Source organism: Lepus europaeus, chromosome 9, assembly GCF_033115175.1.
Source record: "Lepus europaeus isolate LE1 chromosome 9, mLepTim1.pri, whole genome shotgun sequence".
Taxonomy (NCBI): domain Eukaryota; kingdom Metazoa; phylum Chordata; class Mammalia; order Lagomorpha; family Leporidae; genus Lepus; species Lepus europaeus.
Genome location: NC_084835.1, coordinates 59035598 through 59106827, shown reverse-complemented (window position 1 = coordinate 59106827; position 71230 = coordinate 59035598). Strand labels below are relative to the sequence as shown.

The following is a 71230-nucleotide window of genomic DNA, read 5'->3' as shown; positions in this document are numbered from 1 at the left end:
TCTAGTCCCAGTTGCTCCTCTTCCATTCCAGCTCTCTGCAATGGCCCCGGGAAGGCAGTGGAGGATGGCCCAGGTGTTTGGGCGCCTGCACCTGCATGGGAGACCAGGAGGAAGCACCTGGATCCTGGCTTCGGATCGCCGCAGCGCCGGCCGTAGCGGCCATTTGGGGAGTGAACCAACAGAAGGAAGACCTTTCTCTCTCTCTCTCTCACTGTCTAACTCTACCTGTCAAATAAGTTAAGAGAGAGAGAGAGAGAGAGAGAGAGAGAGAGAAATAGAGATCTTTCATCATTCACTCACTCACTCACTATCTAAATGGCTGAAACAGCCAGGTCTGGGCCAGGCCAAATCCAGGAGCCAACAACTCCATCTGGGTACCCCACATGGGTAGCAGGGGCCCAAGCCCCAAGTGTTTCACCCACTATCTTTCCAGGTGCATTTTCAGGAAGCTGGATTGGAAGCCATGCAGGCAGGACTTGAACCGGTACTCTGGTGTCAGCATAGCAAGTGCCATTTAAAAAAAAAAAGATTTATTTTTTATTTGTTTGAAAGACAGAGTTACAGTGAGAGGTAGAGACAGAGAGAGAGGTCTTCCATCCACTGGTTTACTCCCCAGATGGCCACAATGGCTGGAGCTGCGCCAATCCAAAGCCAGGAGCCAGGAGCTTCCTCTGGGTCTCACACGTGGGTGCAGGGGCCCAAGGACTTGGATCATCTTCCACTGCTTTCCCAGGCCATAGCAGAGCTGGATCGGAAGTAGAGCAGCCGGGACTAGAACTGGTGCCCATATGGAATGCCGGTGCTTCAGGCCAGGGCTTTAACCTGCTGCGCCACAGCGGCAGCCCCAGCAAGTGGCATCTTAACATGAAAACTAAATATCTATCTATCAAATGATGATTCTAGAATTTATTAGAAATGCAGGGGCCGGCGCTGTGGCTAAGCAGGTAAAGCTGTTGCCTATAGTGCTGGCATCTCATATGGGTTGGTTCGAGTCTCGGCTGCTCCACTTTTGATCCAGCTCTCTGCTATGGCCTGGGAAAGCAGTAGAAGATGGTCCAAGTCCTTGGGCCCTGCACCCGGGAAGAAGCTCCTGGCTCCTGGCTTCAGATCAGCGCAGCTCTGGCCATTGAGGCCAATTGGGGAGTGACTCATCAGATGGAAGACCCCTCTCTCTTTCTCTCTGTCTCTCTTTTTCTCTCTGTGTAACTCTGACTTTCAAATAAATGAATAAATCTTTAAAAAAAAAAAAGAAAGAAATACAAAGGGCTTAGAATTTCTAAAGTAATCTTAGAAGACAAAATTTAAGAACCTACACTATCTGGCTTCACTATTACTATCCGTAGTAATCAGTGTGGCATTGGAATAACAGACACATGAATCATTGGAACAGACCAGAGAGCCTAGAAATAGACCCATATTTACACAGTCATTTAGGTTTTGGCCAAAGCAGTCCAATGAGAAAAAGAAAAGCTTTCCTAAAGGGTGCTGGAGGGGCCATCGCTGTGGCACAGTGGGTTGAACTGCTGCTGGTGATGCTGGCTTCCTGCATGAGTGCTGTTTTGAGTCCTGCTGCTCCACTTCCCATTCAGTTTCCTGCTACTGCTCCTTGGAAGGGAGCAGATGATGGCCCAAGTCCTTGGGCCCCTGCCACCCACACTGGAGACCAGGATGAAACTCCAGGCTCCTGGTTTCGGCCTGGCCTGGCCCAGTCCTTGGCCATGTAGCCATTTGGGGAGTGGACCAGCAGATGGAAAATCTATTTTTCTGTCTCTCTCCCTCTCTAACTCTGCCTTTCAAATCCACAAATCTTAAACAAAAAAATGGTGTCAGAAAACTGGAAGATAAAGTGTTCATCCGGGGCAGTTATGAAAGATCCCACTTCCTCAGGCTCAGGGTCACCTCTTGTGACACATTTCTGTATGCCAGTTCCACTTGGCCTTCTTCCCCTCATCATATGGAAACTGGCCTTCAGGGGGCTTGTGCAAACACTGATAGTCTGGCTACTGCTTTGCTGTGAGCAAGACAACTCCTTGTCTCTTATTCAGGAGTCTTGTGTCATCTGCCAGCATTCATGAAAGTGAAGTAGACTGGGACCAGCGCTGTGGCGCAGTAGGCTAAGCCTCCACCTGTGGTGCTGGCATCCCATTTGGGCACCGGTTCTAGTCCCAGCTGCTCCTCTTCGGATCCAGCTCTCCATTATGACCTGAGACCCTGTGCCTGTATGGGAAACCTGGAAGAAGCTCCTGGCTCCTGGCTTCAGATTGGCCCAGCTCTGGCCCTTGAAGCCATTTGGAGAGTGAACCAATGGATGGAAGACTTTTCTCTCTGTCTTTCCCTCTCTCTGTCTGTAACTTTACTTCTCAAATAAATAAACAAAATAATTTTTTAAAGATTTATTTATGTATTTGAAAGTCAGAGTTACACAGAGGAGAAGCAGAGAGAGGTCTTCCATCTGATGGTTCACTCCCCAGTTGGCTGCAGTGGTCAGAGCTGCGCCGATCCAAAGCCAGGAGCCAGGAGCTTCCTCCAGGTCTCCCTCTCATGTGCAGGGGCCCAAGGACTTGGGCCATCTTCCACTGCTTTCCCAGGCCATAGTAGAGAACCTGATGATTAGTGAAGCAGCTGGGACTCGAACCGGCACCTATATGGGATGCCAGCACTTCAGGCCAGGGCGTTAACCCGCTGCACCACAGCACCGGCCCCAAAATAATTTAAAAAAAAAAAAAAAAAAACTGAGGCAGATTCATGAGTTGTTTTTTAAGTAAGATAATATTTCAGACCCACATTCATAGAAGCTTTTTTCCTAATTGCCCTGTTAAAGTTAGTGGGAAGTCATTGTTATGGATTAGCCTGCTGCATCAGGCCCAGCAGGTCAGACCAACCAGAATGCAATCACTGTGCAAAATGCCAGGTAGTCAAACTGACCTATGAAGTGGGCCAGTTTTCATAAAAAAAAAAGGGGGGGGGGGAGATTCCATGAGTCAGTAAGAATAAGAAGTCCCTTCTGTTTTAACCCCATAAGGAAAATAAATATGAAACAATCAGTCTGCTTTTTATTCCCTATTTCTGCTGTTTTTCAGCCCTTTTCTGCCTATGAAAACAAACACTTTTGTTCAGTTCTTTGAAACATCTCAGTCTATAAAAGATACAAAAATTCTATTTTATAGAATGAGGTGTTGCTCAATTCTAGAATCACAAATAACATCCAGTTAGATCTCTAACGAAATGTGTTGTAATTTTGTCTTCTGACAGTCCTGAAGTGAAAGCAACAGTTCGATACCCAGGAGAATGGGTAGCCCTCTTAACTGATGTACTATCACTCAGCAATAAAAAAATGAACTTCTGAAACACTCATCATACATGAATCTCAAAACCAGGCGCAGTTAAAGAAACATTACCCAAGAGTATGAACCGTGTGACTGTGCTTCCATGAAGTTCTAGAATAGGCATAGCTAAGCTGTTAATGAGCACAACAGTTGTTTTCTGGTATGCAAATAGCTGAGGACAGACTAGGAAGGGATGTGGACTTTCTTGGATAAAGAAATGTTCTCTACACAGGGGTTGTGTAGAGTTTTGCATTTTAAAAAGCTCATAGAATGGTAAATTTAGTATATGTCTATTTCACAGTATGTAACTTTTACCTCAAAAGAAAAAATCATGAGCAATTATGGTGATCTAGGTAAGTATATGCAAGCTGATCTAGGAAAGTATATGAAAGCATGATCTATCACAATTCTGATATGCGAAGGAAAATTTTGTTAAATAATGAACATGTGCAACTGTTCAAGCTTAGTTCATTATTTTAAAAGATTCATTTATTTATTTGAAAGACAGAGTTACAAAGATGCAGAGGCAGAGAGAGAGGTCTTCCAATGCTGTTTCACTCCCCAGATGGCCACAGTTGTGGCTTTCCCAGGCCATAGCAGAGACCTGGATCAGAAGTGGAGCCCATATGGGATGCTGGCACTGCAGGCAGTGGCTTTACCAGCTATGCCACGGTGTCGGACTCCAAGCTTAGTTCATTTTTTTAAAGGATTTATTTATTTTATTTGAAAGTCAGAGTTACACAGAAAGAGGAGAAGGAGGGAGGGAGGGAGAGAGGCAGGGAAGGAGAGAGAGGTCTTCCATCCATTGGTTCACTCCCCAGATGGCCACAATGGCCAGGGCTGTGCCGATCCGAAGCTAGGAGCCAGGAGCTTCTTCCGGGTCTCCCACACAGGTACAGGGGCCCAAAGACTTGGGCCATCTTCTACTGCTTTCCCAGGCCATAGCAGAGAGCTGGATTGGAAGTGGAGCAGCCGGGACTTGAACCGGCGCCCATATGGGATGCTGGTGCTTCAGGCCAGGGCGGTAACTTGCTGCGCCACAGTGCTGGCCTTGCTTAGTTCATTTTATAACACTGTTGTATTATAGTCATGTGTAGCTTGATGATGGAGATACGTTCTTAGAACTGTGTTAGGTGATTTTGTCAATGTGCAAGCATCAGAGAGTACATTTACACAAACTAAGATGGTTATTATATCACCAGGTAATATAATTTTGGGGACCACTGTTATTGATGTTAATCTGTCATTGACAGAAATGTCATTATGTGGCATATGATTGTACACATTTAGCATGTTGTATGTCTTTGAGTTTATAACATGATTTTCGTCATATTTATAATGCTTTCAACATTGAAATAAATTATCATTTTATTAGGAAAATATTATTACATTGTATCATAGTTCTTAGTAACAGATTTTGGAAAAAGGAGTTACTATTTTTTAAAAAACATTTCTTTTTGGCTGGCGCCACGGCTCACTTGGCTAATCCTCCGCCTGCGGCACCAGCACCCCAGGTTCTAGTCCCATTTGGGGCACCGGATTCTGTCCCGGTTGCTCCTCTTCCAGTCCAGCTCTCTGCTGTGGCCTGGGAAGGTAGTGGAGGATGGCCCAAGTCCTTGAGCCCTGCACCCGCATGGGAGACCAGGAGGAAGCACCTGGCTCCTGGCTTCAGATCGGCGCAGCACGCTGGCCGGGGCAGTCATTTTGGGGGGTGAACCAATGGAAGGAAGACTTTTCTCTCTGTCTCTCTCTCTCTCTCACTGTCTAACTCTGCCTGTCAAAAAAAATTTTTATTTTATTTATTTGAAAGGCAGGCATAGTTATATAAAGGGAGGGAGAGACAGAGAGAGGTCTTCCATCTGCTGGTTTACTCTCCAAATTGCTGCAATGGCCAGGACTGAGCCAGGCTGTAGCCAGGAGATTTATCCAGTTCTCCCATGTAGGTACAGGGGCCCATGCACTTGGGCTATCCTCCACTGCCCTCCTAGGCACATCAGCAGGGAGCTGGATTGGAAGTGGAGCAGCAGACACTTAAAGCAGAACCCATTTGGCATGTCAGCGCTGCAGGCAGCAGCTTAATCTGCTACACCACAATGCCAGCCCCAGAAGTTACTCTTGAAATTTAAGTACAGAATTATGTTAGGAGCTTTTTAACTGACTCACTATGTATATCCTGTGTGAAGAAATGGGATTGAATGACAATAGATCTCTTCACTCCAATATTCTGCTCTCTGCTCTGTCTCTTAAGCCATGAAAATAAACATTACAGCTGATTTTTTCCCTCTCCAAATGGAAAGCATCATTATTTTCCTCCCTTATAATGTATCACTTTCATAAATAGTTCAAACAGTACAGAGACAGTGAACACATTCTCATATATATTCCATCTGGATGACTAACAGTTTGCAGTTTGCTGTACATCATGGATATCTTTCATACCGAAAACATAAAAATTTATCATTTTATTTTTAATTCCATATTTTTAAGTTATTTAAGAGGCAAAGAGACAGACAGAACTCCCATATGCTGGTTCACTCCCAAATTCCTACAATGGCTGGGGCTGGACCAGGCTAAAGCCAGGAGCTGGGAACTCAATTGGGTCTCCCACATGGGTGGCAGGAGGAACACGACCACCTGAGCCATGCTGCCTCCCAGGAATGGTATTAAACAGTAGTTGTAATTGAGAGCAGAGACAGGACTCAAATCCAAGTCAGATAGGGGAGGCAGGGGTCTTAAGGGCTAGGTTACATGCCTGCTCCCAACAGCCACCTTTTAAAAAAATTCATAATATTCTACTGCAGCAGATATATCATAATTGACTCAACCAGTTCCTTGCTGATGGTCCTTTCAGTATTAAAAATAGCAGTGTTATAAACAGCCTTGTGCATGCCACATTCGTCCTATTATAACCCTGGAATACATTTTTACTCACAGTTTCTGTTTTAAATTTTGCTGGAGAGCCTACTTTTCTCTCTAAGAAGGCTACACTGACTGACAGTTCCACCAATGCTATCCGTCAGTGGTATGACTTTCAGCTACTACTTCTACTTCTTAGAGCTCCCACCTCACGGCATAAAATATTTAACAAAGAAACTCTTGAATATTCAATAGAGGGATATTTCTTATCCTTTATTTACTAGAAATATTCCCCCAACATGTGAATCAAACACTTAACAAAACTATAAAGGTTATTTTAATTGATCCTCCTTTGTTGTAATCAGACCTGGGGATGGTGACCCACCCTATTTTTAAAAGCCTATCTAGTTTTGAAAGCTTTCAACAGCCACTCTAAATATATTCTTTTGATGGCAAACTTCAAAGCCCTATTTTGGTTGAGGCTCTTTTCTTTTTGTTTCAACTTCTGTGAAAAGATGGAATACTTGATTCCTTTAGAAATTCAATCATTAAAGGCATGTCTCCACAAGCAGAGCTGAATCCAGCAAGATGGAAACACTACACTCAGTAAACATTTGGGAATCTCTGTGCCACCTACCAAAGGGAAAGGGGAGGAGGAGAGGGAGGAACAGAGTGGCAGTGACCTAAATTTATTTGGGAAAAAAAAAAAAAAAAGGACTAAGCAAAACATGAGGGTATTTCAAAAAGTTTGTGGGAAAATGGATTTTTAAAATGAACTTATTTTGGTGCAGAATTTTTGAAACCCATGCATTTTTTTTTTCATAACTTTTCATGAACTTTTTGAAGGATCCTTGTATTAAGTGCTTCAGAAAGACCGGCAGCTCATGTGAATGTTTTGAGTCATAAATGACCTCTCTGCATGGCTGCAGCTACTCAGAACCACAGTCAGTGAACCAGAAACCCTAATGTACCACAAACAACCCTCTGCAAATTAAGATCAGCTGCACATTGTGCCTTGTCCAATGTAGCCAGGCTACAGAGCCTAGAAAGGCTTAGAAACTTACCAATGGTCACCTGTAACCAGTAAGTGGCAAGTTCCAGACTCAGCCCCCAAGATCTATCTGGCTTTGGGACCCTACATCACTACCTTGATTCATTTTATTTTACATAAGTGCCAGGACAACCCTAAAAAGTAGTTAGTGGGGCTGGACCAGGAGCAGTGCTGTGTGCACAGCAGGTTAAGCCACTGTCTGCAATGCAACACTGGTTCAGCTCCTGGCTGCTACATTTCCTGCTAATGCACCTGGGAAGGCAGTAGAGGGTAGCCCAAGTGCTTCAGCCCTTGGCACCTATGTGGGAGACACGAACAGAGTTCTGGCTCCTAGCTTTGGCCTGGCACAGTCCTGGCTGTTGTGGCCAACTAGGGAATGAACCAACAGATGAAGATCTCTCTCTCTACCCCTCCCCTGTCATTCTGCTTTTCAAATAAATAAATCTTTAAAAAATAATATATGTAGGAATTTTAAAAAAGTTTAACTGAACTTAGAATAGTGACTACTAGAGGCTGGGAAGCATATGGGCAGGGGAGACAGACAAAGATTGGATAATGGGTATCAAAACACAGTTGGATGGACATAATAAGTTCTAGAGTCCCACAGCATAGTGGAATGATTAGAGTTCAGGATAATATATTATATACTGCATAAAGAAATAGGAGAGGCTCATGCTGTGGTGTAATAGGCCACATCCTATATGGCAGCTGGTTCCTGTCCTGGCTACTCCTCTTCTGATCTAGCTCTCTGCTTATGGCCTGGGAAAACAGTGGAAGATGGCCCAACTGCTTAGGCTCCTGTACCCTCTACTGGATCCTGGCTTTGGATGGGCTCAGCTCTAGCTGTTGAGGCCATTTGTGGAGTAAACCAGCAGATAGAAGACCTTTCTCTTTGTTTTTCCCTCTCTCTCTCTGTAACTCTATCTCTCAAATAAATAAATATAATCTTAAAAAAAGAAGAAGAAATGGGAGAGAGTAGCTGGTATGCTTGAAACACAAAGAAAATACAAGAAAATGGGAAAACTAGTTACTTGCTTTAATCAGGTTACCCTGTATACATGTGCAAAAATTTTCACTGTACATCATAAAAATGTACAAGCATTACATGTTGCTAAAAAAATTTATAAAAGAAAAAGCAGTTTCCTGATCCTGACATAGAATAGGAATTAGAGCCATCATTCAAACTCAGATCTGTCAAATTCCAAAAAATGTATACAATATTTCCTAATTATTGTGTATATAGATTTTTTTAAAAAACTTTTTTAAAAAAATTTCATTTATTTTTTGAAAGGTAGGGTTACAGACAGAGAGAGGGAGAGACAGAGAAGGGTCTTTCACCTACTGGTTCACTCCCCAAAGGCCACAATGGATTCGAAGCCAGGAGCCAGGAGGTTCTTCTGGGTCTCTCAAGAGAGTGCAGGGGCCTAAGGCCTTGGGCCATCTTCTACTGCTTTCCCAGGCCATAGCAGAGAGCTGGATCAGAAGAGGATCAGCTGGGATTCAAACTGGTGCCCATATGGGATGCCGGTGCTTCAGGTGGAAGCTTACCCTACTACTCCACAGTACCGGCTTCAGCATATACTGATTTTTTCAAAGCTTTTGACAATATTTCTTTTTTTTTTCTTTTGACAGATAGAGTCAGACAGTGAGAGAGAGAGACAGAGAGAAAGGTCTTCTTTCTGTTGGTTCACCCTCCAAATGGCCACCACGGTCAGAGCTACGCTGATCTGAAGCCAGGAGCTAGATGCTTCTTCCTGGTCTCCCATGTGGGTACAGGGGCCCAAGCACCTGGGCCATCCTCCACTGCCCTCCCGGGCCACAGCAGAAAGCTGGAATGGAAGAGGAGCAACTGGGACTAGAACCCAGTGCCCACATGGGATGCCGGCGCCGCAGGCAGAGGATTAGCCAAGTGAGCCACGGTGCCGGCCCTGACAATATTTCTTATGTCCTTGGGGATAAGGTACAGTAATGTAATCTGGATGATAGATAGTATGAGGAGGCAGATAAAAAACTAACAGGCAGATAATAATAGATCCTGAGATAGGGAACAGTTCTGTGCCCTTAACCAGTAAAAAGCAGATCCTGGCATCAGACCAGACCACATACATTTAGAGCTGGACATCAACATTTTTTCAGCTATGGCATCTCTGAAATGGTCAGCGAGATAACTACTGTCAACTGTCTCTGGTCAAGGTAACATTTCTCAACTGAACAGACACCATGACCACTTCCCAAGGTGTGTAGGAAGACCCACACCTCTGACCAGACCGGATCTCAACAGCAAGATAACCTGGTCAGAGACCATGACTACTTCCTGAAATGTACATAAAGCAAACCTGTCCTCAAATGACCAGAGATCATACACCTGATGCAAATGTACAGAAAAACCAGACCCCTGATGTATAGAAATCACGTGGGGAATAGATCGATCAACAAGCACTCCCTCTATAAGCTCCCTTGTCCAAAAGCTTACTGGAACCCTCCCTTGGGCCCTCTCCTGGCTAACAATAGTCTTTGTTTCTTTTTTTTTTTTTTTTTTAAGATTTATTTATTTTACTTGAAAATCAGAGTTCCACAGAGAGAGAAGGCGAGGCAGAGAGAGAGAGAGAGAGAGAGAGAGAGAGAGAGAGGTCTTGCATCCACTCGTTCACTCCCCAGTTGGCTGCAGCAACCGGAGCTGCGCTGATCCGAAGCGAGGAGTCAGGAGCTTCTTCCTGGTCTCACACGTGGGTGCAGGGGCCCAAGGACTTGGACCATCTTCTGCTGCTTTCCCAGGCCATAGCAGAGAGCTGGATAGGAAGCAGAGCAGCTGGGACTCAAACCAGCACTCATATGGGATGCTGGCACTACAGGCAGTGGCTTTACCCACTACGCCACAGCACCGGCCCAAGGAGTCTTTGTTTCTTAATAAAACTTCCACTTTTGCTCTCTCTTATTGTCTGTGTTGTAAATTTTTGTCACCAAGAGACAAAGAACTGACCCTACTCAATCTCCTGCAACAACAGTAATAGCTACTTGCTAACTCAATGTTTGTGAGAAGTCATCCCACTTGTGCCTGCTTGGTCAAATCACATCTAGGTTTTATGAGGATACTTCAAAAAGTTTGCAGAAAAATGGAACTAAAAGATAATGTGATAATGTACATTTTTAATGAAACTTTCCAAAGACCCCTTGTATATCTATTATCTTATATGAGTCTTCTTTATTTTTTTTAAGATTTATTTATTTATTTATTTGAAAGGCAGAGTTACAGAGAGAGAAGGACAGAGATCACCCATCCACTGGTTCACTCCCCAAATGGCCACAACAGCTGGAGCTGGGATGATCTGAAACCAGGAGCCAGGAGCTTTTTCTGGGTCTCCCACATAGGTGCAGGGGCCCACGTACTTGAGCCATCTTTGCTGCTTTCCCAGGTGCATTAGCAGAGAGCTGGATTGGAAGTGGTGCAGCAGGGACTTGAACCGGTGCTCATATGAGATGTCAGCAATGCAGGTGGTGGCTTTAACTGCTACGCCATGGTGCTGACCACATTCTTATATTGAGAATATGTTGCTTCAGTGACTGATAGAAAATTTGGAGCAAATTCTTTCTTGATTATCATTCAAGAACTAGCTGAGCTCAGTGCTTCCACAGAACCAATACAACTTAGGCAAGCTCTTTTGTTAGAAACTGAGGCAGGGAAAGCTTGGACAGGATTCTCTGAAGTAAAAAAAAAAAATCAAATTTCAACTTCCAATTAAAGACAATAGCCTCTAAGGCCAGCACTGTGGCACAGTGGGTAAGCCACTGCATGCAACACTGGCATTCCATATGAGTGCTGGTTTCAGTCCTGGTTGCTCTACTTCCGATCCAACTCCCTTCTTCTTTTTTTTTTTTAAATAAATATTTCTTTGTAAAGATTTATTTTGTTTATTTATTTATTTGAAAGACAGAGTTACAGAGAGAGGTAGAGACAGAAAGAGAGGTCTTCCATCTGCTGGTTCACTCCCCAGATGGTCACAACGGCTGGAGGTGCGCCGATCTGAAGCCAGGAGCCAGGAGCCAGGAGCCAGGAGCTTCTTTCAGGTCTCCCATGTGTGTGCTGGGGCCCAAGGACTTAGGCCATCTTCTACTGCTTTCCCAGGCCATAGCAGAGAGCTGGATCAGAAGAGGAGCAGCCAGGACTAGAACCGGTGCCCACATGGGATGCCGGCGCTTCAGGCCAGGGCTTTAACCCATTGTGCCATAGCGCCAGTCCCCCAACTCCCTTCTAATGAGCCTGAAAGAAGCAGTGAAGATGCCCCGAGTGCTTGGGCCCCTGTCACTCATAAGGGAGACTCAGACGAAGTACCAGGCTCCTGGTTGCAACCTGGCTCAGCCCTGGCTATTGCAGCTATTTGGGGAGTGAACCAGCAAAAGGAAGATCTCTCCATCTCTGTCTCTTCCTCTCTCTCTCTCTCTCTCTCTCTCACTGTAACTCTGTCTTTCAAATAAATAAATCGATCTTTAAAATAAAGAACACAAGAGCCTTTAAACCCTAATAAAAGGGTTATGAAGGGATTTAAAAAACTAAAAATCAGGGGGTGGCACTGTGGTGCAGTGGGTTAAGCCACTGGCTGTAGTGCCAGTATCCCATATGGACAATAGTTTGAGTCCCAGCTGCTCTACTTCCAATCTAGCTCCCTGCTAATGTTCTTGGAAAGCAGTGGAAGATGGTCTTCCATCCACTGGTTCACTCCCCAGTTGGCCATAATGGCCAGAGCTGCACCAATCTGAAGCCAGCAGCTTCTTCCAGGTCTCCCACATGGGTGCAGGGGCCCAAGGACTTGGGCCATCTTCTACTGCTTTCCCGGGCCAAAGCAGAGAGTTGAATCAGAAGTGGAGCAGCCAAGACTCAAACCTGCGCCCATATGGGATGCCAGCACTGCAGGCAGCGGCTTTACCCACTACACCACAGTGCCGGCCCCAGCTTTCTTCAGCTTCTTGCTGGTTCATTCTTGTCTTTTTGGGCATGATCTCCAGAAGCTTGTTGGCTGCCTGTTTTTCCCTGAGGGAAACCATGTTCTGTTAACCAACTTCACCACCAACTGCTGGTTGAGCCCCCTTGGCTGGCCTTGGACCTGACTGGTTACTACAGTCATTGCAGCTTCCCGGAGTCTGGACACTAAGGGTTGCCAGCTAGTCTATTATTTTGGAGTCCATTTCCCCCATGGATATTGACATGTCTACCTGTCTCTGTGTCTCCTAGCATCGCCCCTGACTTGCACAGGAGGAATACACTTCTTATTGACACTGGTGACCCTTCACCAAGTATATTTTAATGGCATTGGTGAAGGGGGCATTCTTGGGCCCTCCTGTGGAACACAACCCTTGGGGCCCCAGGGGGTATTCTGGTCCCAGTTGCACGGGGGACCCAGGTAGAGTTCTGGGCTCCTGATTTCAGTCTGGCCCAGTCCCAGTCATGGAGGCCATTTGGGGAGTAAACAAACGGATGGAAGATTTCTCTCTCCTCTCACTCTTGACTTTCAAACAAATCAATAAATCTTCTAAAAAATTAACAGAAGATGGAATTAAAACATAAGTTTATTTAGACTTGGAAAAAATGTTTTTGAAATCCATGCATAGTTTAAGAACATGCATTTTCTATGCACTTTTTTAAAAAAAGATTTTATTTATTATTTATTTGAAAGGCAGAGTTACAGAGAGGCAGAGGCAGAGAGAGAGAGAAAGGTCTTCCATCCACTGGTTCACTCCCCAAATGGCCACAACAGCCGGAGCTGGGCCGATCCGAAGCCAGGAGCCAGGAGCTTCCTCCAGGTCTCCCATGAGGGTGCAGGGGCCCAAAGACTTGGGCCATCTTCCACTGCTTTCCCAGGCCAGAGCAGAGAGCTGGATTGGAAGTAGAGCAGCTGGGATTTGAACCAGTGCCCATATGGGATGCTGGCACTACAGGCAGTGGCTTTACCCACTCTGCCACAGCACCAGCCCCTTCCATGTACTTTTTGAAACCCTGGTGTCAGCCAATTTCAACAACTCTTTTGGTGGACTCTATCTTCTCCATTATCAGTCCTAACAAGTCCCCAGACAGGTCATGTTTGGATTTATGTTGGCTTGGCCTCCAGGATAGGTGGTGGGGGTAACTCCTGAAGGGTATACCAGTGGCGATGTCAGGAAAGGCCTCTGCAGTGATTTCCAGCATGGAAGGAGTGGCCGATCTTACTGGGGAAGTGTGGAGCCTTTGAAAGGGATAGTGTTGTGGGGCCAGCACTGTGGCGCAGTGGGTTAAAGCCCTGGCCTGAAGCGCCGGCATCCCACATGGGAGCCGGTTCAAGTCCCAGCTGCTCCTCTTCCGATCCCACTCTCTGCTGTGGCCTGGGAAAGCAGTAGAAGATGGCCTAAGTCCTTGGGCCCCTGCATATGCATGGGAGACCCTGAAGAAGCTCCTGGCTCCCGGCTTCAGATTGGCGCAGCTCCAGCCGTTGCGGCCATCTGGGGAGTGAACCAGCGGATGGAAGACCTCTCTTTCTGTTTGTACCTCTCTCTGTAATTCTGTCTTTCAAATAAATCTTGGGAAAAAAAAAAAAAAAGGAATAGAGTTAGGATGGGAATACAGTTGGCAAACATCCAATTGTCTCCATTCCATGTTTCAGAGGCCCAGGTTTTCCCAAACACCATGGAGCTCATCTGTGTGTATTCTCTACTGCAAAAGAAAAGGGATTCTTTGCTACCAAAAAGGCCTTATGAGTCTTGGACGTTAACTGATTATTAAGGGTACTCAGTCCCTAATTATCTACTTGCAGAGCATTAACACTTTTATCACCTACCCAGCTCCAAACTCTCAAATTTTTTTTTTTTTACAGGCAGAGTGGACAGTGAGAGAGAGAGACAGAGAGAAAGGTCTTCCTTTTGCCGTTGGTTCACCCTCCAATGGCCGCCGCGGTAGCGCGCTGCGGCCGGCGCACCGCGCTGTTCCGATGGCAGGAGCCAGGTGCTTCTCCTGGTCTCCCATGGGGTGCAGGACCCAAGGACTTGGGCCATCCTCCACTGCACTCCCTGGCCACAGCAGAGAGCTGGCCTGGAAGAGGGGCAACCGGGACAGGATCGGTGCCCCGACCGGGACTAGAACCCGGTGTGCCGGCGCCGCAAGGCGGAGGATTAGCCTAGTGAGCCGCGGCGCCGGTCAAACTCTCAAATTTCTGAATCATGTTATCTGCAGGACTATTCCCCCTCTACTCGGATATTTTCCCTACTGGTGAAATCATTTGCAGCTGGGCCATGACTGTGTGCCAGGATCACCTGTGCCCATCTCCCAAATGGGTTAGTATCCTCAAAGTGGTCAATTGCTGAATCAATCAATTTCAAAGCCTCATCTTTCCATCTGTTTTCTCATACCTCAATTTCTGTACTATTTGGATTAGTTTGAATCCTCTGAGAGGCAAATGCCAAGACAGGAACTAGAAGATACGCAAGAGATTTATTTGGGGGAGACAATAGTGACGCAAAATGGGAGAATGCTGGCAAAAACTGGAAGAGCTGTGGTCATTATGTAAAGAAAAGAGGGAAGGAAGACAGGGAGGGAGGAGAAAGGATGGGAGCCTGTAGAACGCAATGCAAGTTCTAAGAAAGTTTTGGCAGGCCACTGGGGAGTCTTCATGCCAAAGACTCACGAGCGGACTCCTGCATCTTTTAGGAGTGACCTGATACAGTGTTCTTGCCACTCTAGTCACTGACTAGGAAGCAGCCAGCTTCTCTGTCTAGTCTCCTTCTGGGACTCTCATTTCACATATATGGGATACCTGGCATAACTTCAGAGGCCTCTGAGTTTCCTCTCACATTTTTATTGTGAACCAGAGCTTTCTTTACTAGGTATGCATTATTACTTTGGGTTCATGATTCCTTATTATGTAACAACTTCTATCATCTCTGGCAAAATAATACTTACTACATAGAAGGATTAGAAGAACACCTATATTTACATGTGATATCCAATATAAAGAGTGCTGCTACACTTTCTCATCAGTACTTAAGTATTCCCATTTCTATTTTTTTTTTCTTTCTCTATTTTGCAGCTACAAACTCATGTCCTTGAGTCCACCTAATTGCTAAAAATGCCCTCTTTTGGGTCTTAATCTACAGAGGTCGTATGAATATGTCCTGTTTCCTTTTTATAGAGTCTATTACTTAATAAGACCCTTAATTCTTTAAATCTTTGAAAAATTACTTTAAAAATTTTTTATTTTATTTTTATTTTTAAAAAAATTTTTTGACAGGCAGAGTGGACAGTGAGGGAGAGAGACAGGGAGAAAGGTTTTCCTTTGCTGTTGGTTCACCCTCCAATGGCCACTGCGGCCGGTGGGCTGTGGCTGGCGCATTGCGCTGATCCGAAGCCAGGAGCCAGGTGCTTTTCCTGGTCTCCCATGGGGTGCAGGGCCCAAGCACTTGGGCCATCCTCCACTGCACTCCCGGGCCATAGCAGAGAGCTGGCCTGGAAGAGGGGCAACCGGGACAGAATCTGGCACCCCGACTGGGACTAGAACCCGGTGTGCCGTCGCTGCAGGCGGAGGATTAGCCTATTGAGGCGTGGCGCCGGCCACTTTTAATTTTTTAATGTTATTATTATAATGGCTACTTTGAAGAGTTTGCTTCCAGGGATAGGCATTGTTGCACAGCAGGTTAAGTGGTTGCCCGGGATGCTTATATCCAATAGCATAGTGTCTAGGATTGAGTCCCACTCCACTTCCAATCCAGCTTCCTACTAATGCACCTGGGAAGCAGCAAATGATGACCTAGATAGAGTTCCTGGCTCCTGGCTTTAGCCCGCATCAGCCAAAGTTGTGGGTATTTGGGGGAGTGAATCAACAGATGGGAGACAATGCTCCCTCTCTCTCTCTCCTTTTAAATAAGTTTTTTAAAAAATCTAAAACAAAAAGAGGGAGTTTGCTTCTAAATCCAGTATCTGGGCCCATGGAGCATCACTTCTGATTTTTTAATTTTCTTCCTGAGAGTGACACTTTCCTGTTTCTTTGCATAAATTACCACTTTTGGTTGAAAAATAGATATTTTATATAATATAGTAAAGCAATTATAGATGCTATTTTATTTTTCCTGTTGGTGTTTTTTTTTTTTTTTTTTTTAGTCATCTGCCTAGATTTAAATAAATTTAAAATCTGTTATAGGGCAAACAATTGGCCTAGTGGTTAACATGTTAGTTAAAATGACTGCATTGCACATTGGAGCACCTGAGTTTGATTCCTGGCTTCGGTCCCTCATATTTCCTGCCAACGCAGACTCTGGGAGGCCGCAGCTGATCTCAAGTGACTGGGTCCCTGACATCCATATGGGAGACCTGACCTGCGTTCCTGCCTTCCAGCATCAGCCTCTGTGTTGCTGTCTCCTAGCTCCATCCCTTGGGAACATTTTGGGAGTGAACCAGCAGATTCTCTGTCTCTGTATCTCAAAAAAATAAAAAAATAAAAAGTCCCATGTTATATGGCTTCTGGTATTTCTGCTGTGCTTTTCCCTTTTTTTCCCTCTGTGTTTTAAAGTTTCATTTTTAGTTTTCCCCGGACTTTTTGGAGTGCCCTTGTATTTACATAGATGAATAGTCAGCCAATGACTTGGGAAGAGGTTGCACTCAAATGCTTTTAGCATGTGAGTTTCCTTCTCTGTGCCAATTGATGTGTGTGTGTGTGTGTGTGTTGTGTGTGTTGAGGAACACATTCAAAGTTGCTGCATGTTCTCAGATCTCCCTTGGTTTTCTCTTTTCTTTTTTTTTTTTTTAAGATTAATTTATTTTAAAATCAAAGTTACAGAGAGAGAGAGGGAGAAGTCTTCCATCTACTGGTTCACTCCCTAGATGGCCACAACAGCAAGAACTGGGCCAGGCTGAAGCCAGGAGCTTCACCTGGGTCTCCCACATGAATGGCAGAGTCCCATACAATTGGGCCATTTCCGCTGCTTTTCCCAGACCATCAGCATAGAACTGGATTGGAAGTGGAGTGAAGGACCCTTATGGGGGGAGAGGGACAGGAAACTAGGCCTGGGCAGATATCAGGGGCTTCTTAAGAGGTTAGATGTTCCCCAGGGTCCAGCGGGCACGTTCTCTGGGAAGGAAAAGTCTATCCCCTTTAGAGAACCTCTAGGCATGCCCAGAGCAGAGCTGCCACTCCCCTTCGGAGAGTCTCAGTACTCTCCTCAGCATTCTCCTCAGCTGGTTCCCTCAGCACTCTCCTCAGCATTCTCTTCAGCTGGTTCCCTCAGTACTCTCCTCAGCATTCTCCTCAGCTGGTTCCCTCAGCACTCTCCTCAGCACTTTCCGGTATGCTAATTGTCCCTCCGAACCGGCCAATCCCATATGCTAATTTGTTGACTATATAACCTGTGTGAAACTGCCGCTCGGGGTTCCTCACCGCCTTAGGTGGGGGCCCGTTTGCGCAAACGTACAATAAATACCTCATGCTTTTTGCATCAACTGGTCTGGAGTCTGGATTTTTTGGCGTCCTCTCGAGCAAGTGGGCATCTCTACAACTGAGAGGTCCAACATGGAGCACCCGGGACAGGAGCCCATATGAGATGCTGGCATCGCAAGCAGTAGCTTCACCCTTACACCCAACCCAGGCCTTCACTTTTCAAGGGGTCTCTTGCATCAATCTGACCAAGCACACAGGCACCCAGCCTGTCAGACCTCATTTCTAAAACTTCCGTTACATTTGTAGCTGGGCTACAAACAAAGCTGTGGGTTTTCCCTTTTCATTTTCACATGCGTGTCAGTTTCAACTGGCAAAGCCTTGGGTTTTTGACCTCTCATGACAAACTGATAATACCCCTCTGGCAGCAAAGCTGCTAGTGGTTTTTTTTTTTTTTTTTTTCTTCTTTTTTTGCTAGCTCTACCCATACCAGCATACTACATTTCTGGTGCAACAGAGTGGTAGAGAAGCAGCCTCAAGTAAGAAGTCCATAGACACCTATGGAAGTTCTAGTAGCTTTTTTAAGAAAGAAGTTTCTGAGATTGTTTCCTATATCTGGTTGATTTCCAACATTCTGAAATGGTTTTTGCCGATTGTATCCATTTTTTTTTTTTTTTTAATTTGAAAAGGAGACAGAGTGAGTGAGCAGGCACGCCCCCATCCACTAGTTTACTCCCAAAATGTCTGCCAAAAGCCTAGGCTGGGCTAGGAACGAAATCTAGGTCTCTCACATGGAACCCAATTATTTGAGCCTTCTCCACTGCCTCCTAGAACCTGCGTTAGCAGGAACCTGGAGTCCGGAGCCAGAGCCGGGAATGGAACTCAGGAACAGAACTCAGGAGCTTCTACATGGGATGCATGTGTCCTTACTGGCACTTTAACTGCAAGGCTAAACATCTGCCCCTGTCCAGTTTTCAACTTGTTTTGTGTGCAGAGACTTGCTAACCATGCCACACAGCCATAGCGGAAAGTCCCTTCCAGCTTCTTTTTAAGCAGGTCCTGTATTGGGCAGGACCTTTCAGTGTCATGTAAAAGAAACCCAGCTGAATTAGTTAGAGACTTTTCGAGGTGGCCTAAACAACTAAGGACATGTATGGCTCAGTTCTGAACAATCTGTAGGCTAAGCCTCGCTCACACTTCTGAAGAGTCTAGAGAACAGCCTATACCATCAAACAGGTGAGGCTGGATACTGCAGCTCTAATGATGCCACCCAACACAAGGTTCTCCATCTTTCCAGCCCTCAGTGACAGCACTGCCTTCCTCCCCAGGCTTCTTCCGTCTCCTGAGGCTTTCCCCTTACAGGAACAAAATGGCTGCCACATTCCCAGACCTCATATATTCCCACCTTACCAGAAGAACACGGAAACCGCTGCTTACGAGCAGCCCAACTCAAGTCTCTGTGGGCTCACTGCTTGACTAGCTTACCTCTCCAACTCTGAAACACTCACTCACCAAAGGGCATGGTTATGCTCCATGGCTTAAGTGAGAGGAACAAGTGATCAGAAGGCAGCCAACAAATACACATAAATTAGTTCTCTATCCACACAAATTAGCCAACAAATACACCTAAGTTAGTTCTATATCTACACAAACTAGCCCAAATAAATAAACGTATCAGCTCACCTATCTAGGTTCATCTGTTCACGGCACTTAAGGAAAAGCAGCACAACTATGGGTCTTGAATGAAACCTGAGTCCATTCTGCCAGCTCTTGCTTTTTCATCTTCCCTTTTTTCCTGGTTCTTTCCCCCTCTGTTTTGACCTCATTCATTCCTACCAGGAACTGGATATTTGATGTTACAGGAAACATGACTATCAGCAATGACTTCAGTAAGACTCATCCCTGCCTCCACTTCTAGGCGTCCATATAGCACTTCCAGGCCAGGGTTCTGGAATGTCTGCCTTGGGTCAGTGCCTATCTTTTGGCCATACTAGTGTTGTCAGAGGTAAAGAGAATTGTGATAGACAGGTTCACAGGCGGCTCCCTGAGGCCAGAGGAGACTGTTCTATAGTACCAGGAGGGTAAAGAGCAGCTTTTCTGGAATCTTGGCATCCAATTGGGGGAGGCTAGTCAAAGACCGGCTGAAGAGGCTGAACTTCACTGGGTAGGAAATTCAGGTACAAGTACAGATTTATGGTCAGATCTGATGAAAGCTGACCTGGGGTCAAGTCTCTGCAAGATGGATTGTAGCGGTCAACTCAACGAGGTCAAGAAGAGATTGTGGCAGGTAGGAACGGAAGTGACTGTGAAGGATCATCTATTACAGATCCCATCTTTCCTCTAACACATTGCCTAATTGTCTAAGACAAGAGGACTTCAAAACAGTCCTGGTTTCCAACTTTCAGTATGCAATAGGGGAATAATTCTTCAAGTATTTGTGGAGGACTTCAGGAGTAAATTCACTTCTCTGTATTTGCAAACTAAATGTGAGGCTGGACAGTTTTATTTCAGGCGTCGCTTTGCAAAATGCTGAGCCAAACGGTGGTGGAAGACAGCAGTCTCACTGTCCCCAAGAACCAACAACCATTTTAGGAGCTGGATGGACTGTCCCGATACAGGCCCACGGCGATTCTCTTCTCCAAAACCCAAGAGCCAGAGTCCTCACCCTGTCAGAGCCGGGGGAAGATGCCCCACCCCGCGGCAGGATGGACCGGTTTAACTGGTTAGAACGACTGAAGCCCACTAACAGAAAAGGTCTCAACTTCTGTAGCTGAAGAACAGCTTGGCCAAGGGCACCAAGAGCAAAACTCCTTTCTTCTTCAAGACCACCAGCCGACCTACCCTAAACCACCCTGGCCAGAATTTGCTTGAGGTAGGTGTTCGTCCCACCCAGTCCCTCAAGACCAGCCACTGCGCAGGCGTCCGCAGAGCCACCAGACCTCGGCGCGTTCTCCTTCGGAGCCCAGGGGCGGGAGAAGGCGCGGTGCCTTCTGGTTGTTGTAGTTTGCTTCCTGGAGGAGAGGCCCTCGGGATGGCCAGGCTCTGGAGTTCTCAGAACTACGCTTCCCAGCATGCTCCACGCCAGGGCACAGGGCGTGAGCGGAGAGAGGAGGGCCCGGCAAGCCGGCTGCGGCGGGAGGAGGGAGTGCGCGTGCGCGCTGGACCGGCTCGTCCTGTTCCGTCCCAATCATTGTAAACAGGCGGAGGCTGGGCGGGGTGGGAATGGGGCGCCCGAGGCTGGGTAGGGGCGCAGTGCAGGAGGCGGCTGCGGTGGCTGCGGCGGGAGCGTGAGCTGGAGGAAGCGGCGGCTGCGGCGGTGCGGGCGGTCGCGCAGCGGCAGGCACAGGTCAGTCGCGCGAAGCGGTCGCATGCGGGGGTCGCGGGCGATGCCGCTGGCATGCCGAAGGAGCCCGCTCCCGCGCCGGCCTCGCGCCGGAGTCTGTCAGGCAGCGTGCGGGGCTCGGCGCTCGCCGCGGCAGGGTGTGGAGTTGGGGGTGGGGGGCGTGGCTGCCCTTAGTGTGGGTTCCTCCCGGGAAGGCTTCGGCCCCTCTGCGTGCCCCGGCTGGGGCCCGTCCGCCCCACTTGCCGGACAGGCCTCCCTAATGGCACCCGCGTTTGTGATGTGCTGCTCTGGGGCCGGGGGAGGAGAGGGAGGGACCGAGCCCCTCCCCGCCGGAGTTCCCGGGCCTCCGGAGAGCTGCCCGGGGCACCTGGCCGGGGAAGAGACCAGCGTCGCTTTCTCTGCCCTCGCTGCGGTGAGTCGCACCGAGTTCACCTGTCTTCCTGCTCGCCCGACGCCCTGCGAAACGGCTCTCGGGGTTGCCCACCACTGGCGCTGAGCAGGGGGCGCTTGGGGGTGCTACGGACCCCAGTTCAGCTTTCAGTGGGAATGGACAGACGGACCTCGAGTGGAAAAGTCCTTTCACCGCTCATTTTCAAGTTCGTTGTGCCAGAATGCTCTTAACTGCGGTCAGCAGTCTCTCTCCTCTCGTTCTCTCTCGGTCTTTAAGTGAATCGCGAGAGTGAAACAGGTTTTTACAGACTGGTTCACACCTCAGGCTTCCCCGAAGTAATTAAGCTGTTTCAAGTTTGGAGATTCGTTACTGCGGAGCTTCCCTCTTGAGCAAGCAGCATTGTTTGCTCCCAGGCCTAGGAGCCTTCTTGAAGATCATTAAAACTTTAACCCAAGGTACTTCCAGCATTCTTGGAAGAGAAGTACAGGCGTCCGCACGGTGAGTTGGAGCACCACCTTGCCTCATTAGAAAAGCTTTCATGGATTTTTTTTTTTTTTTTTTTTTGCTTAATGGAGCGGACATGTTCTAATGCTGCAGTACTTTCGGTGGCATTCCATCCTCCTTGGCAGTTATTTATAAAATGTTTTAAATGGAGTTAAGGAATAGGCCTACTTTTGGTTTGGTGCTAACTTCTAAATGACTCAAGTGGACAGTGAACGAGAAAGTAACTTCACTTTCTGTCTTTAGAATTGTTTTGGTGATTTGGTAATACTTTATGGAGTGTTTGCCTGAAAAGGAGTAATTACTGTCACCCTTATTGGCAGAGGGGTGCGTTGGAAGTCTGTAGAATGATTCCCACTTTTCAGGCCCTGTGCCACAGAGCTAAGTGGAGGAGGCTAGTTTAATAGTAACTGTTGAGAAGTAATTCTTTAAACAAAGTATGTAGAAACAATGTAATGCTTGGGTAACCAGACTTGCTGTAACTACAAAATATTATTTCTTAGAGCCTTTAAAGGGAGCATTTATTCCTTAGTTTAGAAAGAAAGGATATTAGAAGATGCGTGTTAACTTTTTTAATTTGTGCAGGTCTGTTTGCATAGTTGTTCGCTTGGTGAGCACAGGTTGGATCCAAGAGCGTAGCCTGAAAGTATACTCTTACTTTTTAAAAAGAATGATCCTTGTTAGATGCTCCTATTGGTATAGGTGAGAAGAAGTCAGGAAAAGTGCGGGTTATTTAGAATATAGGAATTAACTTTGTAGGAGGTACTATGCTGGGTGAAGAGGGTTTGAGTATGGATAAGGCAGTGTCCCTGCCTTCTGGGTAGTGGAGCTTTTATCGCTTAACTTGAACTGTCAGCAAGTGCAATATGTTTTTGAGATTGCTTTGAGTGGAGAAAGAATGGAGGAATAGCAAATATACAAAGGAGGTACTGTCAGTTTCTTAGAGAAGCAAAGGAGAGGGCAAGGAAGGGAGCAGTGGCAGGAAAGAACTGTGTGCGGAAGGTGATGAAAACAAGTAGACAGACATAGAAAGAAGGGACCTTTAGGTAGAAGCAACAGTGACGGAAAGCCTGGCAGTCTTAAATTTAAATTGCATAGTAGGGTTTGCAGGTGTGAGTAGTTGTAGTGCAGGATGGTGGCCAGACAAAAATTGGGGTGGTAGACAGAGACCAAATTATGGATAGTCTTGTATTACATTGAAGTAATTTCAGCTTTAATCTTTTAAGCAAATAGGAGTCATTGAGACAAGAGAGAGACCAAAGTTGGCTCACTCCATTTTAATTTAAAATTTTGTTACTTTTTAATATTTTTAATTTATTTGAAAGGCAGAGAATGAGAATGAGATTGACCACTCCGTCCCCTGGTTTACTCCCCAAATGGCTGCAACAGCTGTGGCTGGGTCAGGCCAGGGCCAGGAGCTTGAGACTCCATGTGGGTCTCCCACATGGCTGGCAGAGGCCCAACTAGTTGAGCCATCTTCTGCTGTTTTCCCAGGCACATTAGTAGCGAGCTGAATGGGAATCGGAGTGGCCAGGACATGAACTGATGCTCCAGTATGGAATGCTGGCATTGTGGGAGGCAGCTGAGCTCACTGCATCAGCATGCTGGCCCCTCACCCCATTTTTAACCCCTGCTGTGTGCCATGCACTAAATTAGCTATGTGTTTTGTGTCCTGAAGCTTAAAGAAGGTGTAGGTGTGACTGAAGCAGAAAATGAAGAAAAAGGAACTTAGGGCAATGGGAAAGTTGGATAGAGACATGTAGTTGAGAGAGAGCTTGGAAACTTTTTAAGAACAAGAAGTCGTTTTCCATAGCTGTTGCATCATTGGTTGTTGGGGTAAGTAGCTGAAGATGTGACTGCACAGATAGGTCCTCAAGTGTATTGCATACTATTTTAAGGATTTTAGAGGTTTTTTTTTTTTTTTTTTTAGCATTATAATAGAGCTTATTTTTTTTTTTCCTTAAGATTTTATTTATTTATTTGAGAGGTAGAGTTACAGACAGTGAGAGGGAGAGACAGAGAGAAAGGTCTTCTCCACTGGTTCACTCCCCAAATGGCTGCTTCGGCCAGAACTGAGCTGATCTGAAGCCAGGAGTTTCTTTGGGGTTTCCTTCATGGGTGCAGGAGCCCAAGCACCTGAGCCATCTGCTGCTGCTTTCCCAGGCGCATTAGCAGGAAGCTGGATCAAGTGGAACAGCCAGGACTTGAACCAGCATCCATATGAGCTGGTGGCACTGCAGGCAGCAGCTTTTTCTGCTACACCACAATGCTGGCCCCAAGTTTATGGATTTTTAATCAGAAAAGAGACATGACAAGGTTTTCATTTTAGAAAGATCAGTTTGAAATTGCAGAGTATTGACTTCAGAAGTGGTGAAGAGAAGGTAAGATTGGATGCAGAAAAACTAGTTAGAAGGTTTTTGCAATAATTGAGGTCAAAGATCTGAGTCTAAGGCACTGTCATCTAGGATTTGGAGGCGTTGGTTAATAGATATTTCAAAAGTAGAATTTGTAGGATCCTTCAGCAGTTGCATTTGGGGGCTCAGAGATAATAGATTTTTAACTTGGGTAATTGAATAGACAATGGTAAATTATTTTGAGATAGGAAACTCAGGAAGAGCAAATTTTGAGGAATAACATTTTAACTTTGAGCCATATTGAATGGAAATTGTCTTGAAACATCCGAGGTGGAATCATCTGCTGTGGAGCTGAGCATGTGGGTTTGCAGTACAAGAGAGACTTCTTGATGTGGGAGTCATCAGGCTGAAGTCAGCCGAGAGCAGCTGAAGTCTAAGTAACACTACATAGGAAGTGTTTACTGACAGAGTTGTCCTGGAAACAGGCTGTGGAGAACAACATTTAAAGCCACATAGACGAAGAGCTGGAAAGGAAATTCCTGTGTTTCGGGGTGTAGAGAAATCATGAGAAAATGTCCTAGAAGCCAAAATGGGATCATTTTTAGAAGGAAGCTATATAGTCCTTCACAATAGACTCTTCAGAAAAAGTGAACATTAATTTATAAAAGGGAAATCATACTTTATGTGCTTTGGGTAGTTGAGCAAAACAAGGATTATTAGGAGCCTATTGAAAATTATAACTAGGAGATTACTGAATTTGATAACTAAGAGCAACTTTGGTAGATTGGTTAGGTTAGGAGCCAGGTTTCATAACATTTCCCTGATGACAGTGAACATCTTTTCATGTGTTTGTTGGCCATTTGCATGTTTTCTTTGGATAAATATATATATATGTGTGTGTGTATATATATATATATATATATATATATATATTTTTTTTTTTTTTTTTGGACAGCCAGAGTGGATAGTGAGAGAGAGACAGAGAGAAAGATCTTCCTTTTTGCCGTTGGTTCACCCTCCAATGGCCGCTGTGGCCGGCTCATCGTGCTGATCCGAAGCCAGGAGCCAGGTGCTTATCCTGGTCTCCCATGCGGGTGCAGGGCCCAAGCACTTGGGCCATCCTCCACTGCCTTCCCGGGGCATAGCAGAGAGCTGGCCTGGAAGAGGGGCAACCGGGATAGGACCCGGCGCCCTAACCGGGACTAGAACCCGGCGTTCCGGTGCCACAAGGCGGAGGATTAGCCTGTTAAGCCACGGCGCCGGCCTGGATAAATATATATTTAAGTCCTTAGTCTATTTTTAGGTTGGATAGTTTGTCTTTTTGTTATTGAGTTATTGTAAGAGTTCTTTGGGTATATGATTCATAAATATTTCTATTCTGTAGGTTGTCTTTTTTTTAAAGATTTTTTTAAAAAAGATTTATTTATTTACTTGAAAGTCATAGTTACACAGAGAGAGGAGAGGCAGAGAGAGAGAGAGAGAGAGGTCTTCCATCCACTGGTTCACTCCCCAATTGGTTGCAACAGCCGGGGCTATGCCGATCCGAAGCCAGGAGCTTCTTCCAGGTCTCCCATGTGGGTGCAGGGGCCCAAGGCCTTGGGCCATCTTCCACTGCTTTCCCAGGCCACAGCAGAGAGCTGGATGGGAAGAGGAGCAGCCAGGTCTTGAGCTGGCACCCATATGGGATGCCGGCACTTCAGGCCAGGATGTTAACCCACTGTGCCACAGCGCCGGCCCTTGTAGGTTGTCTTTTCACTCTCTTGATAATGCATATAAGTTTTAAATTTGGAAATGTAATCTCTTTTTTTCCCCAATTTTTGGTGTCATATCTTAGAATCTATTGCCAAATCCAAGTTCTCGTGATTTATTCTTTCTTCTAAGAAAGTTATAGTTTAATCTTATACTTAGATGTGGACTCATGTTGAGTTAATCTTTGTACATGGTGTGAGACAGGGGTCCAGTGTTTTTGTATAGCATAATGCGATCCAGTTGTTCCCTTCTCATCTGTTGAAGAGACCATTCTTTTCCAATTAGGTGTTTTTGACATTTTTGTTGAAAACCATTTGACCACCGATGTTCAGTTTTCTTCCACTGATCTGTGTCTATCCTTGTGCCAGTACCACACATGCTATTTTAATTACTGAAGCTTTGTAGTACATTTTGAAATTGAGAAGTGTGTGTTCTTGAACTTTGTTCATTTTTTATTTTATTTTATTTTATTTTTTTTGTTTCTCTTTTTTTTTCTTTTGTAACTTAAGGCCCCTTACAATTCCTTGTGAAACTGAGGATCCATTTCTGGAAAAAAAAACTCATTTAAATTTTGATAGGAATTGAATTAAATGTTTAAGTCATTTGAGTAATATTGCTGGCTTGTTAATATTAAGTCTTCCAGTCCATTAACTTGGAATGTCTTTCCATTTATTTAGATTGTTTTTGATTTCTTTCAGTAATGTTTTTAATTGTCAGTGTTACAAGTTTTTTACTTTGTTGGGTAAATAGATTGCTTTTTCTTGTTTCAGATGCCATAGCACATGAAAAAATTTTTTGTAAGGTTTCGTTTCTGCAATATTTGTTGTTAGTGGATAGATATACAAGTTATTTTCTGTCTTCCTCTTGTATCCTATAATTTTGTTGAACTCTTATTAGCTCCAATAATTTCCTGGTATATTCTTTGGATTATGCCACCTACAAATAGTTTTACTGTTTCTTTCCAATATTGATACCTTTTATTTTCTCCTAACTGTCCAGGCTAGAACTTCCAGTACAAAGTTAAGTAGAACGGCAGATCTCTTTGTCTTCCTCTGATCTTAGAAAGCTTCCAATCTTTCACCAGCAGGTATCTTGTGAACTGGGTTTTTTTCTTTGATCCTTTTATCAGTTTGAGGAAGTCTCTTCTGTTCCTAGTTTGAGTACCTTATTGAGTATTGAGTGTGTTGCTTAATTTCTACATGTTTGAACTTTATTTTTGTCATTAATTTTCAATTTCATTTCATTGGGATAAGAGAGCATATTTTATGTGATTTCAAGCTTTTAAAGTTATGCTTGCTTTGTGGCCTGCCATATGGTTTGTCTTGGAGAATGTTCCATGTTGACTTAGTGTGGATATGTGTTCTGCTGTTGCTGGGCACATTGTTCCATAGATGTCTGTTAGGTCTAGTTGGTTTGAGTGTTGCTCAGCACTGTTTCCTTGTTGATCTTCTGTTGAGTTAGTTTATCCATTATTGATTGAGAAGGAGGAGTAATAAAGCTTCCAATTATTGTTGAAATATTTCTCTTTTCAATCTTGTCGTATTTCATTGTGTATATTTTGAGAGTTCTGTTACTAAGGTTCTGTATATTTGTTTATAATCATCAGCTGGCTGATGGATTTTTCCATTTATCATTATATGATATTGAAGAGACTGTTTTTCATATTAGCATAGTCATTCTAACTCTCTGGTTACTGTTTGCATGGAGTATCTTTTTCATCGTTTTGCTTTCACTCTGCATTCAAAATCTGTGGGTTTGAATTTAAAGTGATTCTATAGGCAGCTTATAGTTTGATCTTTTAAAAAAAAAATCCACCTGCCATTCTGCCTTTTAATAATAGAGCTTAGTTTATTTACATGTGGAGTAACCACAGGAAGAATTTGTCATATTGTGTTTTGTTTTTTTTTTTTTTTTTTGACTTTTTGACAGGCAGAGTGCACAGTGAGAGAGAGAGACAGAAAGGTCTTCTTTTGCCGTTGGTTCACCCTCCAATGGCTGCCGCAGCTGGCGCGCTGCGGCCAGCACACCGCGCTGTTCCGAAGGCAGGAGCCAGGTGCTTATCCTGGTCTCCCATGGGGTGCAGGGCCCAAGCACTTGGGCCATCCTCCACTGCCTTCCCGGGCCACAGCAGAGAGCTGGCCTGGAAGAGGGGCAACCGGGACAGAATCCGGTGCCTCGACTGGGACTAGAACCCGGTGTGCCGGTGCCGCTAGGCGGAGGATTAGCCTGTTGAGCCACGGCGCCGGCCTCTGTCATGTCCTTTTAAAAATTATTTGAGAGGGAGGTTGAGAGGTAGAGCTGAATAGAGAGAGACAATTCTCATCAGCTGGTTCACTCTCCAGATATATGCAGTAGTTGGAGCAGAGCTGAGATAGAAGCTGAGAGCTGGGAGTGCAATCCACGTATCCCACATGGATGGCAGAAACCCAGTTACTTGAGGCCTTACTGCTGCCACCCAGGGACTGCGTTAGCAGGCATCAGGAGCCAGAGCTGGGAAATGAACCCAGATTCCCAGATTTTTTTTTTTTTTGGACAGGCAGAGTGGACAGTGAGAGAGAGAAAGACAGAGAGAAAGGTCTTCCTTTGCCGTTGGTTCACCCTCCAATGGCCGCTGTGGCCGGCGCACCGCGCTGATCCGAAGCCAGGAGCCAGGTGCTTCTCCTGGTTTCCCATGCGGGTGCAGGGCCCAAGGACTTGGGCCATCCTCCACTGCCTTCCCGGGCCACAGCTGAGAGCTGGCCTGGAAGAGGGGCAACCGGGACAGAATCCGGTGCCCCAACCGGGACTAGAACCCGGGGTGCCGGCGCTGCAGGTGGAGGATTAGCCTATTGAGCCGTGGCGCCGGCTTGAACCCAGATATTTCGATGTGGGATAAGGATGTTTTAACTACTATGCTGTACACTCCCTTGTATATCTTAGTTTTTGGTCCCTCAATTCCTCCATTTCTGCCTCTTCTGTTAGATATTTTCCAGTGTACCACTTTAATTCCCTGATGTTTCATTTTGTTAGGTCAAGTTATTTTCTTAATAGTTGCCCTTGGATTACAGTTAGCATCTTAACTTATGTCAATCTGGTTCAGGTTTATACTAACTTAATTTCAATACTGTGAAAAGCTTAATTTATATATATATATATATATATATATATATATCCCTACCTCCTTCATGCTGTTACTCTCTCAAGTTGTATCTTTATGCATAGTATGCTCATCAACACAGATTTACAGTTTTTGTGCAGTTGCCATTTAAATCATATAGGAGAAAGATGGGACCCGCCATTCATTACATACCAGAGTGCCTGGTTCAAGTCCTGGCTACTCCACTCTTTTGGTTCGACTTCCTGTCAGTGCACCTAGGAATGCACCTTGAACCAATGGTTCAAGTACTTGATTTCCTGCCACCTATGAGGGAGACCCTGATGGAGTTCCTAGCTCTTGTCTTTGGCCTGGCTCTTGTGACCATTTGGGCAGTGAACCAGTAATGGAAAATCTCTCCATCTCTGGATCTCCTTTCCTCCTTATCTGTCCATCTCTCTGCCTTTCAAATAAATAAATAAATCTTTTAAAAATCATATAGGAGGAAAAATACATTTATACTGTCTTTTGTGTTCTTTATTGCTTCTTTCTGTTACTGTCTGGTGTCCTTCAACTGCAGTGTGAAAGATTCCCTTTACTATTCCACTTCCAGCCCTGCTTGTAGTATTTCTGTGGTGCATCTACTATCTCTTCATCTGGGAATCCCTTTAAAAAAAAAATAAGATTTGTTTATTTGAAATTCAGAGTTTCAGAGGAAGGGGGGTGGGAGAGAGAGAGATCAATCTTCCATCTGCTGATTCACTCCCCATATGACCACATCTGCCAGGACTGAGCAGGGCTGAAGCTGGGAGCTTCTTCTGGGTTTCCCACATGCGTGGCAGGGGCTTAAACACATGGACCATCTTTCACTGCTTTTCCCAGGCCATTAGCAGGGAACTGGATAGGAAGTAGAGTAGCTGAGATACAAACAGGCACCCATGTGGGATGCTCATGTTGCAAGTGGCATCACACAAGTCGGCTCCTGGGAAAGCCTTTTAAAACTTTTTTGAAGGATAGTTTTCCTAGATAAGGCATTCTTGGTTTTTTTTTTTTGTTTGTTTGTTTCAGAAACTTTGTGCCATCCTACTGGCAACCTGTTCTCTGTTGTTTCTGATGAGAAGGCAGCTGCTAATGTGACCGATGAGTGACTTATTTCAGGCTGTTTTCAAGATTCTTTGTCCTTCAGCTGTTCAATTAAGATATTTCTTGATATAATCTCTAGGACTTTATCAGTATTTTCTCTTTGTTCTTTTTTTTTTTTTGAAAGTACTTTAGGTAGCTAATAAAGATGTAAGATAGTGAAGGTGTTTTGGCTGTTTAAATAGTGCTGCCCTAACTATCCTTTTACATCTTTGCTTGCTTTTCTGTATTTGGAAGAGGTGAGGTCCTAGGAGTGGAATTGCTGTCAGAATGTCAATTTTTGATAGCTACTGCTAAGTTGACCTCCTAAATGTATCAGTTTGCACTTCTTCCAGTAGTGTAAGAGAGGCTCTGTTTTTCTTCACACCCTCTTTTTTTTCTTTTCTTTTCTTTTTTCTTTTTCTTTTTTTTTTTTTGACAGGCAGAGTTAGAGACAGAAAGGTCTTCCTTCCGTTGGTTCACCCCCAAAATGGCCGCTATGGCCTGCGTGCTGCGCCGATCTGAAGCCAGGAACCAGGTGCTTCCCTCCTGGTCTCCCATATGGGTGCAGGGCCCAAGCACTTGGGCCATCCTCCACTGCCTTCCTGGGCCACAGCAGAGAGCTGGACAGGAAGGGGAGCCACCGGGACAGAACTGGCGCCCCAACCGGGACTAGAACCCGGGGTGCTGGTGCCGCAGGCAGAGGATTAGCCTAGTGATCTGTGGCGCTAGCCCACCCTCTTTTGTGTTGAGTATCAGGCTTTTCATGTGTAGAAAATTGCTGGGTGAAAAAGACATCTTTCACTTACGGTTCTTTCATTTTAAAATATATTTTGTATGTGCTGTGTGTTCATATCCTTTACTCATTTTCCTTTTTTTAAATTATTTTTGTAAGTTATTTGGCATATTTGGTGCCATTACTTATTTCCAGATGTCTTGTTGGCCTTTTGAGTTTATAGTTAAAAATGGAATTAGGTTTTCTGAAGGTCTTTTCAAATAGAAAATTAAAGAAAGAAAAAGCAGTGAAATATTTTTGCATGAGGAGCTATTTGTCCAGATATTTTTATCTCTTGCTTTGTGTCTGGGCAGTCACACGAAGGTTGAGGTGCTCAGGCAGAGCCCATAGCCCTGGTCCAGGCACAGAGCTTGGACCTGGTTTGTCCAGCTTGCCCATATACTCTCCATCAGTTTATCTCCCAGTTTGTTTACAGAGTGATGGGTGCTGGGTGAGATGCAAACACGTTGAGTATATTTTGAGAAAGATTGTACCCATGGTTCATGAGGCTGATAAGTGTCTCTTACCTCTCCCTTTTCCTCAGCCATCTGAGAGCCCTCCGAAGAGTTAGCAGCTTAGTATTTCCTTGTCTGTTTTTCTGTTATTTTTCTAATATTTTCTAGTATTTCCTTGTGTATATTTTATACAGTACAAGCAAAAATTTGGGAGTAAATGTGTGCATATTCTAAACAGCCACAGTGGGCATATATTTGCTGAACACTGACTGTAGCAGATGTTGGACCTGTTCTTTACATTTGAGTGAAGTTCTTCACACTGATTACCATGAAAGCTTATACACATACTTAACTATGCTTTTGCATTAAATGTTGCTGAAAATAAAAATAGTGGTAGAACTCATTTGGAGTTGCTTTTAGAACTTACACAGCAGTTCATCATCAAGTGAATGTTAAATTAATTAAAAAGTACTAAAAATCATGAGGGAGGTATTATAATAGGCTGAGAATGAAACTGCAGGCCATTTCTCTTGTTTAAAAATGAGGTGTTTCCGTATCACTGGACTTTTTCTCAAGCTTTTCTATATATAGTGACCTTTCACCATCTGCCAGTAATTGGTGCCTTTAGATAAATGCACCTGGATAAGGAACTGTACTGAGAAATAAGGGATGGGGAGGGGAGAGGAGGGGGGAAGAGAAGAGAAAGTCTTTAGGGGAAATTCAAAAAGTGAGGTAATATGTTTAAGATGTTAACACTTTTTAGTGGTTCCTTTCAAAACAGAAGTATGAATCAGTAACTTTGACTTTGTGCCTAGGAACATTATAGGGAGAAATTGCAAATGTGAAACTGAAGAAAAACATAATTAAGTTCATTTGTTAAGCCACTACCAGGGTAACAAATGATTGAAAGGCAGCCAATAACACTCTGTTTTTCAGCAAAGTTTAGCTTTTTAAGAAAGCCAACATATTGTGACACTAGAGCTTCCTCCAGTTTTCCTCAGGTTATTAGAAGTGTTTTGAGGGGCCGGCACTGTGGCCCAGCAGGTTAATGCCCTGGCCTGAAGTGCCGGCATCCCATATGGGCGCTGGTTCGAGTTCGAGTCTCAGCTGCTCCATTTCCGATTCAGCTCTCTGCCATGGCCTGGGAAAGCAGTAGAAGATGGCCCAAGGCCTTGGGCCCCTGCACCAGCGTGGGAGACCCAGAAGAAGCTCCTGGCTCCTGATCTGCACAGCGCTGGCTATTGCAGCCAATTGGAGAGTGAACCATCGGATGGAAGACCTCTCTCTCTCTCTCTCTCTCTCTGCGCCTCTCCTCTCTGTGTAACTCTGACTTTCAAATAAATAAATAAATCTTTAAAAAAAAAGCATTTTGATGATATAAAAATTGTGTGCAGTCAACTGAAGCCATAAAAGTCTACTTTCCTTACTGAAGGGCTAAGTGATGGACTAGTTTTAAATGTTGATGACCAGTCACAGAACAATCTGCTAGCTGTGTGAGTGTGTGTGTGTGTGTGTGCGTGTGTTAGAAAGAGAGAGGAAGGAGGAGGGGGGGAAGGGGACGAGAGAGGGGAGAGAGAACAGTTTTATGACAAATAATAGTGTCTATTACAAGTTTGTCCTCTGTATCTGTGAATTCAGCCATGGCTTAAAAATGTTTAAAAAAAAAAAAACGCATCTCTACTGATCTTGTACCAACTTTTTTCTTCTCATTGTTCCCTAAAGAATAGAGCAAAACAACTGCTAACATAACATTTAGGTTGTGTTAGGGGTTGTAAGTCATCTAGAGGTGGTTTAAAGTCTATGGGAGGGTATATAGAGATTATGTGCCATTTGTGGGACTTCAATATCCCTTGATTTTCATACTCATGGGGGTCTGGAAAATACCTGAAGCCATAATAATGGTGTGGGATTTCATTATTGTTTTAATTTGCACTTTTCTAATGACAGATAATGCTGAACTTTTTTTTTTTTTTCTGTGTGCCTATTTGCCGTTTTTCTCTTTGGTGAGATGTCAGTTCAGGTCTTTTGCCCATTTTTAATTAAAAAAGGGTCATTCATTTTCTTATTGTTGAGTTTTATGTGTTCTTTGTATATTTTGGAAAATAGTACTTTATTATTTTATTTGTGTTACTGTAAATATTTTGTCCCAGTCTTTCTCTTGTCTTCTTTTGTTTGGTCTTATGTCTGTGGATTTTTATGTTCAACTTCCTGCTGTCCCTCTTTCCTCTCCTTTTCCTGCAAAAATATTAAGTAAAGAAACCAAGTTGTGTAAGCCACAGATTTTGTGGCTTAGTCTGATAGGTTTTGTTCATTTATTTTTTTCAGGAATGGTGTGTGTTTGCCCTGCCCCACCTTGTGACATTAGCAGCTGCTGATGATCATTGCCAACAGCCATTTCTTATTTGCCTATAAAGTGGTGATTTTCTTTCTTATTAGCTGGAAGGTTTTGACAAAGAGAAACTTGGTTGTATCAGCACTTTACATAGGGAAGTCAGGGTAAATGTTGATGTTTCTTTTCCTCTTTGTTTGCCAGCTATTCAAAAGAACACCATGATTCTTTAGCATCCTCCAGAGGTGACCAGTGACCTTTATTTTTGAGCATCCTTATTAACACCTAGCTTTTTTTTTTTTTTTAAGAGTTTGAGAGGTAGAGTTACAGAGAGAGGGAGAGACAGGGAGAAAGGTCTTGCATCCGTTAATTCACTCCTCAAATGGCTACAATGGCCAGAAATGAGCCGATCCAAAGCAGGAGCCAGAATCTTCTTCCAGGTCTCCATGCAGGTGCAGGAGTTCAAGCACTTGGGCCATCTTCTACTGCTTTCCACGGCCGTAGCAGAGAGCTAGATCAGAAGGGGAATAGCTGGACTTGAACCGGTGCCCATATGGGATGCCATATGGCATTGCAGGCATTGGCTTTACTCGCTACACCACAGCGCTGGCCCCAGCACCTAGTTTTAAACATATTTGATGCACTTTAGGCCATTGCAGTTGCTAATGTTATTGGTGTTCATGTTGTGTCCATCTTTGGGGAGGAAAATTTTCCAGATCGAATCCTGAGTCCTTTTGACTCCACACATCTTTGATCACAACTTCCTTTCTTCTGTGACTGTTGTTTTGGCCTTATCTATTCCTATCTTCTCTTAGACTTGTAATAACAGAAATACGGGACTTCAAAAAGCTCTTGGGAAATAGATTTAAAAAGTAAGAACAGGGGCTGTTTGTGTGGCTTGGAGGGTTAAGCTGCCTCCTGCAATGCCAGCAATCCAAATTAGCACTGGTTCATGTCCTGGCTGCTCCACTTCCGATCCAGCTGCCTGCTAATGCACCTGGGAAGGCAGTGGAGAATGACCCAAGTGCTTGGGCCCCTGCACCCACATAGGAGATCCAGATGGAGTTCCTGGCACCTGGCTTCAGCCTGGCTTAGTTCTGACTGTAGTGACCATTTGAGATGTTAACCAACAGATGGAAGATTTCTGTTTTGCTCTGTAACTGCCTTTTGAGTAAAATAAAAATTTTTTTTGAAAACTAAACAAAACATACAAACTTGATTCCATCAAGTTCAAAATACTTTTTAAAAATAAGATTTACTCTATTTACTTGAAAGGCAGAATTAAGAGGAGAGATAGAGACCTTCCATCCAGTGGCTCACTACCCAAATGACCACATTGGTCGAGGCTGAAGCCAGGAGCCTAGGACTCCATCTGGGTTTCCCATGTGGGTGGCAGGGGCCCAAGTACTTGGCCCATCTTCTGCTACTTTCCCAGATGCTTTAGCAGGAAGCTGGACAGGAAGCAGATTAACTGGGACTCCAACCAGTCCTCATATGGGATGCTGGTGTTAAAGGTGGTGGTTTAAATCACTGCTCTACAATGCTGATCCTAATTTCAAGATGTCAATGATGATGCCAGCTTTTCAGTTCATCCCTAAAGAACAAGGGTCCTGAGAATAGAACTATGTCAATGCAAGCTCTTTTATAAGTACTTAGTTTCGCCTACTACATTGGATTCTTTTTATCTAAAAGGAGAAACTCAAAACTTATTCTCTACCCTTCACAACACTTCTGACACCAAATGTGCAGGGGATTTTGCTCCATCCATCAGTTATCCAACTCTTGGCAGAGACTCACTGAGTGTCCTACAATTGAACTCACTTCTGGCACTGACTGCTCTCCTGCAGAGTCAGTGCAAACTTCAGGTTAAGGGCATAGTTTCAGGAGGCTGTCCCCCAATTAAGAGGACACTCACAAGTACTAGGTCCCCAGGTTACCCACAACTCTGCCAACCTACAAACTGGAGGTTCCCATAACCCCTTCCTCAGATTTGAGGGTCTGAGAGAATAGCTCAGGAGCCAGGGAAACAGTTTACTTACTATTACAAGGAGATTTTAAAGAATAAAAATGAGCAGTCAGCTGAAGGATTAGTGGTGTGAAGCCTGGAAGGGTTGTGGGCATGGAGTTGCTGTCCCTGTGGGGATTGTGTGTGCCCCCGCTCCAGCAGGTGGGTGCCTTCTTGCTCACCTCCCCAGGAGCTCTCTGAGCCTCTTCCTTTGGGGACTTTATGGATGTTGATTCTGCAGGCTTGATAGATTACATCACTGGCCACATTGAACCCAACCTCTGGCCTCTTTTACATGACTGCTTCCTCTGGCAACAGCCCCATGCTCCAAGAATCATGTCCTTGGCATAAACACAGTTTTGGTGGAAAGGGGCTGCTTATGAATAACAAAGGATGCCCTTCCCACCCCTGTCACTCAGGAAGTTTTGAGGGTTTTATTGGGAGCTCTGTAGCAGGACTAGGAATGAAGACCAAATATATATTTCTTATTACATCACGATATTGTGACAGCTTACAGGCCATTTCAAAAAATAATACACAAGCGAAAGAAAAAACAATATTTTTATTTCACTCTTAACTGTATTAATGATTTGTGTGTGCCTGTGAGGTGCTATGGCTTCTAATACCTGTAATTAGATTGGACGTCACTATCCTCATTTCTTGTTCCATGTTGATTTCCACATGCTACTTGTTTATTTTTTTGGTCACACTACCCCAGAAAGCTTCACAAAGATAGGTTATCATCAAGAAGAATGTAGTATAATCTAATGTTGAAACTGAACTTCTTTTAAAAATTTTAATAGTAACTTTTTTCTTTTAATTTTAACTTTATTCAAAAGGCAGAGAGAGAGAGATGGTAGTCCATCCAATGGTTCACTCCCCAAGGCCCACAATGGAGCTGAGCCAGGCTGAAGAAGGAGCCCGGAGCTCATTCTGTGTCTTCCAACTGGGTATAGGAACCCAAGGACTTGGGTGTCACCTGCTGCCTCCCAAGGTGTTCATTAGCAGAAAGGTGAATGGGAAACGGAGGTGGGACTCCAATCCAGGCTCTTTCATGGGATGTGGGAATCCCAAGTAGCAGCTTAACCTGCTGCACCACCATCCCTGCCCCATGCATTCTTGATCCTGTTAGTTTTTTCTTTTTGCCAGTTTCTTTCTTTTCTTTTTTTTTTTTTTTTTTTTTAATACTTATTCATGTATTTGAAAGGCAGAGTCACAGAGAGTGAGAAACAGAGAGAGGTCTTCCATCCATTGGTTCACTCCACAGTCAGAGCTGGGCCGATCTGAAGTCAGGAGCCAGGAATTTCTTCCACGTCTGCCATGTGGGTGCAGAGGACCAAGGACTTAGGCTATTCTTTGCTGCTTTCTCAGGCTCATCTGCAGGGACTTGAACCAGAGCCTATATAGGATGCCAGTGCTGCTTTACCGGCTACTCCATAGTGTCGGCCCCTATTTTGTCATTTTGGAATAGTATGCTTAAATTGCAATTTCTTGGGATTCCAGTTTTTGACATCATGTATTAACTAGATATGATAGGTTAGAATTTAGGTTCCTACACCCTTCCCATAGTTCCCTGCCTCTAGTACTCCCTTCCGATTCTGTCATGATGGCTGATTAAATCAACATTTGTTTTCAGTGTATGTTGATAATTGCTCCTTGTTTTCATTTGCTTTGTTCTTGTGAACAAATGTATCCCCAAAGTTCCAGCTACTCTGTGACACACCTTTGCAGGCAGTCAGATGTGTCAGTACCCACTGTTCCTCTGAGCTGTGCTCCTCCTGTCTCACTGTGGAGTGCTTGGCCATGGTTGCCTTTACCTGGGGCTTCCCTGGTGCTCTCCAGCTTGCATCTGGCCTTCCTGTGCATAGTATCCTGCCTTGCTTTTGTATGGATTCTGAAGAAGGTATATGAGGAGTATCTTCTTGAGACTGTGAGTCTGAGAATGGCTTTATTTTACTCACACACTTGAATGCTTGTTGGAACTCGTTTTCTTTCAGAGTTTGGAAGATACCTCATTGATGTGTTTAAGCTTCCAATGCTGGCAAGTTGGTTCTGCTGCTTTGCATGTGAGCTCTCTTCCCGACTCTGCACTCACAGGAACCTTTCAGTATTGCCCTTTTTATCCACTTTAGGAGGTGCTTTGTTGCCAGTCTCTTCAAGTATTGGGAGGGACTTTTAGTGGTCCCTTGTGATCAAGGCCCCTCTTGTTTTAAAGATCTGGGACAGTCTTTCTGCTTCATTTGAATGAATTATGCATACAAACACTGCTTGCAAAATATAACATTCCATTCTAGCACATTAATATGTGTTAGTGTTCTGTGTACAAGGTATTCATAAACCAATATTGGGATTCCTGTGCAGAGCTTTAGATTTGAGACTTGTTAGTTGCAGATTATTTTTAAAAACCATAAAAATGAGGCAAATCTGCTTCTAGTGCACTTTAGCCTGGCAGTTATTAATTAAGAACATTATAAAATACTGACTGTTTAATTTGCAAACTAGTTAAGCAAGCTCTTGGTTGTCTGGAGTGGGTCTTTCATCTTCTTTGTTAGCAAGTTTAGTAGCCAGTAGATTTGTTCTTGAAAGCTCATTTCAGGAGACTTTGATTTAGTGATCTTAATTTCTTTCTTCTCTGCCCTGCTCTATCCTTTTCTATTGGTGAGAATGTTTATTAATGAAGTGCTGATTAATACTGGCTCTTGATGGAGAAGACCAAAGAACAATGTGTATCTAAGTTCTTTGGAGAAGGGAATGTTTTTTTTTTTGACAGGCAGAGTGGATAGTGAGAGAGACAGAGAGAAAGGTCTTCCTTTTTGCCGTTGGTTCACCTTCCAATGGCCGCTGCGGCGGGTGCACCGCCCTGATCCGAAGCCAGGAGCCAGGTGCTTCCTCCTGGTCTCCCATGCGGGTGCAGGGCCCAAGCACTTGGGCCATCCTCCACTGCACTCCTGGGCCACAGCAGAGAGCTGGCCTGGAAGAGGGGCAACCGGGACAGAATCCGGCGCCCCAACCAGGACTAGAACCTGGTGTGCCGGCGCCACAGGTGGAGGATTAGCCTGTTAAGCCATGGCGCTGGCCAGAAGGGAATGTTTTTAAACCACTGTTTAGTTAAAGTTGTGTCTGGTTTTATGAAACTTTTGATTATCTCAATTTTAGTTGTAATAACAGTTCTTTATATTTGAAATACTCTGTTTCTAAGGTACAATTATTTGGAGTTCTAAATTAAAAAAATTCTAGACATGGATTTTTTGTACTTTTCATACTTTGTTTTTATTTTAAATTGCAAAGCTAGATTTTTAAAAAGGATTTATGTATTTGAAAGACAGAATAATGGGGGAAGGAGTTGGAGAGAGATATCTTCTACCTGCCAGTTCATTTCCTAGCCCAGTCTGGGCCAGGCCAAAGCCAGGAGCCAGGAATTCTGTCCTGGTTGCCCACATGCGTGGCAGGGACCCAAGTTCTTGGTCATTGTCTGCCTTCCCAAGTGCATTAGCAGAAAGCTGAATTGGAGGCAGAGCAGGCGGAACTCGAACTGTCACTCTGATATGGGATGCTGGCGTTGCAATCAGTGGCTTGACCTGCTATGCCACAATGACAGCTTTTTTTTTTTTAAGCTTTATTTATTTATTTATTTAGAGAAAGAAAGATCTTTCATCTGCTGATTTACTCCCCAGATGATTGCAATGGCCAGGGCTGGGTCAGGTAGAAGCTAGGAGCCCAAAACTCCATCTGGGTTTTCCACGTGGCTGGCAGGGGCCCAAGCACTTGGGCAATCCTCCACTGCCTTCCCAGGCATATTAGCAGGAATCTGGATTGGAAGCAGAGCAGCTGGAACTTGAACTGATGCTCCAGTAACAGGCTGCTGGTGTTGCAGGTGGCAGCTTAGCTCACTGTGCCAGAATACCAGGCCCAGTACTTTGTTTTAAGTCTTAGCCTGTGACTTACATGCTTGTGTGATACAATGAGCTGAGCCTCATTTTTTTCCCTATATGCTGCTTATCAGCACCATTTATTGAAGACTTTCCTTTCCCCTCTCTAATTCCTTTGGAACCTTTGTTGAAAATAATTAACTGTAGGGCTGGTGCTGTGGCATAGTGGCTAAAGCCGCCACCTGCAGTGGCAGCATCCCACATGGGCGCCAGTTCAAGTCCCAGCTGCTCCACCTCCAATCCAGCTCTCTGCTATGGCCTGGGGAAACAGTAGAGTATGGCCCAAGTCCTTGGGACCCTGCATCTGCATGGGAAGACCCAGATGAGGTTCCTGACTCCAGATTATGGAACGGCACAGCTCTAGCCGATGCAGCCAATTGGGAAGTGAAATAGTGGATGGAAGACCTCTTTCTCTCTACCTCTCTGTGTAACTTTGACTTTCAGATAAATAGATGGATCTTAAAAAAAATAATAATTGTACACACTTGAGTTTCCTTCTGGATTTTCTGTTTTGCTCCACTTAACCTATTTGTCCTTACTGCAGCACCACCCTGTCATGTTGACTGTAGCTTTGTTTTTTGTCTATGCCCATTGTTGTTCTTGGGTCACTAGCTTCTTCAGCATCAAGTCTGTGATGTGCAGCACAAAAGAAAACCCTAGAGGCTCACCACCTGTTGCTCCTCTTCAGGGGTTCCCAGCCCCTCCGCATTTTTCCTTTCAGAGTCATTTTCTGCCTTTTTTTGAATCTGTTCAATGGGACTTCAATGTGTTTACTAGGAGGTACAGGGGTTAAGTATTCTTTACCCAGCAGAGATCTCCTCTTGCCTCAAATTTCCAGTTTTTGTTGTTTATTTATTTATTTTTTTCACTCGATATTTGTCCTTAAACTTACCATGGATCATTTGAAGCTTCTCTCCTTCTTTCCTTCAGTGAAGTTTGGGCTTGCTGTGGTCACACAGAGCATCCTAAAGCAAGCATACTGTTCTTCCTTTTGTAGTAAACCATCCTGCATTCAAGCAGTCAGTCCCTCATAGCTGCTCTTAGTTGCTCCACGTGTTCCCAAGTATAGGCAAATCCAGTTATTCTAGCCCATTTGGGTTGCAACAAAAAAAATGGCATAAACTGGGTCACTTGTAACAACACAGAAATTGGTTGTTCACAGTTCTGGAAGCTGAGGAGTCCAGGATCAAGGTGCTGGCAGACTTGGTGTCTGTTGGGTTCACACTTTCTGGTTTGTAGCTTGCAGCTTCTCACTGTGTCCTTATGTGGTGGGAGGGCTGACTTTGGTCTCTTCAGCCCTCCTGAGGGGTGATCTCATTCTCCAGGGCTCCACCATGATCTGGTCACCTCCTACTGCTATTACTGCAAGGGCTAAGTTTCAACTTGGGGATTTTGAGGGGATACAAACATGCAGTCCATAGTACAAGTCAAATATTTTTGTATAGTAGTTTTTACAAGGTGATTCTTTTTTTTTTTTTTTTAAAGGTTTATTTATTCACTTGAAAGAGTTACACACAGAGAGAAGGAGAGGCAGAGAGAGAGAGAGGTCTTCCATCTACTGGTTCACTCCCTAATTGGCTGCAATGGCTGGAGCTGCACCTATCTGAAGCCAGGAGCTTCCTCCAGGTCTTCCCACAAGGGTGCAGGGGCCCAAGGACTTGGACCATCTTCTACTGCTTTCCCAGGCCATAGCAGAGAGCTGGATAGGAAGTGGAGAGGCTGGAACTCAAACCGGTGCCCATATGGGATACCAGCACTGCAGGCAGCGGCTTTACCCACTATGCCACAGTGCTGGCCCCAGTGTTTGGTGACATTTTAGATAGAAGTGGATAGAAGATTGATCTTTCTCTTTCTTTACCTCTGCCTTTCAAATAAATAAACTTTTTGAAAAAAAAATAGCTGCCATTTTATTGCTGGTGTTTCTGTCCTCTCTTATGTCACTCTGGTCATGTCACTGCTGACTTTGCAGTTGTTAATGACTCCCACACCAAGTCTGAATCCCTTAGCATTCAGTTGGCTGAGCCCACTTGGTTTTTTAACATCCTCTCAATGGTGCCTTAGCAGGAACAACTCGGTCAAGTCAGTCTTTCCATTCTGGAAAGTCCCTGTGTCCCTGCCCTTGTGTCCCAGCTACGCCGTACCTCTTGGCGTGAATGTGCTCCCTTTTCTGTGTGTATGTGTGAAGGGCCGTGTAGTGGAAAGAATGTGTGTTTTAAGTCAAATAGGTCCAAATTTTACCTCTTCATCTGCTGTGTGATTTAGGGTAAGTTACTTAAGCTCTCCTTATATTAGCTTCTCTATTTGTAAACATGGAGAAATAACTACTTTTTTCCCATAGGTGGTACTGAGGTTAGTTAACATATGAAAAAGTTCCAGAAGTGACAGGAACTCAGTTATAATCTGTATTCCCTGAATTGGAATCTGAGGTCGAAGGTGAGGTTCTCTGCTAATCTCCATCTCATCATCAGTGCCCGTATTTAGAAGATGCTAATGAATTGTGAACATGTGAGCACTTACTGGGTGCCATGGGTTGTGTTGAATGCCGGAGCTCATGGTGAGGCAAGTCAGGAAGACTTGCACAGGTCATTCCGATACAGTGTGGTAAGGGCTGTGGTAGACGGAGGTTCAGGCCCAGGGCTTCTCCTGGATTGGGCGGGTCAACAGGAGGGATTCCTGAAGAAGCTGTAGCTGGTGCTTGACATTTTTTCCCCCTCTAAACAGTTTCATAAGATCCACCCATTTTTGTAAGTATATAATTTAATGACTTGTAGAAAATTTACAGATTTGCATTTCCACAACCCAAATCTAATATTTCCATTCCCCCCAAATGTCTCTGCGGGATTAATGTTAGAAGATGAGCTTGGGGACTGTTCCTGTGGCATAGAGGGTAAAGCCGTTGCCTTCAGTGCCGGCAGCCCATGTTGGGGCCAGTTCAAGTCCCTGCTGCTCCACTTCCAATGCAGTTCTATGCCAAGGCCTGGGAAACCAGTAGAAGATGGCCCAAGTCTTTGGGCCCCTGCACCCACAAGGAAGACCCAGAAGAAGCTGGCTGTGGATTGTCCCAGCATCGAATGTTGTGGCCATTTGGGGAGTGAATTAGCAGATGAAAGACCTTTCTCTCTCTCTCTGCCTCTCTCTCTCTGCCTCTGGCACTTCACTTTTCAAATAAATAAATAAATCTTTTAAAAAATGGAGCAGATGAGCATGAATTAGATGCAGAAACACTGAGGGAAGGTCTGGGGTCCAGGAAATAAAGACAGGGATGTGTAAATAAAGTGATGTCCCAGGGCACTGGGTCCCAGCAGTCTTGTTTCTGGAGTATGACGCTGTGCTCCCTCCCAACTAGGGCTGCTGTGACTTCTTCTCTGTGATAGGCGACACCTCCTACCTGGTTGGACCCTAGCGCCCTGCAAACTCTCATGTCCTGTCGTTGTCAAAATGTGGGAAACCTTTAGTTACTGGAAAAATAAATGCCCTTAAAAATTAATAGCTGAAAGTTGGGGCTCATCAAGAAACACAGAATTCTGGTGATGCTTATTGAGCCTTTAATGCAGGGGTGGGGAACCTTTTTTCTGCCAAGGGTCATCTGGATATTTATAACATCATTCACGAGCCATGCGAAAGTGTCAGCTTAAAAATGAGCCTGCTGTAGATTTACTGAATTTTGAATCCCGCCTGCAGTTGCCTTGACAGGGCCAGACCAAATGATTGCGTGGGCCTTATATGGCCTGTGGCCTGGACACTCCCTGCCCCTGCTTTAGTGGAACCTCCTTTTGTCTTTAGTGTTTGTACTTGTTCACAAGCAATGCATATTGAGTGGAAACTTTACAAAATGCAAGAGTAAAAAAAATTTAGATTACTTCTAGTTTTTAGAGTTTATATATAATCGTTATTAATATTTTTACATCTTTTATATATTTAAAATTAATATGCTATAAATAGAATTTTTTCCCCACATTATTAAATATTGTCAAAAATGTTATTTGTGATGTTGGATAATTTTTATGAAATTATAAAATCATGGCCCGTTTATTTTTTTAAGTGACAGAGGTAATACGTGGACATGGTAAAATTCAAATTATATAGAAGATGAAATGGGGGAAAAAATGAAAAAAAATCTTTCTCCCTATCTTTTTAACACTTCCAACAGTTAATGATAGTTAAATTATATATAAAATCAGGAGGAAAAGCGCAGTGTTGTGATACAGCAAGCTAAGTGCTGACATCACTTATTGGAGCACCAGTTCAGATCCTGACTGGCTTCAGCCTGGCCCAGCCCTAACCCTTGTAGCCATCTGGACAGTGTACCAGCAAATGGAAGATCTCTCTCCCTCTTCCTCTCTCTCTGTCATACTGCTTTTCAAATAAATCTTAAAAAAAGAGAAAGAAAAAAAATTGTGTGTGGGGATAGGTGTTGTGGCATAGCAGGTTAAGCCTGCATCTCAGCAGAATGATTTGAGTCCCTGCTATCTGCTTTTGATCTGGCTTCCTGCTAATGCACTTGGGAGGCAGCAGTGCTGCCTGGAATGGCTCAAGTGCAAGTGCGTGGGTCCCTGCCACTCATGTGGACAATCTGGATGAAGTTCCAGGCTCCTGGCACTGGCTTAGCCCAGTCCTGGCTGTTGTGGATGAACCGGTAGATGGAAGATCTGTCATTCATATTCTGTATCTCTTTGTCTCCCTTTGAAATGAAAATAAATGAACATTAAAAAAGAAATTATATATAAGGCTTTATGTTCCATTGTTTGGATAATTTAACTGATATTCCATTGAGAGCCACTTAGGTTATTTTGGTTTTGCTTATACAGTGCTGCAATGAATATTTTCACAAGTATGCCTTTGTATTCTTGTAACAGTGTATCTGAAGGATAATTTCCTAAAAGAATAATTCCTGAATCAGAGAGTAGCTTGCCAGATTACCTTTCAAGATATTGTGCTTTTATTTCTACATTAGTAGTCTAGTGAATTCCTGTTTCTTCCCTTCCTTACCTAAAGTGGATCCTATGTGCTGAAGTTGAGCCTTGTTTTTTTTTTTTTTTTTTTTTTGATAGGCAGAGTGGACAGTGAGAGAGAGAGACAGAGAGAAAGGTCTTCCTTTTTGCCGTTGGTTCACCCTCCAATGGCTGCCGTGGCTGGTGCGCTGCGGCCGGCGCACCGCGCTGATCCGATGGCAGGAGCCAGGTGCTTCTCCTGGTCTCCCATGGGGTGCAGGACCCAAGCACTTGGCCCATCCTCCACTGCACTCCTGGCCACAGCAGAGAGCTGGCCTGGAAGAGGGGCAATCGGGACAGAATCGGTGCCCCGACCGGGACTAGAACCCGGTGTGCCGGCACCGCAAGGCGGAGGATTAGCCTATTGAGCCGCGGTGCCGGCCGAGCCTTGTTTTCATGTGCATATTCCTCACTTTCTCCTGAACTCCAGTTCACTCTTTCATCCAGTACTCTTGATTTGTATCTGTTTACATTGACTTGTTAGAATTTTTCATCTTTTAAAGAAATTAGCTATCACAATTTGCAGGTTTTTTTTCACATTTGCTTGTCTTTTCACATTGATTATGGTTAGATTGCCAGATTTGTCACTTATGGCCTATGGGTTTCTTTAAATAAAAAAATATCCATAAAGTGAAAAAGAACCTTAAAGAGAAAAAGTTATTTCAGTAGTATTTCAGATGAATGCATAATGAAACTAAAGAGGAATAAGAACTAATCCAAGTGAATTTAAAACAAAGCTAGGACATTTTGGTCAATGGTGGGCCACATGCATCGACGGCCCACAAAGATGTTGCCTAGTTATGTCGTAGCTGTCTGAGTTTAAGCACACTGTGATGGCCACAGGACAAACTCTCCTGATGACACATCTCTCAGGATGGATCCCTGTGGTTGAGTGATACAGCACTACATTTTGTATCCTTTCTGTCTCCAGAGGAAAAGAAGCAGGCTAATTTTGAACTCTGACTCCTTTGTAGTCTGTTGTAGTGAAACTATTTTGTGTATAATTTAGGATTGGTTAAATGAGGGTTCCTTTCTTTCAGTGTAATTACTTTGCAAAATATAAGTTATTGTCAATCCATGAACTTATTGAATGCACCATAGAACTACAGTGAATGATCTCTATGTGAATTGTTAAATATACCATTTTAGCTAATGTAAACTTTAATTATGAATGAACTGTTCACACAGTTATGTGTGTAGTCTTTCTAATGTAATATTCATAGTTCATCACTGAAGGAAAAATAGTCATTTTCTGTTGGATAGCAGCCAAAAAGAAACCCTTACAATGGTGAGTTGTTTTTAACAAGAGCTATTTTGTTTTAAGAGAGCTCCAACTCTGATTATCATTTGGTTTGTTTTTCTAATAGTGAAGATGCTGGCAGGCTTGGCTCTGGGAACTGGAATGGGTGAGGCAGGGAATGCCCGGAGGTAACAAAAGGAAAGAGTACTTTTAAGAGGGGTTTGTGGAGAGAACACTTTTTGGTTTCTAAGTGCAGGATTAAGTGCTGTGCGGTGTGTATTATGTTGGTACCCTTTGGTTGCTGTTGTGACTGCTGTGTTTTTTCTCCCTGTGCAGGTGTAATGGACAGGTAACACAGAGCACCTCTTCCCTTCCTCGTCAGGCGGCAGCATGACCGAGTGCTTCCTGCCCCCCACCAGCAGCCCCAGTGAGCACCGCAGGGCAGAGCATGGCAGCGGGCTGACCCGGACCCCCAGCTCGGAAGAGATCAGCCCCACCAAGTTTCCTGGACTATACCGCACGGGAGAGCCCTCCCCTCCCCATGACATCCTCCACGAGCCTCCCGACATCGTGTCTGATGATGAGAAAGACCATGGCAAGAAAAAAGGGAAATTTAAGAAAAAGGAAAAAAGGAGTAAGTGTTGGTTTCCTCTGTGCTTAGATCTGTTTTACATAAACTTCTGCCCTAATCATGTGCACCAGCGACCTTCTGGAAATAGGTCTGTCCAGGCAAAGACTCGCATTTGATGCTTTCTCTTCCTTATTTTTCAGGGTCTCAGTGTTTGTATACTAGAGTTGTGTGTTAGGGTCTCAGTCTCATCAGTAAAATGTTGAATTTCCAGAACCGGGAGAAGTTTTCCAGTGGATTTTTTTCTTAAAAGTGATCGTTTAAAATAACATATAAAAAGTAGGTACTGGAATTTTGCCCTGACGGCATCACACTTGCTTGGGTAGGATGTGTTGGAACAGGGAAAGGAGCAGTTGTTCCTGGTCTGAAGCAAATGCTGTGATGCATTCCATTTATAGGTCCTATGCAGGAGGGAGGAGGAATCATTTAAGCCTAGCTCTTTAGTGTGTTAAAAACAAACAAGGTGAGTTATCTTAAGTTACTTATTCCTTGGCTTTGGGTTTCGTGGTCTTTTTAAGTTAATTTGTTTTTAAAGCGTGACACACAGGGCACACAAACTGTATACAACCTTATGAATGAAAACACCTCTATTCCCACTTCAGGGGTCTGGAAATAGGGAGTTTCCAGCACCCTAGAAAGTCCTTTGTACTGCTCCTTTGAGGGGAATCCCCTGCCCCTCCCAGAACTTCTGTCATCATAGATTGAGGATGCCTGATTTTGAACTCACATGACTTACTGTGTTGTTAGATTCGTTCATGTTATTCCATATGGCAGTAATGGTTTTTTGTTTTTGTTTTTGGCTAGTAGTGTTTCAGTGCATTAATATGTTAGAATATGTTCATCCAGGCTGGTGCCGTGGCTCACTAGGCTAATCCTCTGCCTGCGGCGCTGGCACACCGGGTTCTAGTCCCGGTTGGGGCGCCGGATTCTGTCCCTGTTGCTCCTCTTCCAGTCCAGCTCTCTGCTGTGGCTCGGGAGTGCAGTGGAGGATGGCCCAAGTGCTTGGGCCCTGCACCCCATGGGAGACCAGGAGGAAGCACCTGGCTCCTGGCTTCAGATCAGCGCAAAGCGCTGGCTGCAATGTGCCGGTCGTGGCGGTCCCTTGGGGGGTGAACCAATGGAAAAAGGAAGACCTTTCTCTCTGTCTCTCTCTCTCTCTCACTGTCCACTCTGCCTGTCAAAAATTTTTTTAAAAAAAGAATATGTTCATCCATTCTGCTGTATTGGTTATTTTGATTGTTTTCAGTTTTGATTATGATGAATAGTGCTTCTGTGGATATTGTCATTTGTGTCTTTTGGGTATGTGTTTATGCGTTGCTGTTGTGTATGCCCAGGAATAGAATTGCTGCCTCTTAGGCTGTGTGTATTTCAGCTTCAGCAGATCGTGCAAAAACAGTTTTACACAGTGTGTGGAAATTCCAATTCTGTGAGGACGTTTTGTCCTTATGATTTTTGCCATTGAGGTTGGTGTGGGTGGGGTTTGTGTCATTTAGAATAACTTAGGAAATACTTTAATCTTTGTTATAAAATAGCTTATAAAGTTACTAGCTAAGGAAAAAACTAGTTACAGATATTAAAAAACAACCAGACCAAATTCTGGCAAGGCTGATGCAGTATTAAAGCAACTGGGTACTTTGCAGTCTGAGAACCAGAGCTTTTGATGCAGGGAAGCGGTAAGGTGGGGGCCAGGGAGAACCGTGCATTTTGCCATCAGTCAGAAGTGAGGGAAAATCCTGGGTCAGCCCTTGACTGGATGGATTGCTGAATTGACTGGACTGGTTCTTGCTGCAGTCTCCAGAAAGAACTTAACAGCTCGTAACAGGAAAGCGAAGTGTGGTAGGGGAATAATTGGGAGCTCATAAGCAGTCGTGCTGTTTGTCATGCTTTGCGGCTGCCTCAGGTTACAGGCACCAAAAAGGAAACAGCTCGTCCAAGTACAGCAATTAGTATGTGAGTAGACAGGATCCACATGAGGGAAGAATGCTCTGTTTTATAAAAGTATTAGTTCCACTGGTCCTCTGGGTAAAGCCTTTCACTTGTGTTTATATTTGTTGTGCTAATGTGAATTGAACCACTTAGCTCGCAGATGAAAGCAGTGAGGATAACTGTGGTCTGTTTGTCGCCCTCTTGTGGTCAGGCGATGTCACCGCAACTCCTCTTTTTCAGCTGAGAAGAAACCCATTTCATTGCTGGGAGGGCCTGTGGGGGACTGGTGGGTGAACTGCCAAGCTGCGCAGCTAGAGCCAGGTGGCACCTGTTTCGGTTCTGATTTAGAAAGCACACGAGCAGTCTAACGTTAAACAGACGTGTAATTTGTGCGCTCCACGTTTCTTTGGCAGCTGAAGGCTATGCTGCCTTTCAGGAAGATAGCTCTGGAGATGAAGCTGAAAGTCCTTCCAAGATGAAGAGGTCCAAGGGAATCCATGTTTTCAAGAAGCCCAGCTTTTCTAAAAAGAAGGAGAAGGATTTTAAAATAAAAGAGAAACCCAAAGAAGAAAAGCACAAAGAAGAAAAACATAAAGAGAAAAAGTCAAAAGACTTGACAGCTGCTGATGTCGTTAAACAGTGGAAGGAAAAGAAAAAAAAGAAAAAGCCCATTCAGGAGCCAGAGGTGCCTCAGGTTGATGTTCCGAGTCTCAAGCCCATTTTCGGAATTCCCTTGGCTGACGCCGTGGAGAGGACCATGATGTATGACGGCGTCCGGCTGCCGGCCGTGTTCCGGGAATGTGTAGATTATGTAGAGAAGTACGGCATGAAGTGTGAGGGCATCTACAGAGTTTCAGGTATCGGGGCCATGCACGTTGCTTGGTGGCTTTTACAAATTAACTTCATTCGCATTTTCCAAAGGCAGGAAAGATATCACTTGTGGGGAAAACTGGCTGGGGTCATAAGCCCTATTTATTTTCTGGATCCTTCCATTTGCACAGAAGTACTACTCTCACCCCTTTTTTTGGCGATTTGGTGCTTCCTTCCAGCAGGGAGATCGACACCTGAGTGGCTTATGGCCAAAGTGAAGCATGTGAGCAGTGTCACTTAACAGGGCTGTGCTCAGTGCTGCCTTTCTCCTTACTGCTTCATTCGTTAGACAAAGGCTTGGCGGCACTGTGAACGCGTTCAGCAGGGAGGGAGGCAGGGAGATCTGTGGGAAGGAGACTCGTTAGTCATTGATAGTAACAAGGTGCATGTCCTGAGCTCCACTGAGAGGCATGCAGGGCTGTTTTCTGACCGTGTAGGCCCCAGGATGTGTGCCTCTGGTAGCCTTGGGAGGCTGTTGCATATGGCAGTGAATTCGATTTTCCATTGATCTGCGTCCCATGTGTATGAAAATTTAAATTTCAAGCTTGGCAAGAATGTGTTTCAGATTGGGTATCTAAAATTAAGCACGATGCATAATTTTTAAAAGTAAAAATGTTTATTCCTTAGAAAACTGGACCACTTTTGTACTGGTACAGGAGGAAAGTCCTGACCTGTGGCAGTGTCTGTGTCCCCAGTCATTACATTCCCATCACTTGATTTCTTGGTACAACATCAGCTTCATTTTTGGAGATTTATAAAATAAGCTGTTGGTCACACAGATGTTCATGATGAGTTCAGTCAGCACACCTTTGGAGTGTATATATATATAGAGAGAGAGAGAGGGAGAGAGAGAGATTAGGCTTAGTTTTCCCATTTACTTGGCTCTGTGCTTATCTAGAAGGTAATCTTATGCTTGAGTTTTGTTGAGAGAGGATAAGCTTTTTTTTTTTTTTAAGGTATAGTTTCCTGTTTTTCATATATACAGTTTTAGGAACACAGTGATACTTCTTATCCTACCCTCCCTCCTGCCAGGATAGGCATTTTTGTTAATTAGGAAAACTTTTACACAACCTGTAGATAACATGCTAGGCTATTTTGGTTAAAAGACTGTCATTTTATAGAAGATAAAACGAAATAGACATTGAGTTGAATATTTAATAAGTTAAAAATTATTGTTTGAGAGACACAGAGGGAGAGAGACAAAGAACTCCTATTTGCTGGTTCACTCCCCAGAGAAATGTCTACAGTGGCCAAGGCTAGGGCAGGGTTGGAGCCAGGAGCCAGAGCTGGAATCCAGGTCTTCCACATAGGTGGCAGGGACCCAATTACTTGAGCCATCACTGCTGCAGAGTTTGTATTAGCAGGAAACTGGGGTCAGGATCAGAGATGGGAATTGAACCTTGGTACTCCGATGTGATACAGAGGAGTCTTCAGTGACATCTTAACTGTTAAACCAGAAGCCTACCCCCCATTCTGAATTTATATCTCCCTAGCATTACATGAAATCAACACTTAAATGAATTGGATAATTTGATTAATTTATGTGGTATTGATTTTTAAAGATTTAATAATAATATGTGCTGCTTCCCTTCATATGATCTTGATAAACATAAAGATATTTTGTTTTGGTGAAAGTTTCTCCAGCTTTGTTCAAAGAATTCTTTCCCCTTGGACCTGTTTTTGATATTTGCACTTCTTTTCATGGCGATTCAGAGCTGCGGAACCCTTCTCTGGTCTAAAAGCATTCAAACAGCTATTGCTGTCAACTCCTGGGGACTGAGCTCTTGCCAAGTGGGTTTTGTATTTCTTCTTGAACCTGAGGAGGTGTGTTATAGTCAGCACTACTGCTAGGGCCCTCACTTTTCTTTCTGAATGTTAAAATAGTGGGGGCTGGTGCTGTAATGCAGTGGGTTAAAGCCCCAGCCTGCAGCACCAACATATGGGCACCGATTCAAGTACTGGCTGCTCCACTTCCAATCCAGCTCTCTGCAATGACCTAGAGAAGCAGTAAAAGATGGCCCAACTCCTTGGGCCCCTGCAACTGAGTGGGAGACCTGGAAGAAGCTCTTTGGCTCCTGATTTCAAATCAGCTCAGCTCTGACCGTTGCAGTCATTTGGGGAGTGAACCAGTAGATGGAAGAGATCGCTCTCTCTGGCTCTACCTCTCTCTAATTCTGTCTTTCAATTACATAAAATATTTTTTAAAAAAATAATAGTTATTTTGCTAGAGATATTTGGTTTTTCACTTATTTATACATTAGCTCCAATTTTATTTTCATTTTATTTGAAAGGCAGAGAGAGAGAGAGCAAGAGTCAGAGATTTTTTATTTGCTGGTTCACTTACCAAATGCCTACAACAGCTGGAGCTGGGCTAGGCAGAGGCCATGTACCCTTGACTCAATTTGGGTTTTCCCATGTGGGTGGCAGGGACCCAGCTACTTAAGCCATCACCACTGCCTCCAGGGTGTGCATTAGCAGGAAGCTGGAATCAGAAGCAAAGCTGGGACTCAAACCCAGGTACTCTAGTAGGGTATGCCGCCTCAAATGCTTGCCTCTTAATTCAGATTTTAAAACTAATATGAGAGACAGTTTCACTGGTTTTATATATTTTCCATGTCCATGCTTAATTGTATCTTTTACATTAAGATATGTCTTTAAACTCACTCACTCTCTTGTGAATGCTTTATTTGGAGTGTCCAGTTTGTAGAATGCAAACATTTTGATAATTTCAGAGTAACAAGAAACCAAATACACACTCTTGTTATCCACTTGTGCAATTTGCTGGGTAGGTATTGTAGGGGGAGGAAAGGTAAATATCAGTAAAGTATATTCATGGGAAGGGTACTACAAAAAGTTTGTGGAAATGAAGTTTAAGGATGATGCAAGTTTTCCATGATCTTTTGGAAGATCTCGCCTATATGAGAGAGGGAATTCTCATCAAGAATTGTTCATCACATTTTACTTATGTTGCAATAAATGTAAGAAAACAGGGTTATTTTCTAACTTTCTCAAAGATTATGCAACAATAAGATTCATATTGCTATTGCTTTTATGTTTGTCAGTGTGTGCAAGTAACAGATTTATTGTAATACCATTAAGAGATTTTCATGTAGGATAAGAAATGCCAAAACCCAAATGTAAGTATTTTATTTAAAGTGATGTTCACTGTTAGAAACTCTCAGCCTTAATTTCAGGCTAGTTCCAAATAATTGGTCTAAAGTAGTAAAAATAAGGAAAAGCTACTTAGTACTCATTTGAGCAGTCACTGCCACTAAATTATAATAAAGACTATAGTCTTTTTTTTTTTTTTAAGATTTATTTATTTATTTGAAAGGCAGAATTACAGAGGCAGAAGTGTAGAGAGAGAGAGAGAAAGAGAGAGAGAGAGGTCTTCCATCTGGTGATTCACTCCCCAGATGGCTGCAATGGCCGGAGCTGTGCCTATCGGGAGCCAGGAGCTTCTTCCGAGTCTCCCACACAGGTGCAGGGACCCAAGGATTTGGGCCATTACTGCTTTCCCAGGCCATACCAGAGAGCTGGATCAGAAGTGGAGCAGCTGGGATTTGAACCAGTGCCCATATGGAATACTGGCACTGCGGATGGCGGCCACAGTGCCGGCCCCAAAGACATACATAATGTTTGAAAAGTATTCATTTTGTGTTAAGAGTTTCTTTCTGTCCAATGAGAAAAGAAACAATTTGACTTTAGAAACCAAAACTTCATCTAATTTTTTGAAACACAGACTTAAAACTTTTTTTGTTGCAGCTCTGTTCAAATTAAGAAAACACTGAAAGAATTCTAAATTTAAAGTAAAAATTAGATGGAGATTATTGGATAATTCTGAGTTTGTTTAGGCAGCTAACTCACCTTTCACATTTACAGTATAATTTTTACGTATTAAAAAATTTACCCACAAATTTGGGAACGTTTTCATGTATACTGAGTTTCATCTTGTGTTGTCAGTCATGTGGCTAGTTAGAAAAAGCAGTTGTCTGCCTATATAGAGCAAGACTTATGCTTAGATTGTAGTTTGATTTTTCCCTAAATTTGTACCTAACTACCTTTTAAGTTAAGATTTTTTTTTTCCTTCCTGAATCCTTTGATATATTTGCTTAAAATATTGCTGTGAATATTTTTTTGGCTATCATGTGGCTTTTGGTTAAATTTACCCTCAAAGTGTGGTCTTTTACAGGGCTATATTTGCAGAGGAATTGTCTGAGCCTCATGCAGATAAAAAATTCACAGTGAGAGGTTTGTTATTGGTCAGGCAGATGCTCAGATCTTTCCAGCTGGGGTGGGTGTAGTGGTTGAGAAAGCTCTGTATTTGATTTGCTTTTCTTGCTATTCTCTCTCCTCTGAATTATTTGAATGTTTCAAGGAATTAAATCAAAGGTAGATGAGCTAAAAGCAGCCTACGACCGAGAGGAGTCTCCAAACTTGGAAGAATATGAGCCCAACACTGTCGCCAGTTTGCTGAAGCAGTATTTGCGAGACCTTCCAGAGAATCTGCTTACCAAAGAGCTAATGCCCCGATTTGAAGAGGCCTGTGGGAGGACCACTGAGGGTGAGAAAGTGCAGGAGTTCCAGCGCCTGCTCAAGGAGCTGCCGGAGTGTAACCACCTTCTGATTTCCTGGCTCATCGTGCACATGGACCATGTCATTGCCAAGGAGCTGGAGACCAAGATGAACATACAGAACATCTCCATAGTGCTCAGCCCGACTGTCCAGGTACGAGGCCCTCTCTCCACAGCCTCCGCTGCTGGCCTGGGGAGGTGGGAACATTTGCTGTTGCTGAGTTGCCATGAGAACCTGGCAGCCAGAGGGGGTACATATGGTGTAGCTTGAATACAACTCTTTTGTTTTCTTTACGCCATCAGTGGTGTGGACAGGGAAGGTCATGAGCCCCTCTATGAGATGAGGACCATGCTGTTCTTCCCAGGGGGTTATCTCCCAGTTCCTGGTGACTGGTCACAGTGGAGGGGGAGCCAGTGGTACCTGCAGTTAGAGCTCATTTACAGAATTCAGAGGGTTCCGTCATTTCATCAGAGCGTTACTGCTTCATGAATACAAACAGGGGTCAAACTCAGGCACAGAGGGACCTGTCACTAATTTGTTTCGTCAAGGATTTGTAGAGTCTACAGAGACATAGGATAGGCTCTTCACCTGAGGAGGTGCCCTCTGGGAAACTGTCCTTTACAACGTAAACACCTGACTGTCCTTTAGTGCAGCTCTGTTGCTGCTGGCATAGGGTGTGTATTTTCCTTTAATTAGACTTACTGATACTTTACCCAGGCCGAGAAAAAGACCCGGGTTGTAGGCTTTGTCTTAATCCACTTTTGACCATAGCATATTTCCTCGGGATCTGCCCTTGCAAATGAAATCCTCATTAACCTCTTGATCAAATAAGTGAATGTTGGACCCCTTGGTGCCCAAGTCACTGTTGTATGAGTGTGTTTTTTTTTACTGACCGGTGTATTTTGGATGCAAAATGTTCCTCAAATTTCAATTTGATCATTTGTGTTAGGATTTTAGGATCTGTTAAATGTTACATTGTCACATAATATTACTATAATATTATGATAGTGTCATAGAAGGGTCAAATTGTTGTAAAGTATGTTAATTTTCCAGCAGTCTGCTGTCCTGGTCTAGCATGTGATCATCATGCCAGGTTGCTGCTGTGGTGTGTCCGGGAGGCCTTCCCGTCTGGAGGGAGGGCTCAGCCTCAGCAGCTGTACACCAGCACATGCTCTCACTTTCCTCCTCTACCTCAGGAGATGCACTCATGATTATCAGAAGAACTCAAAATAGGGGTGGGTGTTGGCCTAGTGGTTAAGCTGCTCGTTGGGACACCCTAATCTCACATTATAGTGCCAGCTCTGTTCCCTTTTGCAGCTTCCTGCTAGTGCATCTCTGGGAAGCAACAGTACTTGAGTACCTGCAACCCACATGGGAGACCTCAGTTGAGTTCTCAGCCTCTGGTCTCAGCCCTGGCTGGGCCATTGTGGGCATTTGTAGAGGGAACCAGCAGAGAAGAGCACTCTGTCTTTCTGTCTCTCTTTTTGCCTCTCAAAAAAAAATTTTTTTTAGAAAGGTCTCAAACTAAAAACTAAAAACATAAGGTTCTTTAAAAAAAATCAGTTAATATAGTAGTGATAGAAAACATCAAATAGACAGCTTTTAGTGTCTGCTTCATTTTCTTAGCTTTTTAAAAATTCCTTCAATTCCTTTGGTGCTTGAGTACATGATTTAACATGGATTTTGCCTTTTTCTTCTTGAATTTGCCATTAATTAGCGAAGCCTTCCTTGTCACTCCTGAGGAGGACTTTTTCTTTTTTGTTTTTTTATTTGAAAGTGTGACAGTGACAGTGGTAGGGAGAAAGAGAGTGAGTGTGTTTTCATCTGCTGGTTCACTCCCTGAATGCCTGCAAACAGCCAGAGCTGAGCCAGGCCCAAACCAGGAGCCATCAGTCTCCCACACGGTTGCAGAAACCCAAACATTCGGGCCATCATCTGCTGCTTCCCAGGTGCATCAGTAGCAAACTGGATCAGAAAGGGAGGTAGGACTTAATCCCATGCGTCCTGACATGGGATGTGGGCATTCCAAGTGGTGCTTAACCCACTGCACCACCACAGCCCATCTTGAAGATAATTGTCATTCACTGTGTGACAGAAACAAATAAATGGAAGTAAAATGGTAATTTTAATTGTTTTCCTACAAGTCTTTTTGTTTTCTTCCTAGATCAGCAATCGTGTCCTGTATGTGCTTTTCACACATGTGCAAGAGCTCTTTGGAAATGTGGTGCTGAAGCAAGTGACGAAACCTCTGCGGTGGTCTAACATGGCCACAATGCCCACACTGCCGGAGACCCAGGCGGGCATCAAAGAGGAGATCAGGAGACAGGTTTGCACCCTTGCCTCGCCCCTTGCCCTCCAGCCTGCCTTTGTGCTGGCTGCTAGGTAGGAGGGTCAGCTCTTGTTTGTTCATCTATTTACGTATTACCAGGCATGTCTTCATGGCACAATGCAGTCAGAAGTTTCTATCTTGCACTGTTTCATGTCAAATTAGTCAGGATATCATGGTGGAAAGAGCACAGGTTTTGGATACTAAAGGCCTGGCTTTAAATTCCTGCTCTGCTCCTAGTTAGCTAACTTGCTTCGTCTCCTGTGGTCTTGATGTTCTCACTTGACTGATGTGAAGAATATTGAATATGAGATAATGCATGAAAAGGGCTCAACACACTTGTACACAGCACCAAAGTGTTTGCTTATCTGGACGAGGTTGCTCTCATTTAGTCATATCTTAAAGATAAGGGGAGTTAAGGAAACTTTGGCACATGATTACTAAGCTGTAGAACCAAGGCTTGAGTCTAAATCTTAGACTTTTCCATTGTGACTTTGCTGTAAGAAACTCTGCTGTGAGACAGGCACCACTTGGGTATTCTCTGTCAGAATGCCTGGGATCCGGTCCCACTTCCACTTCCAATCCAGCTTCCTACTAATGCACCTGAGAGGCAGTCAATGATGATCCAAGTACTTGGATTCTTGCTACCCACATAGGAGGCTCAGATGGTGTTCCTGGCTCCTTGCTTTTGGCACTACCCTGCCATGGCTGTTGTGGCCATTTGAGGAGTAAACCAGTGTATGGAAGTTCTCTGTCTCTCCCCCTCTCTCTTGTCACTCTGCCTTTCAAATAGGTAATAAAAAATTTTTTAAAGATATTATTTATTTATTTGAGGGATAGTGTTAACAGACAGAGAGAGGGAGAAACAGAGAGAAAGGTCAAGCATCCCCTGGTTTGCTCCCTAAATAAATGGCCACAATGGCTGGAGCTGGGCGGATCCAAAGGCAGGAGCCAGGAGCTTCTTCTCAGTCTCCCACGTGGGTGCAGGGGCCCAAGCACTTGGGCCATCTTCCACTGCTTTCCCAGGCCATAGCAGGAAGCTGGATTGGAAGAGGAGCAGCCAGGACACGAACCTGGAACCCATATAGGATGCTGGCACCACAGGCAGAGGCTTAGCCTACTGTGCTATAGTGCTGACCCCTAAATGAATAATCTTTTAAAAATACAGGAAAAAAAAAAATGCCATGCTGTGTGTGTGTGAGAGAGAGGGAGAGAGAGAGAGAAATTGAATAAGAAATTCAAGACTAATTAAGAAATGCGCTTTTATTTATTTGCATGCATATCATCAAATCTCTGCTTGCCTCTTCCCTTTATCTGCCCTGAACTTCTATTCCTTATTAGTTGATGATGTAGGAGTGAGGGTGTGAATTAGCTCCTACTGAATGTACATTAATGACTGAGAACCTAATTCTCAGGTAAAACAAGTCAGAATGATTTTTCAGTTATATCCTTGAGAAGATCATTAGTGCCATTACTTCCATCCTTTAACAATAAGTGAAAATAATTGAATCTACATCTTTAGAAGTCTTGTTTTTTTAAAGTAAGACATTGGATATTGCTCATTGTGTGTATTGTTTTCTAGGAGTTTCTTTTGAATTGTTTACATCGAGATCTGCAGGGTGGGATAAAGGATTTGTCTAAAGAAGAGAGATTATGGGAAGTACAAAGAATTCTGACAGCCCTCAAAAGAAAACTGAGAGAAGCTAAAAGACAAGTGAGTTACATTTTAGTACTTCGTGCTTATAGTAAAATATTAAAGAACTGTGCCAGAGTCGTTTATATGCTATTTATTTGTTTTAAAATACAATGTAAGCATGGTTCCTGACGTTCCCTAGTGGGAAGTTTACTCAGATGTTGCTAGTTCTGGATGACTCATGCTTCAGAACAGTGTCAGATGTTTCATTTCATGGAGAAAGATCTTCATGCAGAAGGGGGCTTTACTAGAAGGTGTGTTGTCGTTTCCTCCTTGCTTGTACCTCTGAACACGCTTTCCAAGGCTGAGAAGGCCGGATGGTCAGGCATCGTCCAAGATGGACGGCGGGGGAGCGGAGAGGATTGCCGGGAGGGCTTCTGTTCACTTAGCTCCTGGCGCACTGGTAGTACACACCGGCCCCTCATCTCCCTCTAGTGTTGGTTGCTTGGTACCAGAACTGTGAATGTACCAGCCACAGCACAGCTCAAATCTCAATCTCTGCACTGTCTTACCGCCCATGTACAGATTCAGCAGCAGCATCCTATGAATTTGTGCAGTCTACGGGCAGTCAGACTTACTGAGCATGGTAGTGGTTGCTGTTGCGTTTGGGCTAATAGTCAAAGGCGGCTGAGTACTTGGGTTGCTGTGAGATTAGAGATTTGTACCTGTGTGGAGGATGTCTTGTCAGAGGGGGCTGTCTCCCTTTGCCGTCAAACCACAGCCAACACAGATGACCTCTGTGACCTCAGAAGCCGGGGGCTTTTCCTCCAAGCACCAGCTGGCGTCCTCTGATTCAGTGCAGTCTGGCTCTGCTGATCTGGGGACAGCCATACCCAAGGCTGAGAGCTGCGACTCCATGGCTGCCCCCTTTAGATGCCAGCTGCAAGCCGCTCCTCAGCTTTGATTAATTTGCTCAGGTGGCTCACAGAACTCGGGAAAGCACGCTGCGCAGTTTGTTATTAAGGATGAAGAGATGAGTGGACACAGAATGGGAGAAAGGGTCCAGAGCTTCCACTCCCCTCCTGGCACCGCTGAGAACCTCCATGCACCCCCACGAACCATGTTGTCTGGGCTTGGTATGGGGACACGGGAGCTGATGGGGAACTGAGCAAGGCCTGTCCCCATCTTTCAGCTTTCTAACTCACAGGGGTGAGGAGAGTCGTACGACCTCACTGAGTGCCTTGGGGAGGGCGGAACCGGCCAAGAAATGAGGTTGAAAGTAAAAAGTGTGGGGCCGGCGCCGTGGCACAGTAGATTAATCCTCCACCTGTGGTCCCAGCATCCCATCTGGGTGCCGGTTCTAGTCCCAGCTGCTCCTCTTCCGATCCTGCTCTGTGCTATGGCCTGGGAAAGTAATGGAAGATGGCCCAGCTGCTTGGGCCCCTGCACCGGCATGGGAGACCATGAAGACCTGGCTCCTGGCTTGGGATTGGCACATCTCCAGCTGTTGTGGCCATTTGGGGAGTGAGCCAACGGATCCAGAACTCTGTCTTTCCCTCTCACTGTCTCTAACTCTAACTCTCAAATAAATAAATAAAATCTTAAAAAAAAAAAAGTAAAAAGTATGATGATGCCGCAGGCCATGTTCATGGGATTTTTACACTGGTGCCCCAGGGCCAGCAGTCTGGCAGGGGTTCTCTGCACATTTTCTTCCTCCTTTTCTCCTGCTCACTAGACTACCCATCATTTGCGAGCTATGCCTATGTTTCTTGTTCTTAAGTTACGCCTTTGTGTGTCAGCTGTGATCAGAGGTTAGCGGCTGAGCACCCAGGCTGCCTAAGCAGGTTGGAGTGGTCAGTCATGTGGCATTGCCAGCCAGCCTGTAGATGATGTGTCCTGACCCAGGACAGGGATCCTGCAGGTGTGGCTTTGCTTTCTCTTGCTTTTGTGTCTCCCTTGTGTACAGGAATCATGGCGTGGTAACCAGATCCAGGATGAAAAATGAGGGGTTACCTTCTCTTTACTGATTTTCTTAATGCTATGTTTTCCTCCCTGCTGGTTGAGTCACAAAATGTTTGAAAGGTTTTATAAAGTTCACTTCAATTTTGAGGAATAAATGACTTTTGAAAAAGGTAGTAATATCGTTCATCAGATTAACCTACCAAAAATAAGGGAAAATGCAGTATGATGTCAGTAGATGCAGACTAAGCATTTGGCAGAATCCAGCACGTGCTCACAGTGAACACTCTCAGCAGACATCTCTCAAGCCTGAGGAAGTTCACGTGGAAGACACCTGCAGTTGACCCTCAGTGTGAGACACTGAGTACTGTCACCACTTCTACGCCACACTGCACTGGAGGTGGCATCCAGTGCAAGAAACCATACGAAAAAGCATAGAAAATGGAAAGGATTTCACTCATGGCAACATGATCCTCTGCATAGAAAATCCTGAGGAGTATATAAAAAAACCTGAGTTTATTAGCAAGCTTGTAGGATACATGGTAAGATGCACAAAAGTCTGTTTTCCTATGTATTAGAAATAGGCAGTTGGATATTGAACCTGGAGAAAAAAAGACTTAAATAGATGGAGAGATACATTATACATATGGAACACAAGACTCAGTATTAATAAGATGTAAGTTTTTCCCAAATTTATCCATGGACCCATTTCTAGTTAAAATCTAGGCAGCTAGTTTTTGTAGAAATCAATAAGCTCTTCTAAAACTTATGTGGAAATTCTATTCATCTAGATAGCCTAAATACTTCTGGGGGAAAAAAAATCCCAAAACATAGTTGGAGAACTCATACTACCTGATTTCAAGACTTCCATAGGGGCCTGTGTTGGGGTGTAGTTGCTACTTGCAACACTGGCATCCCATATGGATGCTGGTTCAAGTCCAGGTGCTTCACTGCTTTCCAGCTCCCTGCTGATGTGCCTGGGAAAGCAGTGGAAAATGGCCCAAGAGTTTGGGGCTCCTTTTACCCAGGTGGGAGACCAGGAAGACGCTCCTGGCTTCAGTATGGCCCAGCCATGGCCATTGAGGGAGTGAATCAGCAGATGGGAGATCTTTCTCTCTCTGTAACTCTGGCTTTCAAATAAATAAATAAATCTTATTTTTTAAAATTTTATTTATTTTTATTTTTTGACAGGCAGAGTGGACAGTGAGAGAGAGAGAGAGACAGAGAGAAAGGTCTTTCTTTTGTCGTTGGTTCACCCTCCAATGGCCGCCGCGGCCGGCGCAATGCGTCGATCTGAAGCCAGGAGCCAGGTGCTTCTCCTGGTCTCCCATGCGGGTGCAGGGCCCAAGGACTTGGGCCATCCTCCACTGCCTTGCGGGGCCATAGCAGAGAGCTGGCCTGGAAGAGGAGCAACCGGGACAGAATCCGGCGCCCCGACCGGGACTAGAACCCGGTGTGCCGGCACCGCAAGGCAGAGGATTAGCCTATTGAGCCACGGCGCCGGCCAATAAATAAATCTTTTTTTTTTTTTTTTTTGACAGGCAGAGTGGATAGAGAGAGAGAGACAGAGAGAAAGGTCTTCCTTTTTGCCGTTGGTTCACCCTCCAATGGCCACTGCGGACGGCGCATCTCGCTGATCCGAAGCCAGGAGCCAGGTGCTTCTCCTGGTCTCCCATGCGGGTGCAGGGCCCAAGCACTTGGGCCATCCTCCACTGCCTTCCTGGGCCATAGCAGAGAGCTGGCCTGGAAGAGGGGGCAACCAGGACAGAATCCGGTGCCCCGACCAGGACTAGAACCCGGTGTGCCGGCGCCGCAAGGCGGAGGATTAGCCTGTTAAGCTACGGCGCCGGCCATATAAATAAATCTTAAGACTTATTATAGGCCAGCACCGCGGCTCAATAGGCTAATCCTCCGCCTGCGGCGCCGGCACACCAGGTTCTAGTCCCCGTCGGGGTGCCGGATTCTGTCCCGGTTGCCCCTCTTCCAGGCCAGCTCTCTGCTGTGGCCAGGGAGTGCAGTGGAGGATGGCCCAAGTGCTTGGGCCCTGCACCCGCATGGGAGATCAGGAGGAAGCACCTGGCTCCTGGCTTCGGATCAGTGCGGTGCACCGGCCGCGGCGGCCATCAGAGGGTGAACCAACGGTAAAGGAAGACCTTTCTCTCTCTCTCTCTCTCTCTCTCTCTCTCACTGTCCACTCTGCCTGTAAAAAAAAAAAAAAATTATTATAAACCTGCTGTAATCAAAACAGCATGGGAAAAAGATAGACATACAGGATAGAAAGTTTAGAAGTAGACACACACACATGAGGATAAGTACTTTTCAGTGAAGATGCTAAGAAAATTTGGTGGGGGAAAGGATATATATATTTTTTAATTTGACAGTTATAGACAGAAAGGTCTTCCTTCCATTGGTTCGCTCCCCAAATGGCCGGTACTGCCGGAGCTGCGCCAATCCGAAGCCAGGAGCCAGGTGCTTCTTCCTGGTCTCCCATGCAGGTGCAGGGCCCAAGGACCTAGGCCATCCTCCACTGCCCTCCCAGGCCACAGCAGAGAGCTGGACTGGAAGAGGAGCAGCCGGGAATAGAACCTAGCGCTCATATGGGATGCCGGCGCCACAGGCGGAGGATTAATCTAGTGAGCCACAGCGCTGGCCCCAGCATATTCTTATCAACAAGTGGTGTTGGAACAATTGGATATCAATATGCGGAAGCAATAACTTTGACTCTTTCTAAACATATATAAAAGATAACTTTAAGTGAATCATAAACCAAGACCTAAAAAAGTTTCCAGAAGAAAACAGAATATCTTACTGACTGTGGCTTAGGAAATGATTTCCTTGGGGCTGGTGCTGTGGCAGCCGGTTAACGCCCTGGCCTGAAGCGCTGGCATCCCATACGGGCACTGGTTTGAGACCTGGCTGCTCCACTTCCAGTCCAGCTCTCTGCTGTTGCCTGGGAAAGCAGTAGAAGATGGCCCAAGTGCTTGGGCCCTGCACCCGCATGGGAGACCCGGAAGAAGCTCCTGGCTTCTGGCTTCGGGTCAACACAGCTCTGGCCGTTGCTGCCAATTGGGGAGTGAACCAGTGGATGGAAGACCTCTCCCTCCCTCCCTCTCCCTCTCCCCTCCCCTCCCCTCCCCTCCCCTCCTCTCCGTGTAATTCTGACTTGTGAATAAATAAATAAGTCTTTAAGAAAAAAAGAAATTATTTCCTAAACAAGACACAAAACTGACATACCATAAAAGAAAGATTTGATACACTGAATTCCATTAACATTGGGTTTCTGGCTTCTGACTCTGGCCTGGCCCAGCCTCGCCTATTGCAGGCATTTGGGAATGAACCAGAAGATGAAAGTTTGTCTGCTCTTTCTCTGCCTTTAAAATTAATTAATACATACACATTTTTTAAAAAGATGCTGTTAGGAAAATTATGTGTACATCAGAAGATATTATAAAATCTTTGCAAAAAAAATATAAACTTCTACAACTTAAGACAATTCAGTTTTTCCTTTTTTTTTTTTTTTGACAGGCAGAATTAGAGACAGAGAGAAAGGGCTTCCTTCCATTGGTTCACCCCCCAAATGGCCGCTATGGCCGGTGTGCTGCACCGATCCGAAGCCAGGAGCCATGTGCTTCCTCCTGGTGTCCCATGCAGGTGCAGGGCCCAAGCACTTGGGCCATCCTCCACTGCCTTCCTGGGCCACAGCAGAGAGCTGGACTGGAAGAGGAGCCACCAGGATAGAACCAGCGCCCCAACCGGGACTAGAACCTGGTGTGCTGGCGCTGCAGGCGGAGGATTAGCCTAGTGAGCCACAGCACTGGCCGACAATTCAATTTTTAAAGACATTTGAACACTCGATGATACACACATGGCAGATAAGCACATGCAAAGATGGTCAGCATCGTTAGTCTTTAAGAAAATACAAATTAAAAGCACTGTGAGAGAACACTGTATAACAACTAGAGTGACTAAAACTGAAAGTACCAAGTGTGAGTAAGAATATGAGGTAATGGGAGCTCTCGTATGTCAATCCTGGTAATGCGAAATGGTGTGGCCACTCTGGTAGCCAGTTTGGCAGTTTGTTGTAAAGTTAAACATACATGAGTTACTGTGTGACCCAGCAATTCTACTCCAAGGTATTTATTCAAGAGAAAATAGCCTACACCCTCACAAAGCTTTTTTGAAATGTTCTTTGCAGTTCTAACAACTAAAACTAGAAAGAACCCAGATGGCCTGATTGAGCTGGTCAGTGTGTAAACAAATTGGGATATTACCAGGTAATTACTGATACAGCCAACAAAATAGATGGCTCAGAAAAGCATTGTGTTCGGCAAAAGAAGACAGATGGAAAAGCCTATTTAGTGGTTGATCCATTTCTGTGAAACTCAAGGAAAGGAGACCCTGTAAGCAGTGCAAAGCAAGTCAGTGGTTGCTAGGAGCCAGCAGCTGGAAGAGGAGCCCTAGGGGCTCCTGGGTGATGGGAAAGTTCTATAGCCTGGTGGTGGTGGTGGTTCCTCAACTGTGTACATTTATCAGAACTGAATCGTACAGTTAACATTGCTATCCCTGGCACCTCCACCCCACAAAGTATGGCAGAAGGCAATTTGTGTGGAAGATAGGCACATTAGCCAGAATTGAACATGCGCCACAGTGCAACCATGGACTAGTGTCCCCGTGTTAAGTTCCCAGCCCAGTTGAAAAATGTCCATTCATCGGGGTGGAAGGAGAAGGAAGAGTCTGGTTGGGTGTTAATGTGCATCTGTTGAGTATGTCTCACCTACAGACTAACTAGTTCCTTTTCTGTTTCTTTTACTGGACAGGAGTGTGAAACCAAGATTGCACAAGAGATAGCCAGCCTTTCAAAAGAGGATGTTTCCAAAGAAGAAATGAATGAAAATGAAGAAGTTATAAATATTCTCCTTGCCCAGGTAAACTGAACTGTTTTTCTGTTATTTGCCAAGTCTTAATGGCCACTTAAAATTAGAATTTGGAGTGGGTATTTTGGTGGAACACGTTGGGCTGCCACTTGAGTGTCTGTATCCCATATCAGAGTACCTGGGATCAAGTCCCACCTCTGACCCTGCTTCTGATCCAGTTTCCTGCTGGTGCACCTGAGAGGCAGCAAGTGATGGCTGCTGGCTCCCTGCCCCCCACAAGAGAGACCCTGATGGAGTTCTTGGATTCTGGCTTCAGCTGGTCCAGCCCTGGCTGTTGCAGGCATCTGGGGAGAAAGCTAATGGATAGAAGATGTTTCTCTGTCTTTGTCTCTGTCTTTCTTGTTCTGCCTTTCAAATGAATAAAAATGAATGAATAATTTAAAAAAGTACAATTTGAGGGGGCCGGCATTTGATGTAGTAGTTATGGCACGCGGGTGTCCCAAGCAGTACCTTATCAGAGTGCCTGAGTTTGGGTCCTGGCTCTGCGCAGAGTCCAGCTTCTTACTGCTGTGGACCTGGGGGGTGGCAGGGGATGGATGGAGCCTCACACACAGGAGACCTGGATTGAGTTCCTGCTCCCGGGCATTTGGAGAGTGAACCAGTGGATGGGAGATCTCTGTCTCTTTCTGCTGTTCAGATAGAATAAATAAATACATCTAAAAAATTATAATTTGAGAACATCAGCTACTTTTAGCCAAAATTGTGAGATAGTTTAGAGAAACTGGGCCTGTTGTATTTAGTCCTTCCTTTACGTTGTGTTTGCTAAAACGTTCAACTATAGAGAAAGAAACTGCCTCGAACTGTTTTGTACCAGGCATTGTTTTAAGTTCTTTAATCTCTTTTAATCTACATCTGAGTTACGAGTTTTCTTAATAATTTACAGATTAGTGTTTTTTTATATATTAATAAGGTAAGAGTTTAAAGTAATTAAGAGGTACTGTTCCTAATGTAAAAAAGTTTGGGATCACTGAAATATGATGATGTAGGTTTTATCTGATAGTTGTTAGTTGTTGCTAGTGATACTCATATTTTAATTGCAAATGAAAATCAGTTGTCTTCTTATCGCTTAAATATCTCTTGAATATCTACCATATGCACGGTCTTCATAAAGTTCGTGGACATGATATTTTGGAAAAAATGCATGGATTTAAATTTGTTTTGGCACCAAAATAAAGTCTTTTTTTTTTTTTTAAAGATTTATTTTATTTGAAAGAGTTACACAGAGAGAGAAGGAGAGGCAGAGAGAGAGAGAAGAGAGAGGGGTAGGTCTTCCATCTGCTGGTTCACTCTCCAGATGGCCACAAGGGCTGGAGCTGGGCTGATCCTAAGCCAGGAGCCAGGAGCCAGAAGCTTCCTCCAGGTCTCCCATGTGGGTACAGGGGCCCAAGGACTTGGGCCATCTTCTACTGCCTTCCCAGGCCATAACAGAGAGCTGGATCAGAAGTGGAGAGCCGGGTCTCCAACTGGTGCCCATATGGGATGCTGGCACCGCAGGTGGCGGCTTTACCTGCTACACCACAGTGCCAGCCCCAATAAAGTGTCTTTTAATCCTGCTTCCCACGAACCTTTCGGAGGGCCCTGATATTCCAGGCAGTGACAAGGGTGTGCTGCTTGCTTTCTTCCTGACCATCTCAAGTTAGCCTTCCCTTCCCCTGGTCTGGAGTCCCCGGAGTTTAACCAGGAAGGAGTGCGGTTCAGGCCCCGAGCACATAGTAGGGGTGTGTGTGGTGTGTGTGTGTGGGGCCCCGTCCCCCACTGCCTAGCCTGACTGGTTGCATCAGGGGTGTGCCGAGGGGTAGAGGAGACACCTAGGAAATGCCACTGGTTCCCTCTGAGAGGGAGGGCTTTGCAGTGCTTGCTGGCCACCGGAGTTGTGGCACACAGCCGTGGTGTCTTTGCAGACTGACCGTGGGACCTTCCCGCATAGGCCTCGTGCTCCCGGGCTGTGGTGGCCTGCGTGTGCTGTTCTCTGGGTGGGAGGCCCTCTCTGGCTTGGGCAGCTAGGGGTTTTAGACCTGTGGCCCCATGCGTCTGAGAAGGGCGTGTTCTGTTGCAGCTCGGTGTTGGCTGGGGAGGTTGGTGCGTGTGGCGAGGACACATCTCGGCCACCTCCCTGCCTTCACTCTGATCTCCTTAGCGCTGACACTGGCAGGGCAGCCGCACGCAACTCCTGGATCCTTCTTTTCCTGGCGACACTGTCGAAGGCCACTGGCAACCCAGACAGACCTGCTTTCTCCACAAAGCACTTCCTGTGCCTTGAGCTCCACCTTTGTCCCCTGGAGCCTCGCAGGGAGCCTCTGCCAGGTCACGGGGCTCCTGTGTGCCATTTGGGCATTTATGTACTGCGAGAAAACTCATTCTCCCAAAGTGTCTTTGCCTACCTTTTCTTAAAGAAGCCCTTTCTTGACCCTGAGGAAGTAGGACGTTTTTAGTTGTGCAGTGCCGATGTGTCGGCGCCGTGCAGGGCAAGCAGGAGGCCCCGGGAGCGAGCCTCCCAGAGCGCCGTCCGGGGGTGCTCAGCGCTGCTCGTTATTCCAGGAGAACGAGATCTTGACGGAGCAGGAGGAGCTGCTGGCCATGGAGCAGTTCCTGCGGCGGCAGATCGCCTCCGAGAAGGAAGAGATTGAGCGGCTGCGCGCCGAGATCGCCGAGATTCAGAGGTGCGGGGGGGGGGGGGGGGGGGCGAGGGGCAGAGCTGGCGAGGACGTTTTTGTTTTTTAAACGTGAGCATCATTGCTTCAGTCCTCAGCTCCTGTCGCGGAATCAGGCATCGGAGCGTACTCATCTTTCAGTTTCTTACTCGTCACGCCTTCCCAGTGGTGTGGGGCGGTGGTTAGGATGCCACATCCCATGTTGGAGTCCTGGGGTTCGAGTCCCAATGCCCCTTCCCATGCCAGCTGCCTGCCGGTGCACACCCTAGGGGCAGCGGTGACGGTGTTGGTGCTTGGGCCCCTGTCACCCAGGCAGGAGACCCAAATGGAATTCTTGGCTGCTGGCTTCAGCCTGGCCCAGCCCTGGCAGTTGGATGGGAGATCTGTCTCTGCCTTTCAAATAAGTTTCAAAGTGGGGGCGGCTACGTTAGGTAGACTCAGGAAAATGTGGTGACCCTAAAAGGCGTGCAGGCGCAGCCCTAAAGCTCTGTTCCTGTCTGGCCCTCAGCCGGCAGCAGCACGGCCGAAGCGAGACGGAGGAGTACTCCTCGGACAGTGAGAGCGAGAGTGAGGATGAGGAGGAGCTGCAGATCATCCTGGAGGACTTGCAGAGGCAGAACGAGGAGCTGGAAGTGAGTCCTGGGAGGAACAGCCCAGATCCGGGGGTGGTGGACCGCCGGGAGGGCGAGAGGAGGGGAGTGGGGGCACCTGCCGAGGCCGAGAGAGGACTTCCCCTTTGTAGAACAGGGCCTGAGAGCAGGGGCCAGCTTGGCTTCCCTCATTCCCATGTGTTCAGCTGCCGGGGCAGACCAGCGCCCCATCCCACCCACTGCCCACAGCTGCTGCCTGTGGGGCCGGGGGGCGGAAGTCGGTGAGGCGGCCTCCTAGGCTCCTGCTGGAGACCGGCCGCTGCAGGCATGTGGTGGGGCAGGAGGATGGGGGCTGAGCCCTGGGGTCTCTGTTCTCTAGACAGGCCTTGCGTTCTCGCCACTTTACAGATCATTCTGTAACCCTAAACAAGAAAGCATAATGGAGAATCACAGTGCGTGCGGTGCAGGCAGAGCACCTGTGGGAGTCACGCCGTGGCGTAAGCAGGACGGTGTTCTCACTCAGCTGGTGCACGGTGCGGGCCTGGCACCTCCACACTGGCTTCTTCCACTTGGGGTCTGTAGCTGGAAGGGGAGAGGAATCCAAGCCCGCTCCATCGTCCGGGGCAGGGCCACCAAGGGGACCCAGCGCTTGCACTCACACCCTGACCGCCAAGGCGCCAGGGCAGCCGGGCAGTGGCCGCTGACGGGGCCGAGACCATCCTGCCTTGCGGAACCCTGGCCGAATGGATGCAGACTTGGAATTGGAGGCAGTTTTCTGCAGTTTGACTAGCAATTCCAGACTTACAGTGGTGCCATTCATAAAAAACAGACTTTTGAGGCACATCTAGGTTTTTTTCCCTGATGCCCCTAATTGCTGCGAGGCCCGCTTGTAGTTTTTCCTTACTTAAGGAAGGGCAGTTCAGAAACCGAAGTGAGGGAGACACTGCGTAGTGAAGTCGGTGTTTCCTGTTGCTGCTTTGATGTTTGATGCTGTCACTGGGAGCCCAGTCCATGTTCCTACCCATTCTGAGCCCAGGTGCGTCTGTGCCCATCTGCAGATTCCCGCTCCTGCCCTGTGGGCTAAAACAAAGCTAGATTCCTTGTAGGAGGCCCTGGCTGACTGCTCTCTGCGCCCGGGCCGCCGTCCTTCTGAGCGCCTTGCGTGCGTGGTAACTGCCCTCTTGTCGTTCCCCAAGATCAAGAACAATCACTTGAACCAGGCAATCCACGAGGAGCGTGAGGCCATCATCGAGCTGCGCGTGCAGCTGCGCCTGCTGCAGATGCAGCGAGCCAAGGGCGAGCCACAGGCGCCGGAGGACGAGGAGGCGGAGCGGCGCGGCGCGGACGGCGGCCCCGAGCAGCCCAAGGCCGGCAAGGAGCCGGCGAAGCCGTCGCCGAGCAAGGACAGGAAGGAGACGCCCATCTGAGCCGCTGGCGGCGCCCGCGGAGCCCTCCGGCCTCTGGTCTTTACTGTACATTCTGTAAAGACGGCTCCTCCTCCCGCCAGCGCGGTGGCGGCGGCGGCTCCGGCGGCGGCTCCCGGCGGCTCCTCTGCGGCGCCCGGCCCGGGCCGGAGGACGGAGCAGCGCCCCGTGGGCTTGCAGGGACGGATGAGTTTTCCAGATAGTGTCAGCTTATTTGAAGATTAATTTTCTTTGTTAACTTAAAGTAACTATTTTAACCCTTGAGTGGCTTCTTTTTAAACCAAAAATCGTCTTTCTTTGCTTTTGTATCACAGCGGAATCAGGACCTCTTTCTCATTCCAGGGGGGGAACCAAACCAGGTCCCTGCGGCCTGCTGGGGACGCCCGCGTCCCGCCCGCGGGGCCTCCGTACCGAGTCACTCTTGCTCGTGCCTTTCACACCTTCTCGGTGCAGATCACACAGTCACGGGGAGCCGCCTCGCCCTCCCACTCCCCTCGGCCCCTGAGCCCCGACCTCCGATGGCCCGCTGGGCTCGCAGGCGGCGGTCACTGCCAGCGATCCGCGAAGGCCTGCGCCCTGCGGTGGCCCGTGGGGGCCGCCGCCCTGACCACCACCACCACCCACCTCCCGGGACAAACCGGAGCGGCTGGGGTTGCTTGCTCGGGCGAGTGTGCGTGCGGCCCTCTGCCTGAATAAGCCATATACATATATATATGCTCTTGGGGTGTGCGTGTGTGTATATATGTATATGCTCAAACTAAAGTTGTCCCTCACCGTGTGGTCTCCGGAAGCTGCCCACGGCCGCCACTGACAAGGGGAGCGCCAGAAGCGGCCCCTTCCTGGAACGAGCCGGCTTCCGGGGCCGGGCTCTCCCGGCGGGGTAGCACCGTGAGACAGGTCGGGTCTCGGGGCTCCCGACAAACCCCACACGCACTAAGGTGGTGACGACAAACCCCACCCGAGGGCTCTCCTCCTCCTCCCCCCCACCCAGTTAGTATTTATTTTCAGCACCTGTTCGACGCGGTTTTTTATCCTCTACCTATTGCACTGTTGTGACTTGTTGGCCATTATTTGATTTTTGTACGAGAAAAAAAGCTTTGTTATAGAAATCAGCATACTATTTTTTTAAATCTGGAGAGAAGATATTATGGTGACTGAAAATATGGTCAGGTGTCAGATACCAATGTACCAGCGCCTTCTAGCTGTCCTGTCAGTACCTTCATCTCACATCTGCCGGCAATAGTGATGGTTTCCTTTTTGTTTGTGTAAACTCTAATTTCTATCATGGTATCATGGATTTTTAAATTTAGCATTTCATGACAAAGGTCTCAGCGTTGGTTAACTCATTTTTGCCAGGACCATTATTGATCAAGCAAATAAATTCAACAGCCATTTGGGAAAAAAAAAACAGCGTCTTGGTGCTTTTGTTCTTTACCACCATTGAGTCCTGGTTACAAGTAAGGCATCCACTTAATCTGTCACCCAGGCAGGTGTGGCGGCCACGAACGCCGGCTTGTGCCTGCAGCCTGCCTCAACCTCGCCCTTAAAGACGTGGCTGCTGCTCTGCGAGCTTGCCTTAGCCCGGCCCTGCGGCCTGGGCCTGTGCCTTCTCTGAGCAGCTTCTGGGGTGCAGGAGGCAAGAGCTTGGCCCGTTGTGCCGCAGTGCAGCTCATAGGTTCAGAGGACTGCAGCTCACACGTGCAGCGAGCGCTCAGCCACCCCTTAGCTAGTGTGCGGGGTCAGGCTGGTCTAGAACAGTGATTGTGGTTCCTTGAAAGTGCCACAATTGAAAACTCACTTCAAGCCCAAACAGCTTGGCTTCTCTGTTTTGGAGAGCTAAAC

At 45.5% G+C, this 71230-nt stretch overlaps 1 protein-coding gene across 1 annotated transcript; it reads left to right on the top strand.

Annotated features, from left to right (window-relative positions):
- Positions 1 to 20846: 20846 nt before the first annotated feature.
- On the top strand, positions 20847 to 69474 carry RALBP1 (ralA binding protein 1). The gene is made up of 10 exons (XM_062201363.1): positions 20847 to 20964; positions 46209 to 46506; positions 48840 to 49283; positions 53675 to 54024; positions 56036 to 56197; positions 57780 to 57911; positions 64607 to 64714; positions 67262 to 67383; positions 67883 to 68006; positions 69161 to 69474. The coding sequence occupies exons 2-10, from the start codon at positions 46263 to 46265 to the stop codon at positions 69389 to 69391; spliced, it is 1917 nt and encodes a 638-aa protein (XP_062057347.1). The 5' UTR covers positions 20847 to 20964; positions 46209 to 46262; the 3' UTR covers positions 69392 to 69474.
- Positions 69475 to 71230: the final 1756 nt, after the last annotated feature.

Bases quoted from the DNA above. Each gene is read 5' to 3' on its own strand.
- RALBP1 (XM_062201363.1), top strand. From the start codon at position 46,263: ATGACCGAGTGCTTCCTGCCCCCCACCAGCAGCCCCAGTGAGCACCGC. The intron at 56,198-57,779 runs GTTTGCACCCTT...ATTGTTTTCTAG, and splicing joins AAGAGGAGATCAGGAGACAG to GAGTTTCTTTTGAATTGTTT. The intron at 64,715-67,261 runs GTAAACTGAACT...TCGTTATTCCAG, and splicing joins TAAATATTCTCCTTGCCCAG to GAGAACGAGATCTTGACGGA.